The sequence below is a fragment of the Pezoporus wallicus genome, unplaced genomic scaffold (genome assembly GCF_028554395.1).
Source record: "Pezoporus wallicus isolate ANWC-B61680 ecotype Strahan unplaced genomic scaffold, APGP_CSIRO_Pwel_v1 contig_4710, whole genome shotgun sequence".
NCBI classification, from domain to species: domain Eukaryota; kingdom Metazoa; phylum Chordata; class Aves; order Psittaciformes; family Psittacidae; genus Pezoporus; species Pezoporus wallicus.
Window position 1 is genome coordinate 5,713,063 of NW_026640647.1, and position 60,948 is coordinate 5,774,010.

At 39.8% G+C, this 60,948-nt stretch overlaps 2 protein-coding genes across 17 annotated transcripts; one reads left to right on the plus strand and one right to left on the minus strand.

The window, feature by feature from the left end:
* Window positions 1–13,750: 13,750 nt before the first annotated feature.
* Window positions 13,751–22,433, minus strand: WDR12 (WD repeat domain 12). The gene is made up of 13 exons (XM_057419863.1): window positions 22,316–22,433; window positions 22,131–22,225; window positions 21,084–21,178; window positions 20,348–20,454; window positions 19,523–19,638; window positions 18,956–19,110; window positions 18,109–18,154; window positions 17,259–17,344; window positions 16,936–17,076; window positions 16,720–16,825; window positions 15,870–16,002; window positions 15,049–15,121; window positions 13,751–14,343 (listed from the first exon to the last, which is right to left on the minus strand). The coding sequence occupies exons 1-13, from the start codon at window positions 22,354–22,356 to the stop codon at window positions 14,266–14,268; spliced, it is 1,272 nt and encodes a 423-aa protein (XP_057275846.1). The 5' UTR covers window positions 22,357–22,433; the 3' UTR covers window positions 13,751–14,265.
* Window positions 22,434–22,652: 219 nt separating this feature from the next.
* On the plus strand, window positions 22,653–60,382 carry CARF (calcium responsive transcription factor). 16 transcript variants are annotated; one of them, XM_057419846.1, is made up of 21 exons: window positions 26,159–26,248; window positions 27,171–27,292; window positions 28,977–29,189; window positions 30,308–30,428; window positions 32,701–32,830; window positions 33,760–33,844; window positions 37,305–37,494; window positions 41,001–41,121; window positions 41,990–42,133; window positions 42,597–42,830; window positions 43,229–43,391; window positions 44,395–44,470; window positions 48,868–48,998; window positions 49,931–50,297; window positions 52,512–52,691; window positions 52,929–53,190; window positions 56,114–56,245; window positions 57,417–57,460; window positions 58,768–58,835; window positions 59,383–59,436; window positions 60,107–60,382. In XM_057419846.1, exons 1-15 carry the CDS (start codon window positions 26,221–26,223, stop codon window positions 52,628–52,630), a joined length of 2,244 nt encoding a protein of 747 aa, XP_057275829.1. In that variant the 5' UTR covers window positions 26,159–26,220; the 3' UTR covers window positions 52,631–52,691; window positions 52,929–53,190; window positions 56,114–56,245; window positions 57,417–57,460; window positions 58,768–58,835; window positions 59,383–59,436; window positions 60,107–60,382. The 16 variants fall into 16 exon arrangements, with proteins under 16 accessions (XP_057275834.1, XP_057275829.1, XP_057275836.1 ...); XM_057419853.1 differs by having other exon boundaries at window positions 52,512–52,573; XM_057419851.1 differs by lacking the exon at window positions 26,159–26,248 and adding an exon at window positions 22,653–22,703 and having other exon boundaries at window positions 52,512–53,190.
* Window positions 60,383–60,948: the final 566 nt, after the last annotated feature.

Genomic DNA, 60,948 nt, shown 5'->3' on the forward strand with positions numbered 1-60,948 from the left:
GCGACAGAAAATATAGTTCTTCGTATGCGAGAATACACAGTAAGTTTTACTCTGTTGTTACACAGCTATCTGCTTAGAGCTCTTGGCTCTCTCCATCTCCTTCTAATGCAGCTCCAAAGGGACTACTTCTGACATTCCAAACTGCTGAGCAGCTTTCCGACAGCTGCCATTGAAATCAGAATAAAAACAAAACTGTTTTCTTTGCCTTCTTCAAGCCAATTTCCTGTGTGTGCCAACTCTTCCCAATTGCTCCATTGTGGGTGTTGTGGTGGTCACCTGATGTGCAGCTTTCCCCTAAAGAAGACAAAGAGTTGGAATTGTACTTTGGGAGAGAATGACCAGATCATGTGCTCTGCAGTCCTAAGGCCTGGAGACACGAGCCTCTGCCTATAGAGGGAACTGCTTGGCATTTCTGGTGAGGTGGTCCAAGATACACAGCAGTCATTCTTTAGCACATCACCATGGTGCTGGACCTTACCCTGTGGTATTCAGGCCTACAGAAATACTATTTTAGGTGCCTTTCAAATGTTTAATGACTTAAGTTTTCAACTTCCCTGTTCCTGGTAATTAAGTTAAGCAGGTAAAGATCAAGCACCCTATAAAATTTGTGTTTCCTAAAAAAATTTTAAAAAACCCACTTGATAATGAGGTTGCTGCTTCTCTGCATTCATGAGTATTTCCATGCATTTGTCTGCCTTACAGTAGATACAACAGCCTGGCCACAGCTTTTGCAGAGATCTCACTTGACTTTAGCTTCTCTGTCCTCTGCTTGCTTTGGCAGCTTGACCTGAAGGACTTTTTCAGTGTAGAGGACCTGATGCTTCTCTCTCTTCTCTGCCTCACTGGTGTGGAAACAGCTTGTACCATGGAGGAGCTCTTTGCTCAGGGAAAGGAGATTACTGCTTTGAAGGTATTTAACTGGTTTTATTTAAATTTGGTAGATATAAATAGATATGCATTCTTTATGCATGTGACATAATGCTACCAGGAATACTGAAATCTAAAACTTGTGCTGTGGAAGAAGGAGATACCTACACCGTTCTAACTAAGGTGGAAAAGAAGAAAAATTAAAGACTTCATGTTGAAGGAAAAATTAGAAATTAGCAAATGGTCTTTTTTTAGGTTGGTTTGTTTTTCTTTCAGAATTCTGGGAAGCAGCTATTTCCTTCCTAATAAAACATGTACAGAATGTTTATGGTTCTTCTGGACAAGCTTAGTTTTTGTGCTTACTTATGGGTACTTCTGGAAATGTCATCTATATTCTCGGAATTTTAAGGGAGACTTCTGTAATAGGTAGGAAAAAACTATTTCTTAAAGAATAACTACATTGCCCTATTGTTCCATCTCTCTAATTTATTGATTTGTACAGGGCAAGCTGTGTAATAATCATGTTCTCTCAAGTATCTACTTGTAAAAATAGTTTCAGTAATGTGTTTAGAAACTGTTGCGGAAATTCTGGTTATACTTCATAACGCTGGGACTGTTTATGTTTCCTCAGGAAGATGATGATATGCCAAAACTTTGGTCACACTTAACAAGAAGATTCCATTTCTAAGTTACAGTGCTGTATAAACCATTTACTAATTTCATCGGGGGTTTTTAGTCTATAAAAATACTCTTTTATAGATGGAATTTTAATATACAATGTGGCCAAAGAGACTTGAAAAGGGAAAAAAGGTGAGGGAGGAGGATGGTAAGTATTTCATACATCAGTGTAGATTGGCACATAAGCATGAGGAATAACCTTGGATGAGCTGAATGCAATCAGCTGTTTAAATCTAGATTAAATGATCTTTCTCCTGTCCTGAAACTTTGCATCTGTAAGAAAGCCATTGTCTTAGGGTGAAAGAAATTTACCTCCTGTGCAGCACAACATGGATGGAAGTTGACAGGCTTTTCAAGGACTTGGGACATGAGCTGTTTTGCAGAAACACAGAAAGGTTACTAAGGGAAGCAACGAAGTCCTTGAACAGATTTAAGGCTGGCTGCTCCTTGCATTGTTGTTGGGCTGTCTAGTTCTGCAGTGTGTGGATCTCAAACAGTTGGCTTCCTTTTTGATTCACTGTAAGAAAATAAACCAAGAAGTATGAGATCTTAGACTTGAAAACCACAATCCAACCTTACAGCCACTTCTTCCCAAAGCTTCATATACTAAAATTGGAAAACTCGCCACTGAGCATGCGGATCCTGTGTCCAAATACTTGTGTATGTGATTTTTGGATAGGAGAATAATTGGAAGATTTAAGGGTGAGCAAGCACAGAATATTTTACTTGCTTGGAGGAAGACAAGGAATTAGGATTCAGCCTTTCCTTACTGTGCTTTCCAGAAGGCAGAATTCTTCAGATTTTATTTTTTAAGTTGAAAAGAAATTCTTAAATGCTTAGTTACATTTGGTCTCTTTCATTGAAAAAAGATGGGTGAACTGTGCAAGACTGCTGTTCAGGAGTGGTCATTCCAGAAGACAGGCAGGGAAAGGCAGCAAGTCCATACCTACCATGTGAAATTTCACACTTGGTCATGGGAGACTGGGGAAGGCAGGTGAGCAGGAGTGATTGGCAGATACCCAATAGACTGCCAGGGAATGTGACAGCAGGTTACAGTGATTGCCTTAAGGCAGGTTCACCTTCTGACAGGCCCTTTTTCAGCTTCTCAAATTCAGACTTGGTAACCCTTATTTCCATCTGTATCTAAGCCCATGAAAAGTGGGAGATGCAACAGCAAAAGGAAATCTGTCTTTGACTGTCATTACACAGTATACTACCTGCAGTAGTTTCTGAGTAGAGAATCTGTGAATTCAAACATAAAAATCTCTAGGACTGGGAATATACTCTGTTGTTATGAGGCTTTTTATATATTGATATAGTAAGGTGATTGTGTCTGTCCCAGAGCAACTGAACATCTATTGGAGAAGAGTGTGGAAATAGACTAGTCTTTATAACCTCTTCACTTCCTAGAAGTGAAACCATGCTGAAGATATGCAGGTAGTCTTGTACAGTAACCTGGCAGCAGACATGCAATTTTAACTTTCATTTTGCTTTGCCAAATTCTAACTCTGAGCACTTAGCACATGGCTGCAGTGTCATCCCAGAGGAGAGTGTTTCAGGCAGAAAATGGAGTTCAGTTTTCCTTCACCCCTTTGTTTGCTCAGAAAAAGCACTTAAAAGAGCAAGTACTGGAGACAGAAGATGGAGAGACTTTACGAAGGCAAGTATCTACATGCATAGGAAAGTTGTTGCATGGCTCCTCTTACGGTGACTTGTTTGTGGTACTGAGGATATTCTTCTGTTTTAATAACAAATATAGAAAACAACAGGGTTTGTTCTCCAGGTGTGGAGAGGAGTCTTGTAGTTTCATTTTGTTTGCTGAGCCCACTCATGAGATACAATAGTTATCAGTACCTAAAAAATGTACTAAGATGACATGCCTTTGCTTCCACATAACTCATGGTGTATTTGTTGGCAACCAGTGATTTGTCTAGTGTAGACAGTGCATGCATGGATGAGTCAAAGTTTAATTGTTGAATTCCCCATTTTGCTCACAGTTGTCAGGATCTAGCTTCTAGGTTTCATTTTTCAGCCACAGTGATCCTCTTCTTTATTCAATGCAAGCTTCCTCCACAGTGTATCAGGCATTGTAGATTTATGGCTGAATGCTGGTGTTTTTTGCCCCGGGCAGGACAAGGGACATATCTGACAGTAAAAGAAGAACAAATAGTAAAATATGCCAGAAGCCAAGAGAACAGAATGTTTTGGGGAAACATGGGAGAAGTGGACTGACTGTAACTACAGCATAGTTAGAATTAAGACTTTAGCCTTCAAGTTTATCAGCATTCACACCACAGTCTGCCCTCACTGCCTGCTTACCACATGGCAAGAGCAATAATAAATGCTCAGCTAAAAGGTGGTACATAAAGTTGGCTTTCTTCCGTTCTATGCCCTCAAGTGTAGAGCTACCAGAATGCATGTTCTGTGAATGCAACCCTGTATTTACAGCAGTGACAGGAACCTGTTTGAATGCTCATGGCCAACAGTGCATTTGAGCATTGCAAACATACACTTAGGGGATGCCCATATTTTTAATTGGAATTCCCAGCATTCTGTATAGATAGAATGAAAATGTCATAGAGTAATAATGACTCTCCCACTCTTGCCAGCCATCAGTAGACAAGGGGGTGAAGGATCTGGTTTTGATAGAAAGGTGTGTGTCTACCCATCCAACAGTAGCATTGAACTCGCCTTCAATCTGATGACTGAAGATGTCCGATAACAGCTTGAGTGTGTAACAACAGCTATTGCTTATTGCAGCCTGGGCACTTCAGCAGTAAGATCCCTCTGATAGAACTGTACAGAGCTTTGCCAAGTGTTAGTGTATCAGACTGATGTTTTGGATTTGGTACATCTGTGTGGATGAGCTTATATTAACATTCAGTCTGAGGTGGTTGTGTAGCCCCATCTGAACAGGAGAAGGATGTGTGGGAAGGAAATAGAGCAGGCACATAGCTTGAACTGTCTCAAATGATGGGGGAGAGGTGTGTAGAGCTCCCTTTCATCATCAACACCTGCCAGCTTGTACTTTATGTATATCAGAGTTTAGGAAAGTGGTTTTCTTTTCAGATGTAAAATGGCTTTTGCTTTTGGCATATGACCTTCCCAATATCTCTGCACCATATACACGTATTCTCTGAATCATACCTCAACTGAACTAACAGCACTGCTCAAATTGAGTGAATGGGGACTATTTAAAAAACAAGTATGAAACCTTTTCTGGGCTGAAGAAAGGGAAGTCCTTCCCTTGACATCTGTCCTTTTTCCAGCTTTGCTTGCCTTTTGCTGTGCCTGAAACATGGATAAGAGCCCTAGCTTATTTTCTCCCTCAGATACAGCTATAAAGAAAAGTAATTAAAAAATAAGATGTGTGGCAATTCCAATTTATTGACTATTTTTATCATGAGTACTCTGGGGGTGGCAGAACAAGCACGTTGTTCAAACTGGTAAGATGCATAAAAAGAGCTTCAGGTTTTGACAGCATTTGCAGTTAGATGTGGTGTGCGTGGGGTTAGGGGAGGAATTAGTTAAAAACCGAGTCACTCATGTCCATGACAGACTTCATGTGGAACAATGGTGAAATGATGGGCTTTGGGAAGAAAAAATAGGTAAGGGTATAATGGCTAATAGGCATGCAAGAAAGGAAGGTGAATGTGAATATTTTACTGTGTTATTAAATCTAGGGCTTTTTTTGCTGGTTTTCTACTTTGTCTTTAATTGAACTCTGGGGCTTAAGGAGGCATTCCCATCAATGTGACATTTCCAGTAGTTCTAAAAAGGGGCATTTTTCAGTTCTTGAGATTTATGGAAGCTTAGAAAAAATTCTATTGTCTGTGAGAAACATACACACTAATAACTCAAAAAGTTGAAAGTAAAGAGGAGGGAGCCTGTGCCTGTGGTTTTTATGCATATATTCGTGAACACTTTGAAAGAATTCTGAATGTTGAATACTCCTGAAATGCTCATTACAAACAGCAGAGCATTTTGAAAGGCTGTGCAGTTCTAATGCAGTTCTAAATATCAATTTCCAAGGCGCTTCTGATAAATGCTCTTAACGTATCTGTGTAATACTGATTTTGCTGTCTCAAGGATTGGTGTGGTTTTGGGTTGGTTTTATTTGCTTTTAAAGGATCAAGGAGTAAAGGTGCAATGGAGGGAGAACTTCTTTTCCATAACCTGGCCATCTCGTAGTCCGGTTAGGCTGTGTGATTTATAATGAGCAGCACACCTGCAATTGCACACTGTTATGCCAACATTAGAATTTGTAATAGGAAAGACACAATTTTTTTAATATGTGGTGCCATTAAAGATTTCAAGGGTTATAAAATTCTTCCTTCATTACGATTACAGCTTCATAGGCGCTGCGAAGTCTACTTAGGTTGAATAGTTAACAAAAGACCTGGTTTTCTTCTATTTGTGAAAGCACAGTAATGTCTCTTTTCATGAAATCTTAAACCTAATCTCACAGTGGTCAATCTGAAGCAGTGGTTGCCTGCGTAGTGTATTAATATAATCTACACATTTTAATGCATCCCAATGTTACAGACTATACAAATAGATACAAATAAATGGAATGATTATACTTCCCTAATGTTACATATTCAGTATTGATTTCAGTAATAAGAATGCTAGAAAGAAGGACAAAAGGAAGAGCAGCCTTAAGGTAGAATAAACATCTTACTACATATGGTGTACCATAAAGTCCCTATCAGTATACTTCAGTATTCCACTACTCAGTATTAGGTGTCTGTGCAGGCCATCTGAGCAGAACAGAAAGACTCAGCTAATTCATTATTTTGTGCGCAGAATAAGTTGAACTATAATATTATATAAGCATATACATAAACAATATGAAATAAAAATTGCAACATTTAATATTTAACATAATTCTTTTGTCTTGGAGCAATCGAGCTTCCCAGCAGCAGAAGGAAACTGCAAATTAAGTTGAACGCAGTTCTTTCTTTTTTTAGAGGTCATTAGGGTATTTCTATTGAGAAATAAAGAAGGTCTTGTTTCAATATGGTGTTTCACTGGGCAGCAGTGCAATATAGGCAGAATCATATTCAAAGACTCAACCAGACTTCAACTTGACATAAGCAGATGATGTTCCTGTGTGAAACAAGAGTTGAACTTGACTGCTAACACATGCTGAGTGTATACTTGTAGAGAATTGATGAAATCCAATCAGGACAGAAGTCAAGCACACAAAGAGTGGTGGTTCAAGCTATTTATGCCTTTCATCAAAAGTAATTAGGAACACAGACACAGAGGGAGGATTAACTTCTGGAGAGTGGGTAGTGGCTTAAGCTACAGGGGTGCAAACGTTCAACTGTGCTTGTAGACTATGGGTGATGGTTCTTCACAGAGTGCTGCAGTTGGTGTAAGAGAGATGTTGGCAACCAGGGCTTCTGCTTATCACTTGGAGTACCAGCTGGGCTTCCTTTCCACTTACCCCTGCTCTTCAGGTGCTCAATAACTCTAAAGGTGGGGGGAAAACTAATAGCAGAGACATTTGCAGAATAAATGTGAATGACAAGAAGGTGTGCCAAAGGCAGATACTGCCTGATGTAATGGTCCTAGCATTATAGTGCAGTCAGTAATGCATGTGGGAAGAGAAATACAGTGGCAATGCTCTGGGCATCTGGGGTGTCTGGTATATCAAGGAATGTTAACCTAAGGGTCAAAACTTGATGTATTTAAAAGGGGGGAGACTTTTACCTCCTTGATCCCGATATTCTTGTGAGGAATGAGAAACTAGATACTGCCCTTACAAAACATGGAGTGGGTGGCAAAATAAGGAGAGTAAATGGAAAGAAGATGCTGCTGCAAAGCTGAATAGAGAAGTTTATGGCTGTCTCCAACTTTTTACAGTAGCAGCCCTACAAACCTCTGTGTTGTAAATTATAAGTAGTTAGAGAAGGCCAGTAGGAAACAGTGAAAGCAATACTTGAGCCAGCTAAAGCAGAATCATCAGCTTCAAATGTGCCTGCCAAGATATAAGAGATACAATTCAGACATCCCCAAACGGAAAATACTTTTCAGTTGCTGCACTACACTGCAGCAAGGTGTGAAAAGATAAGAATTAGAGACTTCTTTAATGCCAATGGACTTCTCTGGTACATAGTCTAATATTATTGTTCTTGAGAATTATCTGCTCAGAATCCTGTATCTCATAATCCTGTTTATGTCTAGCAAGCAATATTATAGATACTGAAGAGATTCAGAATGGTGCGTGGGTTGTAAACTGCTCTCCTTACAAAAATGATGGCTTGTTTTAAACATGGCACTCTGAACTTGCACATTTATATTGCAGCAGATGAGTGACTTTTAAAACTGCAACAGGGAAACTATAATCTCTTCATCTTATCTTTGGTGGGTTCATGCTAGATTCCGTGGTGCCAGTATCTTGGGCAACATTTTTCATACTAAACATCTGCTGTTTTGATTCCTCTGTTTAAATAGATGAGATTAGAAGGGGGAGAAAACCCATCTTCTCCTCCCCCTCACCATTCTGCTCCAAAGCTTAGTTAGTTACTATGAAGACAAATCATATGTTTCCTTCCAGCAAAGGCTTCGCTGACACACAGTACTTGGGTTTTTGGAAACTGGTACTGACTCAGTTTTCAGCTACATCAAGATACAAGATCTAATTATTGCAAATTACATTCAGACAGGCTGCATGTAAGCTCCTCTGTAAATCTGTATTAAATCCATTGATTTTTATAGGCTTCGTTGTCTTAACTGACAATGCTCAGGAATTAGAGCATTGTAACTGAAACCAGAATCTGATCAAGTCTGAGCTCTTAAGATCTAGGAAACATTTTGTTTAGCATTTTAACTGCAGGAGATAACTTTTGGCCATAGTGCAGTTTTCTGAGAAGCAGCAGAGGCTATCTATTGAGAGTCTCTGTATGACCTAAAAACCTAAAGGCAAAACCTTATTATGTAGTTCATTGTTCTTTTAAATGCTATGGGTATATTAACAGGACTGCTTGCATGGTGATGGGAGAAAGATCTCTAGTAATCTCTTGTATAGTTCTTAATCTCAAGTGTAGATCAAGAACTGTACTCAATCCTTGCTCCAAGTATTAAAAGCTTACGGCCAGCAAATTCTGACATCTCATCCCATGCACAAAGTCCATCAAAATAAAGAACTACCAGTCCAGGGTCTGCTGAAATCTCTCACCTGAGAGAGATCACTGTTGGGAGTGGAAGAGTCAAAGATCACTTGTGATTGTACTGCCACACAGATTCTGGTCCCTGATGGAACTCACTGAATTCCTGTCAGATTTTGATTTTATGATACTAATTTTTTAAAATAAAAAAGTTCCCAAATTTGCATGAACCGCCCAAGATTAAGGCTAAAGTTGATGCAAGACCTGAGAAAAGGAAAGAATGCGAGAGGGGAAAAATTGTGCTTTTTAAATTAGAAAACAAGTTACTGTAGTTACTTTGACGGGGGACATTAGAAAGAGATGTTTGTGGTGAATCCAAACCATATCATAGTAGGAACAACTCTTCCTACTAATGCACATCCATGCCACACCTTCCAGACTTTGGTTCAACGTATGTGTTTCAGCAGATGCCTCTGGGTCTCCACATCCAGTCTTCGATCAGCCTCAGGCTTAGGATGACACAAATGAAGGATTCATGTCACACAGCAGCCTTTAATGCTGCAAATACTTTAAAAACCAAGAGTGTAGGTTATTTGTAGTCACCCTCCTGATCCCTGAACAAGCCCTGTATGACAGAAAGAGTTCTGCATCTGGCTGGTGGATTCTATGGTAACACCTTGGTTAATGCAGTAACCTCAAAATTGCTAGGCTGTTCTACCAAACATTCAGTGTATTCAGGGATATGTGTGCGCTATGTATCGATTTATACTGATGGTGCTTATGATCCTCAGGTTTATCTCTGATTCGGTGCCCAGCTCTGCATCAGCTGTTACCACACACTCATCTTCGTTCTTTGGTAAGCTTGTTTCAATTTCCAGTGTTTCTTCTGTATTTTATCAATCCCTGGCCAGTGTTCTGACATGTCTTGTGTGCATTTATCCATGACAGCTCTGTGCGTGCGCGTGTGTGTAACAAACACAAGTGTTTCTCAGCAGCTGGGGTACAGAGTTAAAGGAGAGTTGTTAGGGCAGAGAGCATTTCCTAAATGCTCTTCCAAGTGACCTCAACCATCTCTCACATGCAATTTACAGCAGCTGTAGTCTGACTGAAGATCAGACCTTCCTTACTCTAGAGACTATAGACAATAGAAAGTGTGATGAGGGGGGACTCTCTTGCATAAATAGTATACATTATTGCGATATTTTGCTGTAACTGGAATATTTCTCTGTACAGCTTTTTGTGAATTCTGGTTTGCATTCAGAGATTGTTTCAAACATGTAAAGACATTTATTTGCTTAACCCACAAGCTGAAAGTCTCAGTAGCAATCACAAAACACTTATTTTGATGTTTGCTTAGTTCTACAGAATTTAAATGCACACTAAGATCTCTGTTGATCACAGGCTCCTGGTTGCCCAATGGAATAAACTGCAGAGCTATGCAAAGCTGGCATTTTGAAGTTTGGAATATGAATATTGTAACTGGTACAGAACTGACATTTCTGTGGTCTGAGTTGTGTGTTCAGCATTCCACACGGAACGTATCTTCATGTGGATGGCTTGGTAGACTCATCCAGACGGAGCAGCTGCCTTTCGTACACCAAGCCCAGCCAGCTCCTCAATGGCAGCTGAAAAGCCACTCATTTCATGCCATTTACAGGACAATTTACATTGGCTTTCATGACAATTAATTTTAACCCAAGTTTTGCCCCTAATTTGAGATCTCTGCCAATGTGCTTATGTTGAAAAAAAAATCGGTGATTCTAACTCAGTTGGGCTTTTTTAGCATATGAATTGCAGCATAACTTGTTGCTATCCAACACAGTAGCCTGTGCAGCTCATTGTATCTCCGTGCTTCTCTCATCTGAGCTGGAGTCAACTGCAAGGGAACTTGATACTAAACTAGTGAAATAGCCATCCTGTTTGCTTGGATGCTGGGTTATAAATCAAAGGTAAGTTATAGTTCTGCCCATCAGAACAGGATCTTTAGCCTTGCTCTCTGAAAAGCTGTCTTCAGCCATTTAACTATCACACAGAGGTGCAGCAGGGATGGCATGACAGGACAGCCTGCCACAATTACATGCACAAACCTCATTTTAAACTCCTTATCAGTTTATTTTCATTAAGGAGAAACCTCACCACCAGGCTGTGGGCTGTACGTTGACAGGAACAGGCAGAGAATTGCTGGCTGGAGATGGGCATCCTTGTCCTACACTCATAGAAAATGCAGCCTAAGAAATCCACTATCTCCAGTCAGCCTGTCCTCTCCTGCATGCTCTGTCTGTGCCTCCAGAGCATGCAGTGCCCTCCTCAGCAGCTCACACCCAGACAAGAGGGTCCAGCAGCAAAGGATCTAACTGGGGGGTGAGTATCTAAGGTGAGTTTGGGGGTCTCAAAGCCGTGACCAGCATGTGGGCTGAGGCTGCCATCTGCAGCGCTCTGGGTGAGCCAACAGGACCTTCCCTGGTGGGGGTCTGTGGAAAAGGTGCTGAGCTTGTGGGTGATAACACAGTCAATGGCATTACCCACATGTGCCAATTTAGGCTGTGTGTCACTTTCACTGGAACACTTGGAGTCTCCTTCCCCCTCCCCTTGTTTTCAGTCCAATCCCCCAGTTGGGGGAGGCTGAGAAATTAAAGATTAAAAAACTAAACAGAATGCCAGCAAGAAATAAAAAACAGTGCTCTGTCCAGGGCTGCCCGTAGGAAAGCGGTGGCAGTTGTCCAGAAGCAAAGATGAAAGTCTCAAAGCAAGAGGAAAGCTGAAAGAACTAGCTGGGAAAAGCAAACACGTGAACAGAAAACGCAAGTGTGACACTAAACTAAGGTCCAAGCAGGTGAACGCTTGTCTTGACACTTTTAACACGTCTTAATGCATGATGTTGTTTGAACTGTATTTAGAGGCAGCACATGTGCGCTAGTGAAGCTAACAGTTCATGGCAGGTGTCAGTGGAGAACGAAAAGATGAAACAGACCAAAGTATTGCACAACCTCTCAAAACCAAACTGAGCTGCCTCCCACCCCCATTGATACAACAAATAAACATGCAGTAGTTGACTATTGTCTTTGTTCCCCTCACCTGTAGCATCATTTTGATGTTTAAGGAAAACTAACTGTTGTACATAAAAGTTCTTTGCTGCTCTATATTATGTTATTGGGGCACTAAACATATGCAGAAATGGTGGATTGTTTCTTGGGGGAAGTATTTTTGTGAGTAGAATCACCATCAGCACCCTGGTTCTGGAAGACTAAGTTTGCTTTTGACTCAGTTCTTTTGCAATTTTCAAATCTACTCATGCTGGCCATTCCAATTTCACATCATTACTTTAAAGGAAAGAACTGCATGTTTGGAAGAAAACAAATGTTCTCATGGAAATGCTTGAATTAAGATTAGAGATTTTCCAAAGAACTGTCAGCCAAATCTGAAAAGTATTTCTGTGGGTTCCAGGATAACTTGTAGACAGTGATAGCATGGATCTCTTCCAAAAATATGTTGTACTTATGCTGGTATTGCTTCATAATGTCAATATAGTTTAATTAGTTGCTGCTTTTTGTGTCTGACACAGTACTTTTCCAAGTAAGAGAACCCCAAGTGAGAGGAAGGTGTAAAAATCCTCCTGCTTCTGAACTGTGGTTTGTCAAAATCTTTCTGGTTACACTCTGTGTAGTTACTACAGGTAACTAGTGTAGTAGATCAAATAGATTCAGTGTTTGAAACTGAAACCATTAATGCCAGCTGGGACTTCATATAGGTCTAAATAACACTAATCTTTCTAAACTAAGCTGACAGTCCACGTGACATGGCATTTTTAAAAACTATTTATTAAGTCTTAACCACATGAAGGTTACCTTTAGGCACATGCATGGAAGAGAACCCACTTATTTTTGTCAGCTGATTTGGCTGGAGATGCTTCACAGCTCTCTGACTGCAAAATGCCACAGTAATTCTAAAAGCTGTGCTCAACCATAACATATCTGGAAGAAAAACTGTAATAAAATGAGTGCTTCTTATAATACACAAAATAGCTCAAGACTTTACATTAAGGGGTCACTGGGAGTCTTGAAATGAAGGAATTTTCCAAACTTCCTTCCTTGCTTTCCATTAAAAAACATCTCCAAACTTCATTAAGACCTCCAAAAGTCAGGTACACTGGATTAAGGATTACCTAAAGAGGCTATTAGTCACTTCTGTTTTCATACTACAAGGTTTTTAAACTTCTATGAATATGAGGCCAGTGATTGCTAGACCAGACTAGTGTATCCACAAATGTGCCTGTGCGAGCACACACATCTCTAAGGGTGGGGACGAAGGAATGCTGCATGTTCTAGCACATACTAAATTCGTGCTCAAAAAATGCTTCATGTTTTTGATAGGTTTACAAAACAGAATAGTTATTCACACCGTATTTGCAAGTTCTAGTTTGTGGAGTAAACAGAAGGCCATGTTTTAAAGGAATAGTTTAAGTAAGAAAAACCCCCTCATTTCTGGATTAAGGTATGAAAGTGTTTATTGCTTTAGAAAGGATGAAGCATATACACTAAGAACATGCACCTGGATATTAAGATGATGGCAAGACAACTAATTCCTTGTAAGGAGCATTAGTAAATAAAGGTTAGTCTCTTAGTTGCACTACCTGACATGCAGATCCTTCCACTGTATGCTTGCTGTTTTCTCCATACTTTTGCTGTTATTTCTTAAGCTGCTTGCTCAGAACTTGTCCATGCTGGTCAGAATTTTGACTTGATTGTGCTGTGTATGTCTTACACTTACTGAAAGCTTTGGCTTCACACTGTTAAACACACGGATGAGCTGGTTTAACATCGCATATATGGCATCTAACAAACTGCAGTAAGAGCTTTTTTCATTTAAATGCTGAAGTAAAAGCAAGCTGACCAGCAGATAAGATGAGCCTGTTTGGATAGTTCTTACCCTCTATCAACATAAAAACTATTGCAACTTTTTGTATCCATTCTATGAACAAATTAATTTTCTTCTGCCTTCTCTGTGTGATGCTCCATTTGTTTCTATACATATAATGTACAGCCGTAACTTATGAGCAACAAAAGAAGTATGGAATATTTCATCTGCCAGTAAATCTGTCAAGTTCCTTTATATCAAACCATTTGCACTGCAAACATACTAAGTTTTCATCCAAGAAGGAAACCTGGGATCACCAGTTAAGGACCTAATTGTAAGAATTGCCAACAGCTGTAGTGAAAGGAGAGCTAATTCTGACATTTACCTGAAGCGAGGCACTAGGACTGAACTGTAGATAAAAGCTTTATTTTTTCTTTTCAGGGCAAAGAAGGTAAACTAAAAAATAATAATTTAATCGAGTGAGTAATTTTTCTGTAAGTAGCAGGAGCAGTTTACTCTTTATTAAAAGAGCTATACAAATAGCCATCAAAAGGGAGGAAACACTTTGCTTTGTTTCAGGCTAATCACATTTGTAACTGCTTGTGGCCATTTTCCTGTGATAAATATGGATTATAGGTTACCAATAAAAAACAGGAACAGTGCTCTGAGCAACAAGAAACTCCTTTCTTCAGAGAGAACAACTGCTGCAAGAATCTTCTCATCTTTTTTCAAGTCTTCTGGCTGTTGACCTTCATGCTCCAACATCAGAGGCTGTAGTTGGGTATCTGTAGCAATACAGTTTGTTGTCTGCACCTCCGCTCAATAGCAGCTGATGAGGGAAAAAGAAAACTGTGATTAGTAGCAGAACTAAACAAACTACCTACACCCAAGTTGAGGCCTTGTTTTCTTTCCTTTGAAGACAGAAATAATTAACTATTATTGCATGACTAAAACCCTGATTCAAAGTGCAGAAGCTACTTTGTCTCTTATCCTCCTCGTAAATTAGAAACAAAATTTTTGCAGGAAAATCTGTAAAGCTTTTATTGAGAACAGGAGCCACAATGAGAAACTAGAGCATTAACAACATGCTTTTCTCTTGTTTTATACATGTGTGTACCATGACAAATAGCGGAACAGCTTGTTATATAGTTTCCCCTCCTCTACCTGCACTGCCATATCCCAGCTGTCAGTTCATGCTGCTGCCTCAGTCTCCATGGCAGCAAACAGTACCTTGGAACTTGCATTTTCTCAGCAAGGTGTGGTGCTGTTCTCATGTCTCTCCTTGTTTGGAATTCAATGTAACTCCCATTTAATCCTACAGATCTTAAACTCCCAGCCTCCTCCTTTACACAGTAGCATGGGGAAGTGCCGCAGCACATATGACAGTGACACCCATTTATCAACCCAGTATCAACCACAGCACAATTAAAACTTCCTGTTCTCTTCCATCTTTAAGCATAAAAGGAAAAACGGTTCACAACCGCTTGCAGCCCCCATGTGTGTAAAGTGAGCAATTTGCTCTTTGAATTCTTACCCCTCCTTCTGTCCAGTCCACACACAAAACCTTGTCTTCATGAGCAGCCAAGTCATACAGAGGAGCTTTGCAACTGATAAAAGACAAGTATTTACAGTCACTCATTCGTAGTTACGTGAGCAATCACAGAAGACAAAATTGCTCCCTGGTAGAAATACTATCAGCAGTTATAAACACTTTCAGCTATCTACCATCTGTGCTTTCTCCAGGGCTGATCACATCAGTGTTAACCTCTCCTACATTCCCCAAAGAGAAAAGCAGCAACATTTTTCACCTGCTTGCAAACTTGAAACTGAAATTTAATCAATCTGCTTGTCAGGAACGGTTTATTATATAGTTTCCTTCTTCCACATGTGGATGCTGTTTAAGTGTGTGCATTTTCCAGAAAAGCCATTTATGTCTTCTGAATGCAAACTATTTCATTGCTTAGAAATTTGTAATGAAAGGTCTGAAAAAAGTATCAAGTGAAACTTCACACCATTAGGCAAAAATACATGCTTCAGAGAATGTATTTTATTCCTTAAAATAGAGGAATGGTTAGCAGACCATCTGCTGTTCCTAATCCGAGTAGCAATGTTATGGTTGCTGCCCCCTCATGTCAATCAATGCTACTGTTAATGCCAGGTAAGTCTCATACAGCCCTCTCAGATGTTAAGCCATGGATCCTTGGGTAAACTACAAGTATTTTTCTTCCTTTTGACTCCTAAAACCTAGAGGATTTTCACAAACGCCACAGAAGTTTCCACAGAATGTCTCAGACTACTTTTGCTATTTCATTATGTTAGCTGACCCCATAAGCTTGAATGCCGTGTTTATTTTACCTCCTTGTGTCCCAGAGCTTCACAATGTTGTCCAGAGAACCAGAGATCAGCTGGTGCTCATGGGTAGGTGACCACTTCACAGATGTCACCCAGCCAGTGTGAGATGTCAGAGACAGCAGAACCAAGGAGCCATCTGAACAGAATGAAAGGAAAAAAAGATATCAGTAGCTGCCAGCTGAAACCAGCACTTTTAAGATGCATCAAACTTCAGTGAGAAAAGCAGTCAGCAGCGTATTTGTGTTCAAGATAGAATTACTGGTGGGAAAAAACTTATCTAACTTCAAAAATCAAAGTGAGCCTTAAAGAAAGCAAACAAAACCGAAAGCCACACAAGTTCAGGGGAGAGGTCGGGGACAACAAACCCAAGCAACTCTCAGTGTGTATTTTCTTGTCATTAAACTCTCTTTTCAAAGATTTTTTGGGGAAAAAAACAACCAACAAAACAAGCTTTTATTATCAACATATAAGATTACATTACATTTATAGAAGCTAAATAAGAAAACGTGCCTATGAAATATATCTGGTAGGCTTAGTCATAAGTTAACCGCAGTCCTGTCAGACATGGCACCGCTAAACTAGAACAAAGTGACTGTCTCAATTTAATGATGGTCCAACCAACTTAAGGGGAAAAAAGGGAATCCTAAGCCGAGTTTACTAAATTATCAGGTGAGAAATCAAAACAAATCTTGCATCAGATTACAGAAAATAGACGTTAACTTTGTATTCAGCAAAAGCCCACAAATGACTTGTTTCAAGCGCAGGGAGCAGGACAGCCTGTGAGATGCCTCCCAACAGGAGGAAGTTCTGATTTTGAACACACACCTTTGAGAACATGCATGTTTTAGCTCACCTTTGCTGCGAGGATCCCATAGCCTAATGTGTCTGTCAGTGCTCCCAGATGCGAGGCGACGACACAGCGGTGAGTAGGAGACAGAATTAAACACTTTGTTTCCTGTCTGTCAGAAAAGAAAACAGTAACTCTAAGAGAGGCGGCACTACCTAGCACAACTGTTTCTCCTTGTGCTGGACTTGAGCTGAACCCGCAGATAAAGTATCATGATCTCACCAGGGTTGATTTGAGATCTCCAGTCTCAGCATCCCAGAGTTTAATGGTGTGGTCCCACGACGCACTGCAGATTTCTTCAGCATCTATCCACAGCACAGAAGAGACAGCTTCTGTGTGGCCAGAGAGGGTTGCCAGGGGAGTCTGGGATTAAAAGGTAAAAGGAGATTAGATTGAATATCCTCAAAAAAAAAAAAATCTGTTCTTTCAACAGCAATACATGTTTGATCAGCCTGAGGCATAACACCAGAAGTTTTTAGTCACTCTTAACAAAGAGAAATTACTTTGTGTGGCCACACTAAAACAAGGTTCTGGATAAAACCTACCCTTGTTAGTCCCAACTGTTCAGTTTTCTGTTTCTTCCGTGGTCTGTTAGCTGCTTCTTCCATTTCATCCTCTTCATCTGTAGGTACTGTGACAGAAGACAGTCAGACTTGATCTAGAGGTTTCTGGATTGCATTTCCATGTAATTAATTAAGTAAACCCCCATATTTACAGTACCTAACCCGTCTATGATGCGTGAGTATTTTAACCTTACATCTCTGATCAGGTCACTATTATCTCCATTTTGAGAGAGAGGAAAATGATACAAATTAAGTGATGTTCTCCAAGTCACGTAGTTTTAAAATGAAGTTGCAATGAATTTCTAAGGCCCCCTTTACTCCTGGAAAATTCCAACAGTCAGTCAGGTGTGATAATACAGGCTTTTCTTTTAGATATAATACCTACTTACACATTCTGAAACTGAAAGAGTATGACTTGGAACAGTGAAAGAAAGCATTCAGATAAAGGATTAGTTTCCATTTCTAGAAAAGTCCTGATCATCTTACTGTCCTCCATGTTATGGCAACAGTAATAAACAGGAAAATAACCCATAAACTTTTGATGTATAAGAAATCTATACTCAAACCTGCACATTTACATGAATACATTAAAAAGAAATGAAAAATTACTGTGTTCTGAATAAAATAAACATCAGCACACAGCTGATACCGTGTCTGAAGCTGTGTTACCAACCCAACCAGGAACTTGGTATAGTGATGTACAGCCTTACCAGAAAAAGTTCTAGCATGCTTTTATGTTACAGACTCGACTTTTCTTAAAGAAAGAAGTATTTGGATATCCATCTTTCCGGTTGTTTTAAGAGCCAAGAATCCCATCATACACTTATCTTACCTGCAGACCAGATCTTTAACATTTTGTCCCAGGATCCACTGCAGAACTGTATGAAAGAAAACATTTATTAAAAGCTGACCCAGACAGACATTGTAAGCCACACAAAATACGCTCTCTGCTTCAAAAATTAACCAATGGGCTATAGCTCCTAAAGAACAGCACAGAGCTCCTCAAAAAAAACCAAGTTTTGGGCATTGGCATTGATCATTCTTTTTTCCTCCTTTGCAGGAAAAATACGCACAAAAAAAGTCTTTATTTCCTTCAGCACTAAATGGTTTTCCTTTAATCTGTCTGACACTGACTCAGGATGAGAGCTGTAACTCCACCTCTGGCATGTGTGCTCTTAACCTGCCGAACTCCTTGATAAAGGGAAAGAACCTCTTCTACCACCTGCTTTTTCTGAGTACAGACGGAAAATGTTTTTCCCCACCAAAACAACTGTGAAAACTTAGGCCAAATTTGAAAATACTTCATTATAACACAAAATTCATGTGTGTTAAAAGGAAATATAGGAAATAAAAGGAAAATAACCATTCAGCTTCACTCACAGAAGTCAAAAGCAGCAGTATAACGGCTTGTACTATCTAAGTCACCTCAACTTTTTGTGATATTAGAGGTTAAGCACATTACTGAAACGATGGCCTGGCACTGATATAGCACTCTTGATCTTCAGTAACCACCATTTATAACAAGACTAGAGACTTAGTGTGTCAGTCATAACAACATGACGAGTAGTACAAAAATAACATGATGACTTTTGTCCCTATGAAGGGACAAAAAGATGGCTTATGAGATACAAGCTGTTAACATCCCAGAAGACAAATGTTTCTTTCCAGGAGTCACTCACTTTAGTTCTTGTGCAATCAACAGCTATAGAGTCTACACTCCCAGCATGTCCCCTGCAGCAGTGAAGGGCTTTCACTTTGTTTTTCTCCACGTTCCACTCCCACAGCAGCACGGTTTGGTCCATAGAAGCACTGAGTAATAGGCATGATAAACTATCTGAGGAAGACAAAAAAAAGTCATGCTTGCACCCAACTCAGCTTTCCAAAGTCATTATAGTTTATATGCAATTATTCTAGTCCAAGAAGAAACAGCAGGTAGAATCTCATACATATATCTATTTACATCATGTTACCCTGCAAGTACAATAAGCATACATACGAATATTTGCTAATGATGTCTGCAAGATAGATAGACAACTTATATGTTGAACTAACTGTACTGGTGTTAGTACAAACTAACTTATTACTGTTAAAGGACTGTTTCACCTCATGACTTAATTTCTACCATCACTGACGGACACAGAAATAATTCTAGCATTTACATAATTAAATATCCATACTTGAGGAATTCTGACATTTCTCCTTCAATAATCAAACTATTACTACTCCCCTAAGATATATATACTGACCTTGCTTTACCCATGCCACATCCTTCACTACTTCTGTATGCCCAGCTACTGTCATGATGGATTTTCCTTCCAAAGACCAGATTCGAGCAGTCTGATCATAGCAGCCAGTTAATATCCTACAGGATTTGAAACATTGTTGTTAAAACTAACAATGTTTTTATGGAAAAACAACCAAACAAACCCCAAACAAAACCCCCTTAACCAGAAACTTAAAAAATAATAGCATAGTAACTGCTCAGGCTTAAAATCACTTATGTAATTTGAAATAAAAGAGAGTTATTCCTGATGTGTTACTAGAGGATATCAAAGCATTTTCAAACCATTACTTAATAGAGGAACATTGTCTAGTTAGTTGGAAAATGAATGAGAACATACAGTAGAAACATACAGTAGAAAAAGACAATTATTGTGGCTTTTTTTTTAAAGAAAAGCTCTGCATAAAGGTATGCTATTATATTTGTTGCTAATTAATGTCACATTTGAAGTCAAGGGTTTAAGCTAAAATAAGAGCTAAGGAATGCTTGCTGTCCTTTTAAGTGAAAGAACAATAAACAGCGTTTGTATTAACAGTATCACGCTCAGTGACTCTATAGCTTTTTTTCTACTTGCATTAAAGTCACCGTCAGCACAAAGCATTAAAACTGAACTGCTTACAAAAGCAAGCAGCTGACTGACTTGACAGGTTAAAACAACTAAAACACAGAACAAATTGGGGGGGAGAAAAGATATTAAAGAGACAGAATACTCCTTCATTTGACACCATGGTGTCCTCTGCACACAACAAGAATAAGCAAGACAAAACTTAGAATGGGCTTAGTGCAGTACCATTCTTCAGTAGCTTGAACAGAACTGATCCAGTCATCATGGAAGATGCACTCCTCTGGCTGAGGGGCCATGTATTTCTCCACATACTCTATTTCCACCACTTCTTCCTGTGCTCACAGAAAAAATATACTTATTTAGGATGGGTTTGTTTTTTTTTTTAACTCAATAGCAGCAATAGTTAACGCTAACACAAAATATACAAGGTTATCGGGTAAAGATCTTGGTATCTGAATCCTTTGCTACATTAGTGGAATAAAGTGTCTAAACTATACTGTTACCTGTATTTTTATCAAATCACTATGAATAGCAAGCTGGAAACAAAAGCAAGCAATTTCTCGGGTTCCTCTTCTTCTGTATTTACCCACATAAAACTGGTGTCTACAATATTTCATAGTATTTTCTAAAGCTAATGCTAACCTCCCTCATTATCCCCAATGCAACTAATGGAACAGGAGACAAAAATACGTTAGTGATGAACTGAATAAGACAAGAATTTCCCCTCTGAACTGTATATAGACAACAGTTTGGATAATTATGTTCCTTGCACTGCTCATACTCTCTAATCACTCTGTGCTCCAGAATGGACTTAAAAATGCAGGGAAAGTTGGAAAAGAAGTAAAACTGAGTAAGGAAACCTACCTAGTCAGGACGACAGTGTAATACCTAAATCAGACTGAAGTAAACTGGCCAAGTCTGTTCTATTGTCCAAAATGGGGAGAAACTGAATATGACTTACTGTGGAGATATTTTCCATTTCCATGTGCGTGACCAGTGGCATTCGCAAGAACTGCCCATTGATAAGGAAGTCGAATTCCACATATTTGTGATCCGCTGAAACACATTAGGAAAAATCCATGTCCAGGTGTCAGCACCTACCAGACACCATCCAGAACAGCACCACTTTTTAAATCCTTTTCTCTGTAGCTAACCAAACCACAGCAGTGCTTCACCACTGTCCTGTACAGACGTTGCCACTGCTAGCTCTCATCTTTATCACTGCTAGCTAGAGGCCTCTATCTGAGGCAGCAGAAATTTGGGTTCATATTTCTTCCTCTGTAACGGCACAGTTGACACAGGCCCCGTATTTCAACAAAAGCATTGCTTTGTGCACTAGTTTTCCAGGTTGCTTGCAATTTCATGAGTTAAAAGCAACTAGTAGAAGTCTCAGCAGTTTGGAATACAGTTAGTCTACTTTGTCATGGAAAATGGGATTTCTTAACATTCCATAGGTGTCTTTTCCCCAAAAAATCTTTCAAGTCAGTCAGGCCCATGTCAGCTGGCATTTGCAAAATGGTGGAGCTCTTCTCAAAGGCTTTCCTAACAACCAAAAACCTTTGGTTTTTTTCATTAGTTTTGCCAGGGTTTGGAGAATTCTTCAATTACCATTTGCTGGGGTAGCTTGGTCTGTGGTGCTGGGCAAACACTAGTCCAGCTTTTCTCTTGGAACTGCCCACCATCACTGCTATCTGATGAGTTCAAAGTGTGCCTTACTCCGGGTGGCCAGAACAGAACAGAAAGGCAAGAGCAGCTAGGGTTGAGGGGCCTGTGGGTACCAGGGTGCTGCTTCTGACTCTGACAGCACGTTTCCTTGCCCGGGTCTGCCCTGAGCCGTCTCGCTTGCAGCCCCATGCACTACAAAAAGTCAAGCTCAGCCCGACTCGCTCGGTGCAGCGGGCAGCGGGCGGCTTCAGACGGCGCATGCGGTCAGAAACAGGGGCAGTAAGTGGAACTTATCACCCCATGGCAGAGCAGGCCCTAAGCCAGACCCGGTCCCGGTACCTACCGTTGCCGGCCGCCAGCAGCTTGTTGATGAGCTGGCTGAGGTCTGTGGTCTCGGAGGCCGCAGGCACCGAGAAGGGCACATCCTCCACCGCGTACCTGCGGGCACACAGCGCCGTTACCGCCTCTGCGTTACTCTCGCCCCAAACCCACCGCACACCCCCCAGGCCCAGGCGGGCGCCCGCTCACCTGCGGTTCTCGGTGCGAAACCGCGCCGTGAGCTGCGCCATGATGCTGCTGCGCCCGACCACGTGCCGCGATTAGCCGTGCCCGCCCCCTGGGCACCGCCTCCCACCCGCCTGCCGGCAGCGCTCCGGCCCCGCCGAGGCTCTTTCCCTCGGCCCGGCTGGCCCGGCCTCGCTCAGCCGCTGCTGCTACCGCTGCTGGAGCTGCTGCAGCCGCCGCCGGCCGTGCGCACAGCGGGCTGCGCGGCGCCGGGTAGCGGCGGAGACTACAGCACCCAGCATGCCTCACGCGGGCCCTTCCCGGCGCCCCCTCGCACCTCCCGCCTAGAGAGCGCGCTTGCGCGGAGGGGCGGTGTGCAGTGCATGGCGGTGACTGCCGGAGCAGAGCCGAGGTTGAGTATACCCCTTCTGGGCGCTCCGCTACTCCCCGCGGAGCTGGCGGCGGCAGGGCCGACCGGGCTTCGGGAGCGCTCTCCTCTTGGGGAGGTAGTAGTAGTAGTGGGGGTGGTGGGTGGGGGACTGTAGCCGCTGTGGGAGGCATGGCGCTGATGGTGTGGGGCGCCCCCGGCTCCCCTGAGGAGGAGGCTGAGGAGCGCTTTCCCTGAGGCACTCGCAGGCCCTTGCGCCGCTGCAGCGGGGGTTCCCTACGGCACTGCGCAGCCCGGCCCACCCCGTCGTACCGGCTTTGTGGCGGTGAGCAGTTCCCTGCGGCGCTGCTGTAGTCGGGAGCGGGAGCGTTCGCTGCTGCTGGTGTCGTCTGGGTGTAGGTTGTGTTTCTTTGCATGTAAAGGGACGCATCCGGACTTTAAAAGAAGCTGTAAGGGAATTAGGTCTTTGGAGAGAAGGCTGCTTGTGTGAGTACCCGCTGCGTGTTCGGTTTATATGCGCGCTTCCTCTGCTTTTTTGACAGATGCTTGTGGCCTCTCAGGGAGCAGTTGAGCTTTCCCTGTGTGGTGACTCCCGTTGGGGCAGCTTGCTAGAGCTGGCCAGGGTTTTGTGGGACTCTGACATCTCATCTCTTTCTTAAGTGTAATTAAAAGGTCTGACGCGGTCAGCATGATTGACAGAGTTGCGTTTTCCAGGTACTTGTGTTAACTGCACAAAACCAACTGGGGAGACCTTTTAGGCAGGAGTCCCTAGACCTTCTGTGCACTCTTAACCCTATGTACCTGCTCTTCTATGACAGGAAGAAGCTAAGTCTCAAACCTGGTACAAGTTAATATAAAGCTAAGTGTAACTCGTTTACTATCACTATGCCCTGATTTTCTTCCTGTTGAGTTTTACTGTAGTCCATGTCCTTCATAATGATGGTAGAGATACATCGTCAGAGGTAACTTTTTCAGAGAGAGTGTTTAATTGTTGTGAGCAATGCAATTATCTAAAATCATTACAAAAAACCTCTAAGCATTTAATGGAAATCCCAAGAAAGATTGTGGGTGAGGCATTATACTGTACATATTTCCTGTCAAAAAGTATAAAATAAAACTGGAATGGGGAATATTGCTGTCAGAACTGCTGAAAACATGAACTTACACTGTCAAGCTCTGATTCTCTTTTGGTTTTAATGGGTATGCATTGAAGACTTGAATCTTCAAAACTGTTAAGAGAATTGCCTCCTTCCTGCCTGGACAGGTATTCCTAGGTAGGATGCACTTATTATCATAACAGACTTACCTGGTTTCTACAGTTTAGGTTTCTTCTTATTACTAACATCTTCCAATGTTGACTCGGTGTTAAAATAATTAGTCCTGTGATTTCAAAAGGCTGCACTTCCCTGTGGGATTTGGGTGCACGTTGACTTTACAATGGGGCCTCATAACTGAGGGAAGGTAGAAGCAGGCATTCATAGAAGGCCTTACAATTATGTCAATCAAATCTGGTGTATTTTTAGGGACCACTGCTTGTAGTTCGTAGGTATAGGCGTTACATAGAATAAAGGATTGGAGGCAAGAAAATAGAAGTCAAATACTTTGCCTTAAGGCAGAGCAGAGGCGTGACTGGTCAATGATAGGATTTTAAAGTAATGTCAGCTTGACTTTTCTGTTATTGTCTTTAAAAGTTTGTATATTGAGAATCAGTATGAGGGCTTCTCCATTACAGAGGAGATTGCAACTGTTAGGAGAAAAGCTCACCTCAGAGCAAGAAATCCTGCTCCTGCTGACAGTTCCTGATGTTACACAAGTTGTGTATGTGGATACCAGCCAGTGAAGACCTAGCATATGCAAGAGGTGCCCCTGGCTTTGACAGCTGTGTTATCATGGCAATTCTTGATGGCTAAATAAATGGAGATCTTGCTGCCTCCTGTGTTTTGCTAAATGATCTTGAACTATCAGCCAATTTGTCTGTGGAATTGAACCACAGATGGTAATTGTAAGCTAGATTGCAGTGCATGTTTGCTGTCTTGAAGATCCTACATAAAATGCTCATGATGGTTAATTCCATTTGCCTGTGCTTGCTGCTTCTGTGGTTGCTTACTGTCTTTGTAGAGTTGAACCAAGGATAGCAATAGCCATAGTTTTCCCTTTATTTTGAGCAGAGTGCTTCCCAAAGGGAGGCAGAGCAAACAAAGTGGTGCTAACTGGGTTGGAAACTGCCTTGGAGTGGTAGACTTCATGGAGGGCAGCCTGTAGAGTGGTTTGGGTTAAGGCTAAAGCTGAGGCATAGAGAGCTGTCTGTTTGATGTATGTACTGATGATACAGCTATATTCTACACTAATATTAAACTCCCGTGTTTTCCTTCAGCCCATTGTTAAACGTGGGATATGATGGTGTTACACTGGAAATTTTTGTGGCACTTATGTAAAGAGTATATGAAGAGCTACTTGTATGTATGTTGTTTACTCATTCATGACAAAATATCCACACATTTATGTATACAGAATTTAACTGTCTTGTTTGGGCAATCTGTTCACAATAATTATACAGTTATTTAATTAATTACCTATGTATTTACTTTTAAGTATCTGTAACAGTGTATTTCTTCCAGACAAAAATATCTTTTTGCTTGGGGTTGCACAACACTCAAGTTAATGAAACCTGGATGGTTAAACCATGGAGTTCATTGTGCAGGGTGATGTATGTGCCTGGTTAGAGCAGTGGTCAGACAACATCACAGGCAAAAAAGTACCACAGGGATTTTTTTAAACATAAAGATAAAACTTCAGCTATTTCTGGGCTGCTTGTGAGAGGAAGCGGGATAAACATCACTGTATATTTGCCCTACTGCTGTAATCTTTCCCCTGAGCTTTATTATTAACCAGTGTTAGATACAGGACATTGGGCTGTGGGTCTGTCCCAGTACAGCGATCCTTGTGTTCTGTAGCTGGATATATGCTTAAGGGTACATGCCATTGGTATCTCTGGAACAAACCTCTTCAGTTTATCTTGGAGAACTAGATGTGCTGCTTTGGCAAAACTGACATATCTTCTTGAAATCTTTTAACTGAGGGAAAATGGTGGGGTGATGATGAAATCTAGCTTTCTGCCTTTTTTCATATGCCACTAACATGCTTCAGACACTTTAACTGAAGCAGCTCAGAATTGTTCTCAGATCCAAAGGTTTTTGATTGGTGAGCATGAGGTAACTTCATTTGGAACTTGGTTTTGGAGTGTCATCACTTGAAAAGCAAATGGAAAAATAAATCTGCTTTAGATTAAAGTATTTAGTGTATTGAGCATATGAGCAGCTTAATTTCTCAATGTTGTTTGTATCAGCAGGGTGCTTTATTCAGCTTCAAAAGCCAAGGAGATGTAGATTAACTTTGCCTGTGGTCCTTTGTATCTTTGCAAAGCAAGATAAGTTTGTCCTTCAAGGGTTGTAGTTCTTTTTGAGTGATTTTCTAGCCTTTTACTAAAGTTGTAAACAGTTAAAATATCACAGCCAAGAAGGTCCATTTCAGGACCCCTTCTATGTGGTGTAGTGAAGAAGATAAAGCTGGTAGGAGCCACATGCTTGTGTAATGCTGCCTGTCTTTAAAATAACTACTGAAGGGAAAAATCCTGAACACCTTTCCTCCTCCCTCACTCCAAACTGCAGGAATTAAGTTATTCAGTTTGGCATATCATGCATGTAGTCTAGTATATATGTACTGTAGTAACATAGGAGCCAAGTTAATTTGTCATTTTTGTCTCACTGCTGGTGAATATGTGCGATTGGTCTCTCTTTTAAAGGGTGTACTGTTTGGGTGTCCTGTGGATGTAGCAATTCACTGTCCAAAATTCTGTTTGCTTGATGGTTTATTGTGGGCAACTGAGGTCCTTGAAGTAGTGCCTTTTTCTGTTTCATCACAATTAATGCCAAATTTTATTTAGTGTATCTGGCATTTTTCGTGCCTAAAGCTTACTGCTGTAGACTAACAATAGTAATTTCATTTAGATGTTGGTTTATATCCCTTTAAAACAAACAATCTATTTCAAGATGGCTGCATGACAGATTTGGGTAACACAAATCCTGTCTGTTGATTATGGAAGTAGATGAGTAATATTTTTGTAAAGCAGTGCTGGCATATCTTTAAATATTGAGTGTTCTCTAGATGTGTATGGTTGTTGAATGCTTGTGGATATACTTAGGTTAAATCATGAATGTGTATGTGTGTTTTATATCTGTGTATGCAAAGACAAGTCTAGCAAATTCTTATACAAGACACTAAACTACACTCCTAGAGCAACACATGGAAATTTTTCTGCAGTGAGTAATAAAGTGATAAACAGGCAGGGATTTCTTGAGGGCTTTGCTGTTAGCTTGCAACAGTGTTAGAACTTGTAAGACTAAATTTGTAGGACAAAAGAAAATCCTGAAGCAATGTCTTGATTGAGGCTAAAGTACAGAAGGCTGAAATAAAATTTCGTAACTTTTTCAGGTCACCTTGTAATGGAAGAAAATGGAGCTGACCATGACATTGCTATGGAAGGATCTAATGATTTGTTCATAGGCAACTGTAATGGTACAGGAGAGTCAGAAACAAAGGATCAGGTTTTTCAGGTGAGGTATGGATGTCCTGTCTTTGTAGATACTTTCTTTACATCCTCTCTAATGAACCTGCAGTATGTTATTTCATTGAAGTGTTTTTTTCCCCGGCCTTTATAGTAGTACATTGTGTCTTTTAAAAAGTGCAAAAGTTCCTTCCCTTGGGTTCTTGTGCCATTTGGTTTTGAACTGATGAATATCCAGATGTTGCATGTAACGACAACCTTTAGTAATTGTATTAATGGAACCTGTTAGAGTGCTGAAGAAATATGTTTTATTGTGTTAGAAAAATCCTTTAATAAAAGAGTACTTCGTGACATGCCTTGGAGTAAGAGTGATTGAGAATCTGTTGTTTTTCCTTCCCAAAGCTTCCTGCTGTAGACTAACAGTAGTAATTTCATGTCATTATATGTTGTTTTATAACCCTTTAAAACAGATGTAATTTACTTCAAGATGGCTGCATGACAGATTCGGCTAATGAATTGAACATTGGGTTAAATTGCTTAGTGACCAAATGTGGCAAATAATCCAGACACAGGATGCCTGTGTAGGTATTGGGGAAGGAGAGTGTTTAATGTATTCATTATCAAATATCACCAGATACTTCTAGTCAGATTTCTGTGCATAAATGTTCTGCATTACTTCAGCTAAGACAAAATATGATTCAGGTAATGATTCAGTAGCACGCTTAAGGTCTCTGCACAGTGTCTTTAACATAACTAGTGCAATTTTTTGCTGCTTTTCTGGTGGAGTTTACAATAGACAGGTTTAGCACAGATTTATTCTTGAAGGATTTTTAGGTTATTTGGCTCAGGTCTGACTTCAATATTAAATTTGGAAACATTCTTCCCCACTCTTTGGATTTACAGTTTACAAATTTTTGCAGCAGAAATGTCAGTTGATTGTGTGATTGCTGCAAGAGATAACATGAACTGCACTCCTCCTTGCATCGACCAAATGACAGCCTGACACATTATACATGTGGGCTGCCTGTTTGCAGTTATTTTTACATGTTCAATATTTCTGTTGTCAGAATTTCAACAAGACATTTGTGCTTGAAGTTTAAATTTAATCAAAATGGGATGTGCTTTAAGACCTTGATTCTGCAAGCTTGGGGAGTATAAGCTCTGAGTACATATTTTTTGAGACTTGCAAAATCTGATTCTTGGTCTTGTGCTGTATAGTTCTTGGCCTTGAATTGGAAGGTTTGAGTTGCTTATGTTTATTTTGTGGTAAAGAATCAACGAAACTTGTAGAAATTTTAGTTTTCATAACTAAATACATGTATGTAAAGGTGAAGTGGAATAGTGTCTAGGACTTCTTTTGAAGTCAAATCAGGTTGGTAGGTATTTGACAGTTTTGGTATAAGTTCTTTCAGATTCTGGGTAGATATGATGGTTTTAGGGAACAGATTTTGGTCACAAGGGATTGTCTTTCCCTTTAATAGAGAGGGTTTGTTCTAGGAAGCAGAAACATGAATACATTTTCATCAGAAATGGAAAGCAAAAAATAGAGCTGTAGTGTTAGCTGGTAGCCTCTTGATCAGAAGGACGAGAGCTCCCTCCAAGTATACAGTACAGCACACTGGGTTAAAATGTTTTTTCCTTTCTTTCTTTCCTTCTTTTTCAATTTTTCTTTTCTTTAATAGAAATTGCTACTCAAGATTAAAGTACATTTTACTGTTTTTCCTCTGTGAAAGCATTTAACCTGCATGGATTCCAGGGATCCATTGTTTGGAAAGAGTGACTCTCCTCCAGTCTTACCCATCACAGTACACCTCTTGGGCTCTCCATCATCAGCTGTGCCTGCCCTGCCACCCCAGCCTCACTCCACAGAGGACTCCCACCTGGTGGACCAAACGGGGCAGCCTCTCTATGAGCTGCAGCCCCTCGGAGGGCCCACTGCACCGATGGTGAGTTGTCTGAAAAGAGGTCAGGTGTGAGAGGCAAGGATGCTCTTTGAAAAACTCTTTTACAAGGTGCTTGTTTGTTGTAGCAACAGCTGATTCAGACTTTAGCAAGGAGGTGAAACTTTTCAGTGGTTCACTTCATGCTGCAGTTGTTCTTCCTCAGGTAGGCAAATCCTGTTTCCAGCCATTACTAATTTTATTAAACAACTTAGTCTTTTGTCATTATCAAGCCTGGATGTAGCTGTGCGATGAGATCTCATACTTCTCCCACTGCTGCTTTACCAATGTTCCCTGAAATAAGTGTATCTGTGTTTTCCGGGTGGGGATTAGAACATTAGCAACAAGCTAACCCATATGTCTCTCCTTCCCTCCCACCCGCCTGCAATTAATGTGCTTAAAGCATTACTTGTAATTCTTAACACTTACTTTGTAAAAAGGTAATTCTAGCCTAGAAGGCTTGGTTGGCATGTGTTGTGCTGTTACTAAAAACTGTTCCACCATTTAAAGTGTAAGAAATTAGAAACAAGATGATATTTTATGTTATTGTAGGCTTTATAACATTGTTGGGAACAAGTCAGTGGTAAATATGGGAAAATATACCATAAGGAGTTGTACAGGTTTTCCAGAATTCTAGGAGAATTTATTTATTTATTTTTAAAGTCCTGGAGCTTTTCTTCTGTCATTTTTTGCATAGAGTTCAGTTTCTTAGGAGTAAAGGTCAACATTCGATATGTTGTGATTAATTCTGCTAGTCCAGAATGGGGTCACAGTGAATCCATGAATGGCTTTCAGGTTTTTGATAACTTTAATAATAGTGTGTAAGATTCAAATAAATGTGTAATTCATTGTAGAATCCACTGAGGGTGGGTTTGGGGTTCTTTTGTTGTTTGTTTTTTTTTTCCCCTTTAATTAATTAAAGAGCTATTTTAAAAGAGGGAGAGTAATTTTAAGAAATGGACAGTAAATAGGCAGGGGTTTTATTATATAAAATCATGTTAATTTATATGCCATAATTGCAACCAAAATATTTCCTGTTCTGGTAATAAGCAAACCCAGTTGTGCTGCATGATGATCACCATACAAACTAATGCCATTCATACTTTTGTGTGATTGCCTTACAGATGATTGTTGCCAGCCAGTCAGAAAATGGACAGGTGCTGCATGTCATCCCTACTACCCAGCCAGGAATGGCCCAAGTGATTATTCCTCAAGGCCAACTTTTGGATGTGACCAGCACGCAGGGTGAGTTTAACCTGTGGGACTTGAGAGTGTGTGTTCCTGTGACTAAACATATCCTGCATCATGTCTTTTTAAGCATCTTCTTTGTATGTATTTCCTTTCCTTATCAGTTATAAGACAAACATACATACTTATGAAATTTGCTTTCTGATTATGAATCTGGCACCCCACACACCACGTTTTCTGTTTGGCAAAAGCCTCATGAAGTAAAAGCTGTTATGCTCACTTTAGATATATGATGGATAGATTGAGATATTAAGCACAAACTGCTTCTTGCCTTCTTTACCATTGATAAGGATGTTTGTGCCAAGTCAGATAGCTGTACTATCAGTTTCAGATCTCCACTGTTTACTTAATTTTGAGTGACGTAGTTAATGCAGGGAGAAGAATTAATGTTATTCTGGTCTGTTCCAGATATCACTGGTGATAATGCATCTTTTGAAAAGCGAGGAATGAAGTTCCTAGGTAGAAATGCAGTTCCCATTGAAGAAAATGATATGTAACTTTAACTTTATTGCTAAGTTTATTCCCCTCAGTGTGTTAATTGTCACACTCTAAGTGTATGTCGAGATGCATAACTAGAAGCACAGGTTTTAAGCTTCTCGCTAGAAAAGGGACATACTGAAATCTGAAAGCATTGATTATTTATCTGCAAGCGTTGCTGGGTGCAAAATGCTGTGTACTAGTTTCCATTCACATAATAAGATTGAGAGCTAGATTGTGTCACATTTTGTTAAACTCTCCAAGGTTTTAGGTTTTTTTTTAACTGTCTTTGCATTTTCTGTATGAAGTCCTCAAAATCTGAGAAAATTCTCCATATCTGAGGACTAGTTAAGTGCTTCTGTGCAATGAGAGCTCAAAGGTAAGACTCAAGTCCTGAGGCTGGGTGGATAGAATAAAAAGAATTCAGATTCAAGTCATGATCCAGCCCTTTTCACTGGCAACTGGAATATGGTTTCACGACCTTGCATTGAAAGGCTTGCTCCTAACCTAATGCTCGTGTTTTTCTTCCTCTCCACGTGCTCTTACATAGGAGTAAGACTACTGTTTAGTTAGTGTTGTCTTACGTGACTTTAAGCTGACTGTGAGCCTTTAGTTACTAAAGAATTGCTGCTACTTTTTGTAGGCAGTAAATTGCAATGATGAATAGTATTTTTGTATTCCTATTTTTTGTCTTAAACACTCTTCCATCTTTGTAGGTAGCTCAGTTTTGTGGTATTTGAATATATATTCTACAGGGGGGTTTGTGATTGTGTTTGATTGGTTTGTTTTTCTGGAGACTTGCTGTGTAAAACTCTTTGGAGTTATTTGGTCTTTGAAAGACAGACAAGACTTGTTAGTGATATACTATGGAGATTAAAGGGGAAAGAAATTGGACTGCTGGCCCTTGAGTTTCGCTTCCCTGCACATGGTGGTAATGCATGCAATGGCACAGGGCTTCAGAGTACACTGTAGTGTCTTAAGGGCATGTCTGTGTAGAGGAACCAGTGCTCTGAGCTTTGAACCAGCGTGCTGTTTATGCAAGGTGCACACTTACAAATCTCCTAGCACAAGCTTTCTTAGTGGAGTGATTTCTGTATTTAGACAGTAATTTATCACTGTCTCTTGGGATGGGGGGAAAAAGCTTTCATAATAGAGGGACAAAAATCCTGCTTCTAAAGAGAGCTCCCATTTCTTTATGTTGAGACCAAAGTATCAAATGCCTGCTTTCACAGTTTTGCATTATGTTTTTGTTTAACTATATATGCAGGCTTCATTCTAACAGCATTTTTTGGCTTACGGATTGCTCCCTGTTATGAAGAAAGGCTAAAGCATTTGTTCCAATACCATGTAAGGTTCAATTACAAGAGGCCTATTTTATTTGTTTGGGCCTTCTTTCCAAGCAAAAAGCAGTGTTGTAATCTCCTTTTTTCTTATTTCAAAAGCAATCACTGTGTGATTTGCAGCTGAACAAAATAGTTGTGCAATCCTATAAGGATTTATGGGAATGTAAAGCAGAGTAATGTACACGTTCTTAAGATTATTTGCTTGGTTATGGAAGGTTTCATTAGCAGTAACATGATTTGTCCTTGAGGATAAACAACCTTATCAAGTGTATCTCTGTATGTGTGCTTAGAGTTTAAGTATTGATTCACAACTGTTAAACCACCTTATCATCTAGAGATCTTATTTTGTATGTCAAAATGCTTGCTCTTCCAACACAAAGTTTAATCATAGCTTATTTCCTCATTCTGAGTTCAGTTGTTAACCAGGAGGCTGTTTTATTTTTATAAAGATGTTTCAGAGGAGAAGTGTGGTGATGGGAACTTGCAGACTGTAGTGGTGGCCGCTATAGCAGACAGTGGAAGCAGTTACATTCTACATCCACAGGCATCTCTCACTGTATCAAAAAAAACAACCACCAGGTAGGTCAGGAGGTAAAATGATGGACAATATTTCTGATCCCTGCTAGTAGTGCTTTTGCTTTCTTGCACTTTGTTTTTGCAATGGTTATCACAAAATTACCTTAGAAGAGAGGTTGTGAACCCTCAGTACTAGTGAGTGATTTGTAGCTAACTGTGTTTGCAGGCAGCTTTTGTACATGCCAGAGCACCGGAAAAGTCACTTAAAGGACCTGTATTCCAGAGGTAGTTGGATATATTCTGACCAGAGCAGTAGATGTGCACTTAAAATAACAATGCAAATTACTGAAATTACTTAAAGGGACATTGATACTGCCAACCAGGAGTTGAAAGTGATTACATGGGTTGAGATAAGAGCAGTCAAGTAACTAAGGTACAGTACAAAACTATTACTACTACCACTAATAATGATAAGGGAAATAATAAGGAGAGAGAACATGAAACTAAAAGGGGAAAAGGAAAAGAAAACAATAAACGCAAGTGATGTTTGTAGACAATACAGTTGCTTACCACCCACTGACCGATACCCAGCCTGACCCAAGCAGCCATCTGGGCCTTCCAGATAATTTCTCCCAGTTATATACTGGCCGTGATGTGCTGTGGTGCGGAATACCCCTTTGGCTAGTTTGGGTCAGGTGTCCTGTCTCTGCTTCTTCCTAGCTTCCCATGCCCCTCCTCATTGGCAGAGCATGAGACTAAAAGTCCTTGATCAGGGTAAGCATTACTTAGCAACAACTGAAAACATTGGTGTTACCAGCATTGTTCTCAGACTAAAGTCGAAAACACAGCACTGTACCAGCTACAAAGAAGAAAACCACCTTGCAGCTGAACCCAGGATGACATAATGCACTGATTTGCTGTTACCTGCTGTTTAAACTGGTTGCTTTCTTGTATGTCAGTGTAGACTTTTACTATGTGTTTTTGTTTTTCAGGGTAGTGGAAGATCCCTTTCCCATCCCTCTCCAGCTGTTGCCACCAAATACACCTGCATGGGCACACCGTCTCAGGAGCTGTGAGGTAGGCTGCAAATAATTCTCACTTGATGTTTTGTCATCTGGATCTAAGATGCTGATCCAGTTCCATGAAGAGAATAATTGACAGTGGTAGAAGTTGTGTTCAAGCTTCCTGATATTATGAAATACTACTGGTACTAGCTGGTACTACCACCACATTTAGACACATAAAATGCTGTGGAATCCCTTCCTTTTTTGGGAATTCTAGAATAACTGACCATCAACAGCTCCTGAAGCAAAAAACCATGCTTCTGAAATCTTGATGCTGTGCAGTGCTGGGAAAAGCCATTGTTTGTCATGTTAGAGTTCACTTGTGAGCTATAGTGTAAGCTTTGCTGTCTTCTGCTGAGCAGATTGGTTTTTGTTGCCCTTAGTGATCCATTGAGAATAAAATGGCCTGTCTGCAAGTGTTTGTATTAGTTTGTGTTGTCATATGGAAATCAAAATCTATGTGACTTACCAGGATCAAATCTGAGACTTGGAGCTCCTTAATATCAATGTTTTACTAAGGATTTCTATTTTAGATATTCTCAAGTTTGGTTGGTTTGGGGTTGTTTTTTGATTTTTGTTTTTTTGTATCAGCATGGTTACCTGTGCTTGGTTTCTCTTTTATTACAATGTGATCTGTCTTTATTCCTTGGGATGGCTTTTGACCCAAACAGAGCTCTCTGCATATTGTTAGATGTCTGAAGAACTGTTCTGATGATTGGGATGTTATAAATAGCTGAAATGCATCATAAATCACTTAAAAAGAAGGGAAGGGAGATGGGAAGATTGTGGAGAGATCACCTACCCGTTCCTCCTGCCACCAGGCTCTTCCTGATAGATGTTTATTTTACTTTCTCTTAATATTTTTTAAAGGGAAACTCATGTTTTCTCTAGCTAATTCACCTCTGTAGAGACCCCTACCATTTGAGGTTTTTCCTGTTGGCTTGGCCACTGGTAACTCGAAATTACAGTTGCAGGGACTTAGAAATTTAATTTCTTGCTGTATCCACTTAGAAATATTTTTAAAATAAGAATATTTAAAAAATTAACTATATATAAAGATCTTTTATATATATGTGTGTATATACACACAGCTTTTATTTCATACAATATATATATCCCAGGGAGCCAGCTAGTACTGTGCTCCGAAGGGCAATGACTCCTTTGGCAGTTAGTACTGCAGGCAGAGAGCACTAAAAGCTGCAGCTGTTCAGAGTCAGCACTAAGCTCTGTGTTTGGTATTGATTCACTGACTGCCTTGAAATCTTCGCCTCATACTTGCTATGCCTACAGAGTAATGCCTCTGGTATCCTGCTGCTGTAGCTCACTCGAGGAAAACTGCAGTCTTGGTGTGTGTACTTTAGTGTAAGCTTTTATGTACCCTTGCTGAGATGAGGCCAGGGGAGAGGAAAGGAATTGCCTCTTTTTTTTTGCTTGAAGCTTCACTGGAGTTAAAGGATTGAAGAGTACCTCAAGGTAATTATATCACTAATAAAAAGTGGATATAAAAAAATAGTTATTTTCTATAACCTACTTAGTTTTCAATGGCCTGATCTTTTGCATTTCCAGCATTTATCAGCATACTGAAACAGTGTCATTAAAAACTACATTAATTAATATCAACTGTACAAAGTTAAGTTCATTTATTTTTCTGGAGCAGATGGTCTCATTTGTCCATTTGTTCCTACTTTGGAAGCCCCTAGAGAGGAGGGATCTTACGTGCTGTATGATTTTCTTCTCCTCCTAATCCCCTCCCACCAATTTTAGGAAAATGATCTAGCACATAAGTAAAGCCAGAATAGGAGCCAGTGCCTTAGCTGTTATCACAACAGTTTTATCAGTCTTGTCATCTCGCTAAGATAAGGTCAGTGACTTATTTATAGTGACAGGTATAAGATATGGAAAGAAAAATGCTGGTCATGCATTATTCCCTGTGTGGCATGGTACTGTAATCCTTCTTGTGAAAGCTGCCACCCCAGGTTTCTGTAAAGAAGGTACTTCTGGTACTTCTCAGGCTGCTTTGTTGCTTCTGGGTTTTTCAGATCAAGTTTTGGACAGAAATATTATTTATAATTTCTGGCTGAGCAGTTGTCAACTTCTCTTCCTCACCACAGCTGTGGGAGTGCACCTATAGGTGTAATAGGTGGAGCGGTATGCTTGCAGCAGTGCTGAAGAGCAAGCAGCTGCTGTCTCAGAATGACTCGTGCATCCAGTGCATACATAATCCTCTGCTTTTGGGCTTAACCTAACAGCAACACTGTGCTGGCCCAGCTCATTCACAAGGTGTTTGTTTGTTCTTTGTTGACTTTAGCTCTTGCTAATGACAAACATTGTTTTACTTAGGTAAAAGGCAGGTTTTATAAAGTTGTCCCTAAAGTATTTGTGCAGTAATAGTCTTGGAGAGACACTGTTGCTGCTTTTGTTGTCAGTATTAAACAACAGGCTGCACTATCAGTGAAGGTGGCAAAATAGATCCATCAGTTTAGTCCTCATTCACTATGCGTTTGTCTTACAGATATGCTGTAAAACAGCTGGCAAACCTAGTGTTACTCCCAGCTGCTTGTCAGCCTGATCCTGAGCTGCATATGAACAGAAGTGAGCATGGCATTAAGAATTCTGATGAAAAGCTCTTCTCTGTCCCAGTGCTTTCTCTGCTTGCTGGCAGTCTCTGGTAGATCAGCACTGAACCAGCTGTGATGGCTCCAAGTAGCTGAACAGCTGTCACAGGGGATGTTGCAAAGTCAGCAAGTTGTGCTTTTTTTGTTGTTGTGTTTTGGGTTTGTTTGGGTTTTTTACTTTGAGTCAAGTTAGATGCTGTTTTTCTGGAGTTGTGTGCAGCTTGGCAGAGTTCACTGAAACCATCATCAGTATGCACAAGGCAGATCTGGTATGCTGTGTTTCTGTGGAATGTTGAGAACTGAGAGTGCCTTGAAGACTGGAGGAGGTGTTCTGTGAGACATTCAATTTGAAGTTAGTGCAGTAAGCAGGTGAGGCAATTACTGGTAGTATAAGCAGATGGATTCTGCTCCAGCTCAGTGCAGTGTGTGTGTTGAAGTAGATGCATAGACAATTTTTAGTGCTTGAGCAATTCTTAGTGAGAGTCAAGTGAAAAAGTTTGTCTAAGACAAACTTGTCTAGGAGCAACTGAAGCGTGTGTTGGGGGAAACACCAGGAGTGAAGTTGTCCTGTGGAAATTAGACAGGGTCAGTAACTGTAATCTTCTCAGGGGTTCTTGGTGTATTTAGGGTCTTGGAGAGCTGACAAACTCCTGACCTCAGTGGGGACTGCTCTGGTGTTAGATCCTGTGGTAAATCTATTTGTAAAGGATAATAGTGTGGGGAAAAAAATGATGACATGCCAAAAATCTGGGCCTGTGTCCTCACCTGCCAGGGTCCCTGACTGCTTTTGTTTTCTTGTGCAATGTTCAGCAGTCATCTGGGTGAATAATCCTATTATTTCACCTCCTTTCCATGCAGAAAATTGGGGACTCATACCGCGGCTATTGTGTGAGCGAGACAGAATTAGAGAGTGTTCTAACACTACACAAGCAGCAAACACAAAGTGTGTGGGGGACGCGCCAGTCTCCAAGCCCAGCCAAACCCGCCACACGGTTGATGTGGAAATCTCAGTATGTCCCATATGATGGGATCCCCTTTGTCAATGCAGGTAACTAACTTTTATTCTAATAACTGCTTTCAAAATTTCAACATGGGGTGTCAACTGGCCTTAAAGAAGGGTCTATATGGTGTTCCTTAGTGCTGGTGAAGTCAAGGCACAAACATACAAGAAGAGCAGCTTGGGCTCTTCTGTGACAGTCAGGAGGAGCTTGTTTCCTTGAAACTGCAGGATTATGTTTTGCTGTGATTATTTCCTTTTGTTCTTGAGAAATAAATTAGTTAAGTACTATTTGATGGGAGTTTTTGTGATGTGATCTTTAGGTGGAGGTCCCACCTGCTCTATCAGGATGTGAAAGTTCTTGTAAGGGTAAGAGCTTATTTGAGTAGTCTTGCCTAACTTGGAGGTCCTTTGAAGATTTTATTCCATACGAGCCAATGAACTGTTTAAATGGGGCCCTTTGAAAAACAACAAATGTAAAAGAACAAAATAAACATCAGCATACCTCAGCAGACAGATTTTGGGGTTTTAAAATGAATGTGCAGATTCCATAGGTTGGGAATTGCATATCTAGATCGTGCAATGCATATGTGAAATTACAAAGAGTTCATGCAGATATCAAATGACCAGGTTTTAATTGTTCCATAGAGATCATGAATAACTGGAATGTAGGTTATGTGCATGTGTTTTGGTTTATTTTTTTTTTTTTTGTTGGTTGGGTTTTTTTTCTGAAAGTAACTGAAAAAGTGAAATGATAGCACCAGTTTTAAAGCTTCAGCCATAAACTGAGGTATAAGAAAGCTAAGAACAAATCCAAGCCAATTTACACTTTTGTTTTTTCCCCAAAATGCTTTTGAGACATCTTTAGCTTTCTGTTTGATCTGCCTGATAGATGAGTTTCCCCACAGTATGATATTTACAGCAAAACCACGTTATTTTTTCCTTTAAAGTTGTAGACCAATAGAGATTTAGTTTATTAAACTAGTATTTTTTTGCTTTGCTCAGACCCCCAAAGAGATGTTGTGTATATATCTGAAGTGTTGTGTTTCCAATATGTTTAAGTTTAGTTTATAACTCTTCTATGAAAAGCATCCATTAAAATCCTTTCCACCTGAAAAGCAGAGGCAGCAAATATGATGCACTGAACAGCAGTTTAAAACCCAGATAAATGAATTCTAAACTGTGCAGGACAAAAGCATTATTCTCCAGGAATTTATCCCTTTTTTGTAAGTGGTACCAGTCTGTAATACCTGCCCTGCTGTGCTTCAGCTGTGGGAAAATACAGAGAAGCTGAGTAGCTCCCTATAGCGTAAAACAGGCAGTAATCATCAAAATCCTTATTGTTAATAACCGTTTTGTATAGTTGATACTTTTGTAAAACAAGGACCCCATCAAATTCCTTGAGATTTATATTAGCAAAGACTAAGTTAAAGCTCTGTAATGGTTTAAGCCCAGCCGGCAGCTGCTTGCTTGCTTCCCCCATCCCCAGTGGGATGGGGAGGAGAATCTGAAAAAAGGTAAAAACCTATGGGCTGAGATAAGAATAGTTGAATAACTGAAATAATAGTTAATCAGTTTTTAAACTGAAATAGCGAGGGAGAGAGGAAGAAATAAACCCTGTGCCCGGAAGAAACCTCAACTGATGCACAATACAATTGCTCACCACACGCTGACCGATGCCCAGCCAGTCCCTGAGCAGCCGTCGGTGCCTCCTGGCCAGTTCCCCCTGTTTATGTACTGGGCATGATGCTCTGTGGTATGGAATATCCCTTTGACTAGTTTGGGTCAGCTGTCCTGGCTCTGCTCCCTCCCAGCTTCTTGTGCCCCCTCCTCAGTGGCAGCTCATGAGAGATTGAAAAGTCCTTGATCAGGGTAAACATTACTTAACAGCAACTAAAACAAGGGTGTTTTATCAGTGTTGTTCTCAGACTAAAGCCAAGAGAGTTCTGTACCAGCTACTAGGAAGAAAATTAGCTCTGTCAGCTGAAACCAGGACAGCTGTTGAAGTCTTTTCAGTCCTAGATCTTCAATTTTAAGTTTGTTTTTAAAAATGAAACAAATATGTTTGTTATACATAATTCTCTTAAATTAACTTTAGTTGCATTGTTTTATTGATTTTTTTTTTTTTTTAATTTTTATTTTTTAATGTCACAGTTTAAAGCAAGAGGTTATTGGATATCTTATGGAAACATTACGTTGCTGTTGTGATACTTTAAAAAGTTTTGATTGTATCACATGGTATAAGCAGCTCCTTGCCTGCGCACTGAAATATATGAATTATAAACAAAAGATAACTAAACATGATGTGGAAGAAATCTGGAAGAAGTTCCTTTCTTGACCACTTTAGTGCTCTGCCTGTTACCCTTTTGTTAGAGGTCTGACTGGATGAAGTCACTTGCTTCAAATTTATAGCTCAGCAGTATTTGTTTAAGCCTGTCTGATTTTTGTGTGTGTATGCCACACTGAAACAGTGTTATTTAGCAGATAAGGTAGGTCAGACTTGCAGCTAAGAATTGTTAGGCGGCATGGCCTGAAATATTGATGTAAGACAAGAGGCTGGAAATAGCTGCTGAGTTTTTGTTGTGGTTTAACTCCAGCCAGCAGCTAAGCACCACACAGCCCACCCCTTCTGGCATGGGGAAGAGAATTGGAAGGGTGAAAGTGAGAAAACTTGTGGGTTGAGATAAAAACAGTGTAATAGGTGAAGCAAAAGCTGTGTGCACAAGCAAAGCAAAACAAGGAATTAATTCACCACTTCCCGTGGTCAGGCAGGTGTTCAGCCATCTCCAGGAACTCAGGGCTCCATCACATATAAAAGTTACTTGGGAAGACAAACCTGGGATATCCTCCTGCTTCTTACTCCAGCAATAAATAGTATATCATGCTGCGCTTGATGTCATACAGTGTGGAGTATCTCTTTGGTCATTGAGGGTCAGCTGTCCCAGCTGAGTCTCCTCCCAACTCCTTATGCACCCCCAGCCTGGTCACTGGTGGGGTGAGGAGCAGAAAAGGCCTTGACTCTGTGTTAAGCACCGCTCAGCAGTAGCTAGAGCGTTCCTGTGTTATCAACTCTGTTTTCAGCACAAATCCAAAACATAGCCCCGTACTGGCTATGTTGAAGAAAATTAACTCCATCACAGCCAAAACCAGTACACCTTTGACTTCAGCTGTGGGTTTTCTTGGTTATTTTGGGTATTCTGCTTCTGTTACGTGTTACCAGCATCGTGCTACTTTGATAACTTGCAAGACTGTTCATCCTGTATTGGTGTTCAGCAGGGCAGAATCCAATATTTGCTATCATACGTTCTGCAGGAGTGTTGTGAGGTGTAGTAAGGTTGTGAAATGCTTTGGAAAATGGTCTGTGTCCTTTTTATGCTGTGAGAGTAGCATTTGTGCTGTATTTGAATGCTTTCTACACTTGAGTGTTCTGCCTTCTGAAGAGGCTGATGGTAAACAAATAAGTGTTTTGTAACTCTCATCTTTTATTTAGTGTTGTTTTATTGTAATAACTTCAGTGGCCGTTTGAATAAACGGAGCACATTACTTTCTGTTCCCAGGAAGCAGAGCCATTGTAATGGAGTGCCAATATGGGCCAAGGAGGAAAGGGTTCCAGCCCAAAAAAGCTGGTGAGCAGGAAGGCACCTCTTGCCATCTGTACAAAGCCACTTGTCCAGCAAGGTAAGAACTGTCTGTAAAGCTGAAAGAGCAACTTGGCATTCTAAAAAAGTATTCTCTCTATGAGCCTTGACAGAGCACTGTTTGGGGGTGGTAGCTGATACGCACTGTAGCTCTTAGCTTTGTCTCCTTTAATTTGAGGCTGATACTCATTTAGAGGGAAGAAGAAAGTGAATAAGGCTGAGATTTGATAGGTTGGCCAGATGCAAAGTAGCAGTACATCAGGATATGATGTACAAGTGTGAATTGTTATCTACCTGGATGTAGTTCCTGTGGTCTCCTTTAGTGACTGTTTTTAGTCTAAAACTTTATAGTCTATTTGTTATTTTTCCTTCAGGCTTTTAATTACACTTATATCAATAATCCTAATTTAACACATGTCCTATTTTCTGAAGCAGTTACAGTTCTTCCTGTTCACTGGGGACTTTCTCCTTATCCAACACTAACGTTTTTTGCCTTATTCTTGGGCATCCTCCTGGGTGCTTATTCAGTTCTTACTGAGCTAAGAATGCATTTACCTGTCCAGTTGCATCTAGGTGTGTATGTGCTCAATTCTGGCTTCAAGCTGGCTGAAGCCTCTTCAGAAATGGTGTTATACTGAGGGACAGAATGTTTTTGTTGAGGTACAAAATCACTCTGGCTGAGTGGCTTCCAGACAGCCACAAGTGTTTTTGTCTGCATCCATCTGCATCAGTCTCTGTTGATGTGTGCTTAACAATTCTATAGTTCTCTTTGGGATTCCTCACACCCTGCAACACTGTTTGAACTTTCCCTAAACTAATATCTCATATGAAGTAGGTGGGGTTTAGCCTCCTCCCCCTAAGGACAAGTGTATTGAAGGAGAATTTTTTTTTTATCCTTGCCCTGGAAGGATCTATATTAAAAAGGTTCAGAAGTTTCCGGAATACAGGGTTTCTACTGACCCTAAAATTGACAAGAAAATCATAAGAATGGAGCAGGAGAAAGCATTCAACATGCTGAAGAAGAACTTGATAGATGCTGGTGGTGTCCTCAGGTGAAACTTCCATATTTTCTTTTTCTTTTATCTTGACAAGTGAATCAAAAAAGAGTAGTAATTTGCTTGGTTTCCTTTATTTTTTAGTCACTTTATTAAGGCTCTTGCTTAGTATCAATAGGAAAAAAAAAAAAATTCCACAATGTCAATAAGACTTCTGTGGCTCTGGAGTATTTATTCGGAAAATGTCTTAAGCACCAAGCTGTGAAACTTCAGCAGATGTTTTCATGCAAGGAATAGATAGAAATGATTGTATTACCTGGGGAATTGAGCTGGTTTATTTTGCATTGACAGGTGTGAGAGGGCTCTGAGCACTAAAATGCAGTATCTTCCAGCTCAGGGACTGTAAAATCTTAAGGCATTCTACTTAGGTTGATTTTGATTGTCAGACTGTACCCCCGAGAGACTCTGTTATTTGCCTTTGCTTGAGAATTATGTGTAGAAACTCTTTCCTTCTTGCCAGGTGGTATGTACAGTTACCCACTCAGCAAGCCCACCAATATCATGAAATGGAAACATCCTGCCTCCCTTCTTCACCCTCCCAATTTTCTGTGCCTTCTCCTGAGGAGGAGGAGGAAGTTCTTGGAGATGAGAACTGTATTCTGCCTTCCCGACTTCATCCTCAAGTAGCAGACAAGATCCGAGAACTGGTGTCTCAGGGAATAGAGCAGGTCTATGCAGTGAGGAAGCAACTGAGGTACAGAACTTTGTCATGTTCTCAGTCTGTAGTGCTGTATCTACTTCTGCATTTGATTAATTTGGTTTGCAGCTAAAGGGCAGTCTGGATGCATCACTGAATATATTCCCCATATGTCATGTGAACCAATTTTTCCCAGCTTTTGTCTTCTTTTTCCGTTTCGTTGTAGGTAGCTGTTAAGAGTTGTTGTCCTTTTTAAAGTTAGTTGAATAAATGGGGATTTTTAGCTCCCTACTCTTTAGCAGATGAACAAGATGAACTGAGTCAGAAGATCATCTAGCTTGCTCTTTTCTTGTTGTTAGAACAAGGGGAGGGACGGGTAGGAGTCTCTATAACAGAGGGAGATAACACAGTATATTTTATATATGCATATTTTAATGTCCTTTAACATGTGACAGAAAGTATGTGGAAAGAGAATTATTCAAGCCTGATGAAGTGCCAGAAAGACATAACCTGTCCTTCTTCCCCACTGTGAATGACATCAAGAACCACATTCATGAAGTGCAGAAGTCCCTCAGGAACGGCGAGATGGTGTATAATTCAGAAAGTATCCCAGCAACAGTATGTTGGCCTTTGTGTTTCTTTTTGATTTTTCCAGTTAAATACTGGAAATTGTATTTTAATTTTTAACCACTTGGCTGTGTTTCATCCAAAATTCTCTATGACTTAATGTTTCCAGCAGCAGTATTTTCAGTGGAATCTCTGGCTGAACAAAATTGGATTAAATATTAATAAAACCATCTGATCTCATTCAGAATTTATCTCATCAGCGTTAGGTTGCTATTAGTTGATTGACAAATTATACAGTACCAGCACTTCATGATGCTGCATGAGCTGGAAACCACATGGTGTAGAGAAGTTGACACATCAGAGAATCTTATTCATGACTTTGTCATTGTGTTTTGGAGAAGTTACTCTTCCATATCTGAAAAATGGGGACGAAGTATGTCTCGGGTGTAGCCTAAATTAGGGCTTGCACAACCTTTTGAATACGTAGATACCAATAAGTGCACTTATAGCAAGTGAAGCAAGCATGAAGTAGATACTTACAGAATGGTTGGTAACTCTAATGTGGTGTTCCTTAATTTTCTTCCACCTGTTGAGTGATAAAGGATACACAGTGATCCTAGTTTTCCTACTTATGAAGCTGACTACTAAGGAATTGCCGGTTTAAAATCAGCTTTGACAAACTGTACTGTTAAATGATGTTGTGTCATCAGTCTTTTCCCTCTCCCTACACTGCTGTTTCCCCAGGTGAGTGAGTGATCCTTGTTAGTTAGCCGAATGGTTTGACTATTTTCTATTTTAAAGTCTTTGAACTGTCATGAGCAGACTTTAGCCTTCCCTGGTACAGTGTAAGTTAAAATACCTTTTACAGGTTGGGGTTTTTTTGAGGGGTTGGTTGGTTGGCTTTTTTTGTAAGCCAGGAGCTTCGAAGTTGCTGCATAGTTACAAGAAAATTAATGTAGTTTCAGGCTGTTTTGCTACAGGTCCTTTTAAGCCTGTGTTCCTATAGTTGACAAACTTGCACCCTTTCTGAGAACTGAGATCCTTTTCCTTTCAGCTGCAGTGGACCACAGACAGTGGGAATGTTCTCACAGAAACAGTGACTGTTACATTTGCCTCTCCACCTTCAGATGGTAGGACTGCATTAATAACTTTGCTGTCTCCAAATGTGATCTGTTTCATTGGTTATATCACAGAAGTTCAGTTTCCTTCCAGTGAGGTTGCTGCTCTGTTCTGCTGCTCAGCTAAACTTAAGAAGTGTTATTTTGGTGTATCTATTTTAGCATACTTTTTTTTTTTTAACTGTGTGACTGCATACGTCAAAAAATACGTGTAGTGTGATGGGGTTGCCAGAAGTATGAAAATTATAATCTTGGCTTTTGTTTAGCATCCTAAGCAACTGAAGATTTTAATGGGATGGTTATTTAGAAACAACATTTTACCTAGGATAAAGGTGCTAATAACACCTGTGTAAAGATAATTGAATTGCTACTGAACAGATGCATCTGTCAGGACACACAATACCCAGGACTCATCTGGGTACTTGAGTTCCTTGATGGTTTGTGCTTCACATATGCTTAACTATCTTGATAAAAAGCACTTGAATGCATATTGGGATTCCTGCTTCTTACAGAGTCATTAGCTTGAGTTCTGCTGCTAGGATCAGGTCCTGAAAAATGAACATGGTATTTCTGTTGTCAGGATTGACAGCACTCTTTTCTATTTTTTCCTTAATACTTAGAAATAGAAATGTGTGTTTAGTGGCAGCAGGGCTATGAGAGATGTTTCTTCAGTTCTTTATGTGGTGTAATATTGTTAGCGTCTGAAGCCAAAGTAGCATCTCTTCCCAGCAATTAACCTTCTTCCCACTCTGCATCAAAACCAGAGGGTAGATAGTGTAGATTTCTATGGAAACTTGCGTTTATGCGTTCATGGTTGAAGGTCTGGTTATTTTGAAGATGCTAGTTACACTATTGTCCTTTGTTGAAAGTGGGTCCCTACTACTATTATTTTGACTTCAAAATATGTACTAAAACAGATCTACTTGCTAGCTAGCGTAGTTAGGATTACACATGGGCTGAGATGCTCGGATCATGGTGGCTGATAATAAAATTATATTATTCTGCCTTTTTCTTCGGGTTTCAAGGACATTTTTTCTAGTGTGACACCAAAAGAGCTTTCTGCATGTTTCTGGATGCTTTCCCCATCCCTCAATTAATAGGTTGTATATGAAACTCATGAGAAAAGTTGTTGGCTTTTAGTAGGGATATGATTGCAGCAAGGTGGACAAGTCTAATTGTTTGCATGCATTGAGATAATGCTGCAGGCTTCTTAGATGTTTTTAATCTCAAGGGCATTGCTAGCTTGTTTCCCCATTTAACTGGAACATGGTGCTGGGTACCTTTTGTTCAACACAGCTGGTAGTCTACAGGGACCAAAAGGGGACTGCCACATTTGTCATGTTTAAAGATGTACTTCTGTCAGCAGTTACGTTCCACTGTGGGTCTTGCCAGAAGTCCTGATGTGTTTGGGTTTCTTTCCACTTTGCCCCCTGTTGAGATAGGGGAGTCCTAAGATTTAAAACTGGTTGCTGGCTGGGTAATTAGTTTGCATTGTTAATGTAATTAATGATAATATACCTTAATCACATTGTTAGTGCAGCCTAAGGGTTAACAAAGCTTGGGACTTAACACTTATGAAAAGTTAGCTACATTTGTAACTCCTGAGATAAGATCAGCCAATCCATGGGGAGACTGAGCCCCACAAAAGAAGAGAACAAGTGTAAGCCAGCTTTGTGGTTTAGACAGGATCCAAGGAGTAACTGAGCCTGCCAAGACCAAAAGGTTACTTGCAGTGCCGAAGAGGAGCCGCTAGCCTTCATCCCCATGACCCTCTATGACCACCACCAAAAAGCGCTGCACATGTGCAGTGGCAGGAGTTTATGGAAATACTAATTATCATAGGAAGCAGGGGACAAGCTATTAATACGTATAGGCGATCTCATGAATATGTAACCACAATGCTATATATGTTTGGAGGATGGGTGGCTATGGCACACACGCCTTTGGTGGGATACCCCTGTGCCACCCAGCCCTGAATAAACGTACCTACTTTACAACTCTAATTGGCCGGTTGGTTGTAAAGTCCTTTCTCTGCACGTCACTGTCACTTCCTGACCTATTTCTTATCTTTGTTGTAGCAGGAAATATAAACCCCCAGAGGTTTAGTTCACTTGTGTGACTTCTCCTAAATAGAATCATAGAATAGTTAGGGTTGGAAAGGACCTTGAGATCATCTAGTTCCAACCCCCCCACCATGGGCAGGGACACCTCACACTAAGCAATCTCACCCAAGGCTTCGTCCAACCTGGCCTTGACCGCTGCCAGGGATGGAGCATTCACAACCTCCCTGGGCAACCCATTCCGGTGCCTCACCACCCTAACAGATGACTTGGTGAACCTGATTTACCTGATTTATGTGCCAGTGTTTGGGCTTTGTCTTGGTTTTTTTTCTAACTCTTGTTTTAGCTGTTGCTGCAGTGGATCAATTTGAACTGAAAGGCATCATGCATGCTTGGTGCTCTTAGGGTAAGAATTTTGTTATTGACAACTGTCAGAGGGCAAAAGTTTTGAAGCTCAGTTTAAATAGTGTTCCTCTTTCTTAAGGAAGCCTGCTTTAGGAAAAAAGGAATCTGCAATATGAGCAGGCCTACTGTGCTTAAGCTTGCATGTCTGTGAGTCTTTGCATTACTGCACTTTTATGGAAAGACACAGAATAGTCGTGCTTTCAACAGCTGTGATAGAGCTCAGCAGGGATGCTTTTTAGTATGTTTGAATACTGGAGAAGATTCAGGAAGATCAATTCTTGCTTTCTTTGTCTTTCACAGCCTATCAAATATGTAAGCGTCCATCTAGTGAATTTTAGAGGAAGCTAGAGAATCGGATTTGTTTCCCTTTCTGCACATGTGCACCAAGTCAGTAAATGCAAGCAGCTAATCTAATTCCAGCATATCTTGTCTCCCCTTATATATGTGGGTATGTGTTTGTACACATTGCAAACACATGTTTATAATTGTATTACAAGTCTCAGCAAAAAAATAAGCCTGACTGAAAAATTGAACTCTTGTTAACGTATTATGAAGTGGTAACAAAGGAAAACAACACTAGCTTTTCAAACTACTGCTTGTTTATGTTGGGGTTTTGATTGTGGGTTTTTTTTGTGGGTTTTGTGGTTTGGTTTGGTTTGTTTTTTTTCATTTCAACTTGTGCTGACTGGAGACAAATTTATTGTTTATGAAATCAAATGGTAACAGAACTAAACCTAGCTGTTTGTTGTCTTGTTGAGCAGAACTCCCTATCTCCATGAGATACAGCTTTCTCTATTCTAGGTCTAAGATCCACTGTAATTGTCAAATTTGTGTGCTCCCTTTTACATCTTTTATGAAGTATAATGACAAGTGAGCTAAAGTACCTATTCTGTTTGTTTGTTCAATTCTGGCATTCATACTGAAAGCCCAAGCAGTGTAAGGAGTGGGTAGGTTAGGAGTTGAACTATTATCTTTATTCCTAGGCATGTTGGTGTAGAATACAACCTAAGAAGAGAACTGCCATCTCTTCCTACATGTGAATGTTCACAAATGTTTATGGAGTCTTGAATATTCACATATGCATATGGGGCTTCTGTGTAGTATTAAAAAGAGCCCAAATATTGGAAGTAGTTGTATTGAAGGATATTAGTAGAGTATGTCTTATAGTCAGTTATGATAAGGAGTTAGAGTTTGCAAATCAGTATATATGTTGAAAAATGTATCTCCATTCACTTAGATTGCTGGAAACTTCTGTATGAGTTTGTGTTACAAAGCTTTTTGCAGTTCCATTGGAAGTTTTCTTGCAGAAATTGCTGCAAGCGAATCTCAATTTTTACAAGTCATCAGGAAATGAAGTCTGTCCTTCTTGCATTAAAGAATTTTGAGGATATAGTTTAATCTGTAGGCTGAAAGACTTCCAGATAAATGGACTTTTGGTGTGATGCTGCATAGAAATTGCCTTAATTCCACAAAGATGTTTGGAAGGGAGTGGTGAGACTTACAGGATTTCCAGTGTAGATTTTTATTTTCAGAGACAACCCTTTCTTTTTTTTTATGCCTGTTTATTAGAGCCCTTACTGAGGTGTGTGTATTGTCAAATTGTTTGATCGTTGCTTTGATAGTCAACTGTCAGCTTTTATGTTATAACTAGAAATTCAAAGCACAGTGTAGGGTGCAGTTACTTTGCTCTTCAAAATGGATCTGTCAGTGCTTCTGTTTTGCTGTCACCAGGCACATACAATCTTCCTACAGTATTGTCTTTTTCTCATACACAGCTTTTTTAATTTAGCATCTAAGCTCTTATGCAAAGAAAACAGCATTTATGTATATGTTTCTTTTATATGTCTATATTGAGATTGAAGGGGTTTGTTCAGTTTGCAGAGGAGACTTTTAAATGGGAAGAAATCTGTCATAACTGTCTGCCTCCTCTCTGTTGCACTGTAGGGAGCTCAGAAGGGGAGTCACTTGTCACCAAAGCAGAAGCCAGCCAGAGTGGGGAGTCCTTGCTACCAGGAACAGCTCAGCTATTATCTTCCCTCTCTTCACTTCAGCCCAAGATATTTGCACAACTTCAGGTACAGTCAAGTTGTTTACAGAACATCAAACCTTCTTCACTGGGAAGGCAAGCTGAGAACAGCAAGTTCCGTCTCAGCTAATGAACCCAAACACTGGCTGGGTAATGCACATTTTGAAATAGCTGTCAACTCTTGTTTTTGTTTTTTTTTTTTCCTCTTGCATGTCATATTTGGCATATAGTTGTGGTGCAGGGGACCCCATTATCATCTTTTGACACTTTGAAATTAGTTGGGGTCTCTTGAAGGCAAATTTGAAGGCAAATCAAAGATGATGAAAGTAGTGGGCTTCTGCTCTAGCCAAGCACCTATTTGTTTTCTACATGGTCCAGCCATTTAATAACAAAAATGCTGCAAAACCGAGGGGAGATAAGTCAGTCTTATTCCTTTAAAATCCTTCTCCAGCCTCTTAAAATACGTTAAAATCTTAAAACTGCCCCCAGCTCAGATCTGTAAACTTCCAGTTTGAAAGGCTGAAGACTGGGGATAAGAATGTTGTGCTTAAAAGAGCTGCTTCTAAAGCTCATCTCCCTTTAAAGGTGACTCTTCTTTTTGAAAAGTTACCTTTATGCTTCTTGGACCACAGTGAAATGTGTGTTCTCTTCCCTAGGTATACAGTCTGCAGCAAGTTGCTGGGGTTTTTATCAGTATGCTTTTAGTATCTACCTCTTGTGTGAATGGGCAGTACTGGGAAATGATTTGAAACAAAATCAATCTGAAATTAGAACTTTATGGCTGTAAATAGTCTTCTAAGAGGCTTCTGGATACATTGTTCTAATTATTTTCTAATACAACTTTAGCCTAGGGTTGCTGGGATTGACTGTTGAAAAGAGGTTATGTATTATGCAGTAGCAGCATTGCAAAATAAATGTCATTAAATGCAAACTTCTGCTGTAAATACTGGTATGTTAGTTCTTCTGCCTTCTCTTTCACAGGGATTACAGCTGCAGTCAACTTTTACCTCCACAAATGGATCAACAGCCCTGATAGCTGTAAATAACCATTCCTCTCCCAGCCCTGCAAGTCTCCTAGATTCCACAGGGAGTGCAGTAACCAACCATCCTCTATTACTTAGTCAGGGACACAGTCTGCAAGCAGGTGCTGGCCTAACACAGCATAGCACTACTACCTCTGCTTTTGGGACTCCACCTGGCCCCGATCAGAATCTGGTCACCATGAGCCAGTTGGTAGCAGTTGGAGGGGTGGATGACTCCAGAAGCCTAGGAGGAGGAGTCCATCAGATTCTCTTGGGAGATGTACAGACTATTCCAGTACGGATTGTGGACAGCCATCCAGCACTTGGTAAGTTGCAGTCTTGCCAATAATATGTAAATATAGAAAATAAAATAGATTTTCTTCTGTGTGTCTTGAAGAAAGAAATGTGTTGATACTGGGGAACTCCTGTATAGACTTCTTTCAGCTGATTTGAATTAATTTCTACTGTGAAAACAGGAGTGGGGGAGGGTAAGGGAAGGAACAAAACCAAACCAAAACCCAGGTTTTTCTATAAAAAGATGGCTTTAGTTAAACTATGCATTACTTACTTTGACCAAATAACCACTTATTCAATGAACACTTTTTTTTTTGCCAAATGATATCCATTTAGTTAAAATTATCTTAAAAATATTTTTAAAAGGAAAAATAAGAATAGAAAATAACCAATATTGAATCTAGTTAGAACTTTTTGGAAGGGAATGTGAGGGTTTTGATTACTTCTTTCTTTGCACCATCTCAGCAGATTTCTGAATTACTTTTTTTACTAAACTTTTGCTAGGACCCTGAAGTCATCAATGTGCTTTAGAAGTGATCAGTTGGAGTTGTAATTAATTAGAATTTCAGGCTTCTGTTTGAAAATACTCTTTAAAAAAATAACACAATAAATATTATAAATAACTTTTTATCAAAATAGAAGGCTCCTTAAAAGGATTTTTTTTAAATTGTTAAATATACAGTCTTTAGATTCTCAGCCATGGAACCTGATGGAGAATGGAAGCTTGCATTCTCAAAGAAGGATTTTTGATTCTTGGTGAAGAAAACCTATTAGATATGGAGCATACATAGGTCATTGCAACATGTCCTTTTGACTATCCAGAGAGTCTAAATGCTAGCTTTGTTATTTCTTTTTATCTTTTCTTGTCATCTGTGAGTTCTAAAAAGATGACTCTTGAGTAGTTTTGCAGGAACATCCCGGTAAAGATGTGCCAGATCATAGCCTGCACCTTTCTAATGCCATAGGGGTAACTATTTCCATGTGCCCTGGTGACTTTTGCAGGTCTGCAAAACTGAATTTGTTCTAAATTCTCTAATGGAAATATAAGACTACATGAAGAAATGAAAAAGAGATAAAGGGTATATGAGGGAATATACTGAAATTCATACATGTTAAAGTAATGTTTGGGTATTTTATTGTGGTAGTATTGTCAAAGTTAAATATAAGGGATTTCCTGCCTGCTGTGTACTCAAATGTGTAACTGTTTTTTTTATTCCCCTTTTATAATTGAATTTGACTGCTCTCCTGAAAAAATCTGGTTTTATTCAGGGTAAAACAAGCTCAAGAGAGGTTATCAAATGCACCTTCTCCATTAAGTTGTTTAACTCTTTTGTTTAATCTGGATGTTGATGCCTCTCAAAAATTTTTTGTGATAAGTGTAGTAAGTGCATTTTAAGTAACATTGGTTTACATAAAGAGAAATGTAGTCAAATATAAGATTATATATAACTGCAAGGACTAAACTGACTGTTCCTTTGGGATTTTCTTTTTCTGCTCAAGGTTTCAGTCGTCACCAGCCTAGATTTGGAAATTTTGAGAATATTGGTGCCATTCCTAAGTTATGTTGTAGAGGAGTTGCCTATAAAATGAACACATACCCTGTACACTTGAATCTAGCAGTTCAGTCACAGTGCATTTCAAGGTTTTTTTTTCTCCTGTGTGTATGCATTACATTTAACACCCACGTGGGCTTGGTTAAAATTATCCTGTATGTTGTAGACTTTCTCTTGTCTAGGTGCTAACTTAAGAATAAGCTATTTGCTGCTGGAAATTTACATGCAGTCACTGTAGTGGCCAGTCATGCCTGAATTATAAGTCATTGAGTTAGTTTTCCATTCCTCCTTTCCCCTGGAAATGAAAAAAACAACCAAATAGAACCAAGTAAGCGGGTTGCTTTATCTTTCCATGGGAAAGAGGAAAGACATGTTGCATGAGCATAATTTTCTATCTCCAAACATACTATTTTTTATGGCTTTTTATAAAATGTTCTAAATATTCTAACTCAAGGGAGCTGTTACTGCAGTAAATTCATATCAACTTGCCATGTCTTGTAGCACAGTAGGTCACATTAAACAGCCATTAAATTTAGTTTGACCTACTGTTTGACCATGAAGCAGTTAACTTCACAGATGCCTTACCTATTAGCTTGAGTTCCTGAAATACTTTTAATTTAAAAGTAGCTGAAGCTTATCAGTGGAGTTTGAACTTCAATGTTTGATTATTTTTTGTTTTGTTTTGTTTTTAAGCTGAAGAAAATGCAGAGGGAGTTATCTGTGTGAGCCAAGTTAAACAAGAGCCAAGAGAAAAAGTATTGTCTGTGGAGCCAGATAAAATCAGAGGCTGCCGTAGTTCCTCACCTGTTTAAATCTGTGAAGGCTGGAAGGATTTTTCAAATCGGAGAACTCCACATGGAAGGTGCTCTCAAAGTAATGCCATTCTTTTTAAATTGTACTGGGACATTCAGACTAGGCATATTTTTACAGTAGTTCTGACAGCTCTTTTGATTTATGACTGATGTGGCTCACTGCCAATGCCAGGTCATTCAGTTGCCCTGTGGAACAGCACCTCTCACTTCTGTTTCAAGCTTTTGAGTAATTGGATGTTATCCAAATGGCCCATTTTGGTCAACATTTCTGAAGGTCTTCCACAGTTTAATTCCTTAGTTTTAGAATATGGATCACAGTACTGGGTTTACTTTTCTCCTTGAGACTTTCGACTCTTACGGCTCTACAGAGACCATCAATTCTGCCAGCTCCAAGACCACAGAATCCAACAGCACGGTGCATCTATACAGCAGTGGTTTTGTGACAAAATGAAGGTCCAAGATGCTAAATTTCAAACTGATGAAGGACATAGATGCTTAAGCAAATGCAACTTTGACCTGATCATAATGTTAATGGTGTGAAGATCAAGGAGAGGAGAAAGGTGAGATTCCCAGGTGAATGTAAAGCGGTATGATGAAGAAAAGTGTGTGAATTGTAATAGTGAATGTTGTCAACTTTGACATCTTTGCACTTATGTTCTGGCTTTATAATCAGTTTCATTGCTGCATGCAGCATTTGCAGTGGTACAGTATTAGCAGTTGGTCATAACTAAATGCAGGAATCTTGTCTCATGGAAAATGATGCTTATCTACCTTTTGCTTTATGCACTTAATGCTGTTAGTTCAGATAAATATGATTTAACCTGCTGGCACTCATGATGTAGGGTTTATGGATACGTTTCTAACAAAGAAAGGCCCAAGAAAACAACGCAAAGTGCTATAAATTCAAACAATATGTGCAAGTGTGTTGTCACTGTAGTGTTCAGAAAACAAACTCATCTTTTTCAACTGTAGCAGGTCCTAAGACTGGAGTGGTCCGTAATACTTTCAATATTACCAGGGATCTTTATAAAAATGAATATGATAAGGAAATCTCTTTTAGCAATACTTAAGCCAAAGCCATAATAAGTGACAAGCATTGAGCTGTGTAATGTGTGAGACATGTTTCTCTAAGAAAAAAATTTACACATAACTTGGAATCCATTTAAAGAATTAAATGAAACTGATGCCAACATAGGTATCAAATTAAACAATGGCATTGTTTACTTCAAATGTTGAATTCTTAGAGCAATATTCAGAGTGGTTTGTATACAGCAATATCAGCAGTTCTGTTACTGCTTCCTACTAAGTGGTTGAGATTTTGCTGAAAAAGTTTTTTGTTTTTTTTTTTTTTTCCTTTGCATGCTGCAGAATAATGCAGCCTGAGGACTTAGGAATAAAAATAAACCAAAACACACAAAAAAAATCTGAAAAAGAAGAAAAATCTGAACAAGATTGATCCATTTATGTAGAGATAAAATATTAGAAGTATTATGTGACATAAAGATTAAATTGTTAAGTTTGTTAACATACGTCAAGCATCATTTAAATAGTGGCAATTTTCTTTTGAGTATTGAAAGCTAAGCCTTTCAAAAGTTTCCCATTGAACTGGGTTCCCAGTGCAGCATCTGTTAGGTGAGTGCTATATCTTAACATATATTAACTTCTGTGAGGTTAACTAACACTGTTAAAGCGTACATTTAAAGCTAATATATATCGGTTAGCTTAAATAAGAATTTTCCCACAGGGTCATGCTCTTATTAAATAAGAGTCAGTATTTTATGTTGCAAGTGCATAGAGAATCTCCAGTTCTTTGGAGTCTTTCATATTTTGTTTCTGCACTGACTTGCTTTGTGGTATTTCTGAGTAGGTAAAATCCCACAAGGTTCACACTTCTGTTAATTTTATAGTTGTTGTTAATTGTGAAAATATGTCCAAAATGGATGTTCTCTGCTGCAGTCGTAGTTCTGGAGCACGCAGTCAGCAGTCACCTTTTCTTTCCCAACTTGGTAACTATGTACCAGAACGGGTACCTGCTTCTGTGCTGCTGTGTTCAGTGACTCCATCACCTTTGTTATTTTCTTAGAGTTTAAACTAATGCATTCCAAAGTATATTCTTCTTTCTTAATAATACTGTTGTGGTTTTTTTTAATAATCATTCTTCATTTTTGTGAATGCTTACTCCCAAAATAATGAGTTACAGCTAAAGATTATCAGCAAGAGGTTATTTCAGTTTTGGTTCTCTTCAAAGCAGACAATAGATTTGTGTTTGGACTAGAAGTTTAATGAAAGAGAAGTTTCATTTTCATCAGTTCTTAGTTCCCTCATTAACACATCTGTTCTTTAGCAGTCACTGTTCATTCCAGCACAGGATGAGCTGCAGTCTCATCCTGTGCTGAGCAATATTCCTGATGGTACTTTTGGTTTTGGTTTAATGCTCACAGCTGGAGGAAATACTCTTTTAGAACATTTTGAATTGCAGGCTGTGAAATTAATTTTATAATCTACCCTGATTTGCGCAGTACCCTGAAAACAATAGAACAAAAAGTTGGGAGAAATTTAAAGAAGCAGTACAGAATTAGTTGTTTTTAAAAGCTGGGCATGAGAGTTGCTATTCTAGTCATTGAGCAAAGTTGAAATGCTTCTTCAGGCAATACTTGGATTTTTTGTTTCATTTTTTTCATTTTCACAGCATTTCAGTTCTTTGTCTTCCAAATACATATTCCAGTTTATTATTGTGTTGGTGTTTAATTTGGTGTCATCTTTTCTCTTTAAATATGTTTGCATTTGCTTTGTGCATGTTGCTAATGAAGGAATACGAGCTCATCTTCCATATCCAGTCTCTAATTAAGCTTAACACCTGTGTTCACTAAAGTCCACCTAAATTTTACATAAAAGAATCTTATGTGTATTAAAAAACCACAAGTAAGCAATAATGCTTTCGGATCAACTAAATTTGTTTGAATCAAATGCGTGAGGTTGATTTTTCAGAGAAAGCTGTGTAGCTTAGTACAAAGTAGTTGATTGTTACTGTGTTGGAATTGTAGATGTTTTTCTGATGTTTACTTTGTTTTCTTGTGGTTGTGTTCAAATGTTTATTTTGCAAACCTAGAAATCGTGAGCTCCTGAGTACTGTAAATGAACAAATTCTTCTCCAATTTATCCGCACTGTTGGTTACCCATAACAGTGCTCAGCTGGCTTTACAAGAAGGGCTGTGCTTATGTATGTGCATACAATGATAATTTTTTGCTAAAATGTACAGAATGCATAAAAAGGCACACGTCCATAGCTCTTGTTCAAGGCTGGTGGCCTCTTGGATGGAAACCAGTAGTGTTAATGAGTCCTTTCTGTGGTATAAAGGTTGTTGCAATTTGTACAAAATTTAGAGAGGAATATATCTGTATATGTATGTGTATATCTATATTTATATAGTAACCTAATGTATAATATTTCTGTTCAAATGTAAACTACTTTTTCTTTTAAAGTAATGGTCTGTGTTGTGGTTATGGGGGCCCATGGGGAGAAATGCAAGAGCTACGTCAGGGCAGTGGTTTCTGGGAATGAAGGAGAACAAATAGAACAACACCAGGGAGACCAGGCAGAAGAAGTTCCTGAAGGTGTGTGAAAAGCAAGGGTTCTGTGGGGAAGGGCTGGAGTGGGCTGTGCTCTGGGGGTTCTGGGGCCCTGGAGGGCGGTTGTGAGCACATCGCAAAGGCTCAGTGCAGCTAGCTCCTCAGGCTATGCCAGTGGTGCATAGGGTGAGTTTGTGGTAGGAATGTAAAGGAATGGAAGAGTCCTGCCCCAAAAACCCACAAAGCGGCTTGAGTTTTGGTGAGTGCCAGAGGCAGGTAAATGATTTCCCATAGTCTGAGATGCCCATTCTTATCTTGTAATATGAAGAAAAAAATACCTCTTGGAGCTTCAACCCCGCAGCATAGATTCTTTTCCTTTACACATTAGTACAGAAAATACACCTTTTCTTCCCAACTGAATTAGCTTGCTGCTGTCATCCCTCTGGCTGCAGCTCTACCTACCTCAAGCATGGACCACCCAGGTCTCTTTTCCTTCACACTTCCACCCAAGCCCTATGTCCTCAGGCCCTCTGGTTCTCCGTGTTTCACTGTTGCACTGTTGGAGCTGCTGGTGAGTTCACAAGTAAATAGTAGTGACATTTGCTCAGTTTTTCTTCCTGTCTCCCCAGGATCCTAAGTGCATATGTTCCTTTTAATTGGATTAAGTATTTTCCTTGCTTTTGGGCTTATCTTCTTTACCTGGATGAATATCAGGCAGCCACATTTCACAGGACACTCTTCGCATTCACAGCAACTGAAAAAAACCTGAGAAAACAATGAGAAAATTGCAGTTGCTGACAGGTCTTAAGACTTTGTATTGAGAAACTGGCCTCTTGCCTTTCACATTTGAGCGTCTGATTCTGGCTGTGGATTGTAGCTGGCTGTTGACTTGTCTGTTGGCAAACTCACAATTTGCTGTCTTAATCCTGTTCGAACAGGTATGTTCTCAGAAGATTAGGCAGGAATAATCTGTTCTATTAGGGATAGAAAGTGTGATGCAGCTGAGGATGGTGCTGTGAAAAGTTACTGCTCTTTGTGGATCTGTGGTGAGAAAATTCTCCTTGAACTGCCCTTCCTTTCTGAAAAAAGCTTTCACAGGCATCAGCTTCAGAGCCTATCCCATCAGTAATGATCATCTTCTCCTAGCAACAGTGCACTTCATTAATGATGAAACAAGCATTGTGTAAAACAGGCTGTGTTGATATTTTTTTTTTAGGTCAGAAGCTACCCAGCAAGTCTCTCCAACAAGCAACACCTAAGGTATGATCTGGGGGGAGAAACAGGGGAAGGCAAAAATCTCATCACGTGACGGGAGCGCATGTGTATTTGGGGTTTCTTTTGCAATGTAAGCTGTTTCACCTTAGTATCTCAGTGCGTTTCTAATGCACGTGACAAATTACATGTTTATTTTCTGAAGGGATTGGATGTGTTTTCTAGAGAGTCTTCAAAGGAGTGATCATAAACAGTACTTGCTGTATCATAGAAAGTATTAGTGGGTGTAGGACCCCACACTGTTCTAGTACAGAAGGTATTTTAAAAGCATGGAAAGCTTTCTGAGGGCAAACACTGAATGTTCTTGTCCTGAGGAGTCTTTCCTGCATGGAAGAATAGGAGCATGGATGCTGTGGGAGTAATTCTCATCAGCGGTCTAATAGCCTCTGCTAGATAGAAGAAACATTGCAATAAGGCACATGTAGGATAATCTCTTTATTGAAAAAATTACCTTTGGTTGCTTAATAGTTTTAAGTTACGTATGCATATGAGATTGTATGTATCTGAAGAAAAAAAAAAAGGAAGAGAAACTGTAGATATGAATATAGTTGTTTATGTGTAGTTCTTTAGTTTTAATTACACTTAACTGTGGTTAAATGGGGCAGATATTTTAGGGCACATGTAATCAGATCTTTTAATATGGATACCTGGAATTCATGTTTTTTACTACAACCATCCTTAGCTCTCTGCAGTGCAGCTCAGTTGGTTATTTGGCTTCTGTAAATGCATCTGCCTGCTTAAACAAGAGCGTGCTGTTCTAAGCAAATTAAATTTCTCTCTCCTCCTGATCTTTTTTTCTAATAGAGATTGATAAGGCTTATAGGAAATGGAAATCTGTCCATAGTGTACTGATTTCATAAGAATTTATTTCTGGGCCCTATGAGGGAGCAAAAACATACATGCTATTGGATGTGCCATTTGGTCATTTGTCTAATGTACTTGGACTTCTACAGCAGGGCAGTGTCAAAACAGCATCAACTACCACTAAAATACTGTTAAAACTTCAGCTTTGTCATTTGGTTAAATATGATAGTTCAGTGGCTCCCAGGAAGAGCAGAGCCTTGCTCCTGCTCTTTGTAGAATAGTCTTTCTCTCTAGACACTATTTAAAATGTAATTAGGCGTGGCAGTCAAATGGCAGTAGGAGAGCCAGAAACATAGATGTGTGTGTTGGCAGATCAGTGGGAGAGAGGGAGTTCAGTCCTGGTGTCCTCATTCCAGACTAACTTTCTCTGTGCTTGTTCTGAATGCACCCTTTGAGAAACAGTGATGATTTGTCTTTGTGTTCTGACATAGCTGTTCTCTCTGCTTGCCCCCTCAAGAAGTTGTACAAGCCTTCAAGGGACATGGAGATCATGAACAAGGTATGTAAGATCTTATGGGAGGACCTGCAGGAACAGAATGGAGGAGATTAAAGGTTGATGACATGACTTCGATAGAGCCCACATTCTTTGGTGGGAGGAAAAGGATTTTTCAATAATGAATAAAAGTAAATCTTTTCAGAAGTATTAGGCTTATTGATCTACCTGACAAGATGCCTGGTGTTTAGACAGATCTCAGTGAGTGTGTACCAAAATATTAATGAATGCTTATCCGTGCATTACCATCTTTGCATGTTATACTGAAATTGTAGGCCAGTGCTGCCTCCTGATCTTTGTGTTGTCTGTGTGTGTTTTCTTAAAGTAAATGAAAGCTTGTTTTATTAAGGAAAAAAAGCCAATAGTGGAGAGTTTTTGTCTGAAGTCCTTTCAGGTATTCTTACTGCAGAGTAAGCTTTAACTTACAGTGGATGATGAAGTATTTCTGCAGTAATTCCTCATGAGGAAATACCACAATATACAAGGATAGAAGTATGTACTAATAGCCTAAATCAACCAAAGCCTTTTCCAATTTTTTTTTCTTTTTATCCAGAACAGGAATCATTCCAAACTGTCTTCCGAAACCACCATGTTCAGAGTCTGAAAGGTTTGGCCCTTTTCTTCCTTTATAGGTGATTCCATCCATACTGCAAATCACTGTGATGAGGGTCTTCCACAAAAAAAAAAAAAAAAAGCAAAGCAATTATAGAACCATAATTATAGCAAGGGAAGGGGTGGGGGTAGGAACAGGGATGATACCAGAATCCTTACCACCTTTCCCATTACATGAGGGCACTTCCTTTTCATTTGCATGATCTGACCTGGTTACTTGGCAGGGTGTCAGTAACAATATCTGCAAACCATAGTTTGTTTCTGAATGTGTTGCATCAAGGCTAGGTGGTCAGCAATGGGAGAAAAACAAATCTCAGCTTCTCCCTACCCCCCCCAACTTCTGCTGTTAAACTGTTCGTGCAAATTAGCTACAAGTTTGGCCTAAGGTTTATCTTCTGTCCTAGATCTAAGTGTGCAGTGTATAATTCCTAAAGGACCATGCCGAAAGTTCAGTTGTGCTTTGTCAGGTCACTGTTCTGTTAGACATAAATGTAACTTTTTCTCACAGATATTTCTCTTGAAGCTAAAATTAAATAGCACAGAATTGGAAATGAATTATTTATGTTTCTTACAGATGACACTCGAGTTTTCTGAAGTGTGCAGGTGCTTCCTCCTTGGCTTCTACTTTTAGCTCTTAGTTCACTCTGTGTTGGATGTTTTCTTAGGATCCCTTACCTCTGAGGGTACTCCAGGTAACTGGCAAGAAACCAGAGCCAAGAACAGAAGAGGAAGTGAAGTTGTGAAAAGCTGTTTGCAGGAGATAGAAAGCTCTCAGAGTTTACAGCTCAAGATTGCAGAGTTTGTTTCTGGCTGAAGTGGTTCACTTTAAATGGTAAACATTTTTTTAATATAAAACTTTTTATTGTTGATTTTGATGCTATTTGTGCTCTGAGCTCAATTCTAATAAAAGCTAGAATGCTGATTGCATGTATTTGCTTCTATCTTCAGTGCACTAGTTATCTTCTGAATGCAAACTGGTGTAACATCTCCATGTTCTTGGCTGTTGTTAAACCCGTTATCACATCTGAGGCGTTTTGTACATGGAAGGATATGGAGAAAGTGGGAACCTTTGTGACCTTCTTGCTTCTGTTGAGAACAGATGATCTGTGGAAAGAGGGCTTTGCTGGTTTTAAATCAATGTTTTCACAGTAATTCAGTGGGTCCATAGGTTTTTCATGTCAGGTTCTAGTGCATGTCTAACTTTCAACATAATACAAGCTATAAAGTTACCTCTCCCTGGCCTCCCCATTTGTTCTTTTTATTTTTGGAGTGGGGGAATTGTTTGAACATGTTCTCATCTACCACTTTTCTGCCTTTCTCCCATTGTCTTTTCCATGCAGAGTGGCACAGAAACAAAAATTTCTCCTTAAAACACTGTTCTGTCATCCTGTTTCCCATGTTTGGAGATAAATTTCCTCTCGGCTTTATTGTACTGGAGGTTGGTTCCTTGCATGACTGAAATATAAGATGCTGTTATGTTTTCTTGGGGAGGGACATACTGAGGTGA

What these genes read in the sequence shown, in the direction of transcription:
- WDR12 (XM_057419863.1), bottom strand. Translation starts at nt 22,356, where the DNA reads ATGGCGCAGCTCACGGCGCGGTTTCGCACCGAGAACCGCAG. An exon ending in GCTGCTGGCGGCCGGCAACG is followed by an intron (nt 21,179 to 22,130) that starts GTAGGTACCGGG and finishes AATGTGTTTCAG; the next exon opens with CGGATCACAAATATGTGGAA. An exon ending in AACAGTTGGGACTAACAAGG is followed by an intron (nt 17,077 to 17,258) that starts GTAGGTTTTATC and finishes TTTTAATCCCAG; the next exon opens with ACTCCCCTGGCAACCCTCTC.
- CARF (XM_057419845.1), top strand. Translation starts at nt 26,221, where the DNA reads ATGTGGTGTAGTGAAGAAGATAAAGCTG. An exon ending in TCAAAAAAAACAACCACCAG is followed by an intron (nt 32,831 to 33,759) that starts GTAGGTCAGGAG and finishes TTTGTTTTTCAG; the next exon opens with GGTAGTGGAAGATCCCTTTC. An exon ending in ACCGTCTCAGGAGCTGTGAG is followed by an intron (nt 33,845 to 37,304) that starts GTAGGCTGCAAA and finishes CTTTCCATGCAG; the next exon opens with AAAATTGGGGACTCATACCG.